Below are 68,692 nucleotides of genomic sequence, written 5' to 3'. Positions count from 1 at the left end.
ATATTTCATTTTTATGATACAAATTTCCGTTTTCTATGATAATCTATTTTCGGCAAATTTGGTTATCTAAAAATTTCACGGAAAGTCGATATTTCTTTTTTATGATATAAATTTCTGTTTCTATGATAATCTATTTTCTGCAAAGTTGGTTATCTAAGAAACTTTCGCGGAAAGTAGATATTTCCCATTTTTATGATAAATTTCCCGTTTCTATGATAATCTATTTTCGCAAATTTGTTATTAAAACAACTTTCCCGGAAAGTAGATATTTCCCATTTTTATGATACAAAATTCCTGCTTCTATGATAATCTATCTAAAATTAGGTAATATTTCCCGAAAAAAAATCACTTTCCAAAAGCGATAATCTACTTCCGAAAATTAAAAATCTATCTACTTTTCGGGGAAGTAGATAACCAACTTCCGAAAGTAGATATTTCCCATTTTTATGATACAAATCGTTTCTATGATAATCTATTTCGAAAGTTGTTATTCAACCAACTTTCCCGGAAAGTATATTTCATTTTATGATACAAATTCCCGTTTTCTATGATAATCTATTTCGGGAGAGTTGGTTATCAAGAAACTTTCGCAAAGTAGATATTTCCCATTTTTATGATACAATTTCCTGTTTATGATAATCTATTTTCGCAAATTTGGTTATTTAACCAACTTTCCCGGAAAGTCGATATCACATTTTTATGATACAAATTTCCCGTTTTCTATGATAATCTATTTCCGGAAAATTAGTTAATCCCCCGAAAATAAGAAAATCAACTTTCCCAAAAAGTAGATAATTAATTTTCCTGAATTAAATTCTATCTACTTTCGGCAAGATATAACCAACTTTCCCGGAAAGTAGATATTTCTATTTTTATGATACAAATTTTCGTTTTCTATGATAATCTATTTTGGCAATTGTTATCTAACCAACTTTCCCGGAAAGTCGATATTTCCCATTTTTTATGATACAAACTTCCCGTTTTCTATGATAATCTATTTTCGAAAATCGAATATCTAAGAAACTTTCAAGAAAGTAGATATTCATATTTTATGATACAATTTCCTGTTTATGATAATCTACTTCGGAAATTTGTTATCAACAAACTTTCCCGGAAAGTCGATATTTCATTTTTTATGATACAAATTTCCTGCTTTCATGATAATCTATTTTCTGGAAATTATTATTCAAAAACTGGAAAGTAGATATTTCCACTTTTATGATACAAACTCCCTTTCTATGATAATCTTTTTCAAAGTTATCTAACCAACTCCTCCGGAAAGTAGATATTTCCCATTTTATGATACAAATTTCCGTTTTCATGATAATCTACTTTCGCAAATTTATTATTCAAGAAACTTTCGCGAAAGTAGATATTCCCCATTTTTATGATACAAATTTCCTGTTTCTATGATATCTATTTCGGCAAATTTGGTTATTCTAAATCAACTTTCCTGAAAGTAGATATTTCCCATTTTTATGATATAAAATTCCTGTTTTCTAGATAATCTACTTCCAAAATTAGTAATATTTCCTCGAAAATACGAAAATCACTTACCAAAAGTCGATAATCTACTTTCCCGAAAATTAGAAAATCTATTCACTTTTCAGAAGTAGATAACCAACTTTCCCGGAAAGTAGATATTTCCATTTTTATGATACAAATTTCTCGTTTCTTATGATAATCTATTTTCGGGAAAGATGTTATCTAAAACTTCCCGGAAAGTAGATATTTCCCATTTTATGATACAAATTTCCTGTTTTCTATGATAATCTATTTCGGAAAATTGGTTATCTAACCAACTTTCCCGGAAAAGTCGATATTTCCCATTTTATGATACAAATTTCCTGTTTTCTATGATAATCTTTTTTTCGGTTAGGTTATCTAACAAACTTTCCCGGAAAGTAGATATTTCCATTTTTATGATACAAATTTCCTGTTTTCTATGATAATCTATTTTCGAAATTTGGTTATCTAACCAACTTTCCCGGAAAGTCGATATTTCCATTTTTATGATAAAATTTCCTTTATGATAATCTATTTGCAAGTTAGATATCTAATAAACTTTCGCGAAAGTAGATATTTCCATTTTATGATAAATTTCCGTTTTCTATGATAATCTATTTTCGGCAAATTGGTTATCTAACCAACTTTCCTGAAAGTCGATATTTCCATTTTTATGATACAAATTTCCTGTTTTCTATGATAACTATTTTCGAAAGTTGGTTATCTAAGAAACTTTCGCGAAAAGTAGATATTTCATTTTATGATACAAATTTCGTTTTCTATGATAATCTATTTTCGGCAAATTTGGTTATCCAACCAAACTTTCCCGGAAAGTAGATATTTCATTTTTATGATACAAATTTCCGTTTTCTATGATAATCTACTTCCCAAAATTAGCAATATTTCAGAAATACGAAATCACTTTCCCAAAAGTCGATAACATTTCCGAAAATTAGAAATCATCTACTTTTCGGGAAGTTGATAACCAACTTTCCCGGAAAAGATATTTCATTTTTATGATACAAATTTCGTTTCTATGATATTTCGAAAATTAGTTATCTAACCAACTTTCCCGGAAAGTCGATATTTCCCATTTTATGATACAAATTTCCTGTTTTATGATAATCCATTCGAAAGTTGGTTATCTAAGAAACTTTCGCGGAAAGTAGATATTTCCCATTTTTATGATACAAATTTCCCGTTTCTATGATAATCTATTTTCGGCAAATTTGGTTATCTAACCAACTTTCCCGGAAAGCAGATATTTCCATTTTTATGATACAAATTTCCGTTCTATGATAATCTACTTCCCAAAATTAGTAATATTTCCCGAAAATACGAAATCACTTCCAAAAAGTCGATAATCTACTTTCCTGAAAATTAGAAAATCTATCTACTTTTTCGGGAAGTAGATAACCAACTTTCCCGGAAAGTAGATATTTCCCATTTTTTATGATACAAATTTCGTTTTCTATGATAATCTATTCGAAATTTATATCTAAGAAACTTTCCTGGAAAGTAGATATTTCCCATTTTTATGATACAAATTTCCTGTTTTCTATGATAATCTTTTTCGAAATTTGGTTATCTAAAAACTTCCCGGAAAGTAGATATTTCCCATTTTTATGATACAAATTTCCGTTTTCTATGATAATCTATTTTCGAAATTTGGTTATTCTAACAAACTTTCCGAAAGTAGATATTTCCCATTTTTTATGATACAAATTTCGTTTTCTATGATAATCTATTTTCTGAAAGTTGGTTATCTAAAAAACTTTATAGATATTTCCATTTTTATGATACAAATTTCCCGTTTCTATGATAATCCATTTCGGCAATTTTATATTCAACCAACTTTCCCGGAAAGTCGATATTTCCATTTTATGATACAAATTTCCTGTTTCTATGATAATCTATTTCGGAAAGTTGGTTATCTAAGAAACTTTCGCGGAAAGTAGATATTTCCCATTTTTATGATACAAATTTCCTGTTTTCTATGATAATCTATTTTCGCAAATTTGGTTATCCAACCAACTTTCCCGGAAAGTCGATATTTCCCATTTTTATGATACAAACTTCCCGTTTCTATGATAATCTTCGGGAAAGTTATCTAAATTTCGGAAAGTAGATATCCTATTTTTATGATACAAATTCCCGTTTTCTATGATAATCTATTTTCGTAAATTTGGTTATCTAACCAACTTTCCCGAAAGTCGATATTTCCCATATTTATGATACAATTTCTGTTTCTATGATATTCATTTTCGAAAGTTGGTTATCTAAGAAACTTTGCGAAAGTAGATATCATTTTCTATGATACAAATTTCCTGTTTTCATGATAATCTATTTTCGGCAAATTTGTTATCTAACCAACTTTCCCGGAAAGTCGATATTTCCATTTTTATGATACAAACTTCCTGTTTTCTATGATAATCTGGAAAGTTGGTTATCTAAGAAACTTCGCTGAAAGTAGATATTTCCTATTTTTATGATACAAATTTCCTGTTTTCATGATAATCTATTTTCGGCAAATTTGTTATCTAACCAACTTTCCCGGAGATATTTCTATTTTTTATGATACAAACTTCCTGCTTTATGATAATCTTTTTTCGGGAAAGTTGGTTATTCAGAATCTTCGGGAAAGTAGATATTTCATCTTTATGATACAAATTTCGTTTTCTATGAGAATTTATTTTGAAAGTTGCTTATCTAACCAACTTTCCCGGAAAGTCGATATTTCCATTTTTTATGATACAACTTCCCGTTTTCTATGATAATCTTTTTTTCGGGAAAGTTGGTTATCTAAGAAACTTTCGCGGAAAGTAGATATTTCCCATTTCTATGATACAAATTTCCTGTTTTTATGATAATCTATTTTCGGCAAATTTGGTTATCTAACCAACTTTCCTGGAAAGTCGATATTTTCATTTTTATGATACAAACTTCCCGTTTTCTATGATAATCTTTTTCGGGAAAGTTGGTTATTTAAGAAACTTTCGCGGAAAGTAGATATTTCCCATCTTTTATGATACAAATTTCGTTTTCTATGATATCTATTTTCGGAAAGTTATCTAACCAACTTTCCCGGAAAGTCGATATTTCCATTTTTATGATACAAATCTCCTCGTTTTATGACTATTTCGAAAGTTGGTATCTAAGAAACTTTCGCGGAAAGTAGATATTTCCATTTTCTATGATACAAATTTCCTGTTTTTCTATGATAATCTATTTTCGGCAAATTTGTTATCTAACCAACTTTCCGGAAAGTCGATATTTCCATTTTTTATGATACAAACTTCCCGTTTTCTATGATAATCTTTTTCGGAAAGTTGGTTATCTAAGAAACTTTCGCGGAAAGTAGATATTTCCCATTTTTATGATACAAATTTCCTGTTTTTATGATATCTATTTTCGGCAAATTTGTTATCTAACCAACTTTCCTGAAAGTAGATATTTCCATTTTTATGATACAAATTTCCTGTTTTCTATGATAATCTATTTTCAGCAAATTTGTTATTCAACCAACTTCCCGGAGTCGATATTTCTATTTTTATGATACAAATTTCCGTTTTCTATGATAATCTATTTTCGGGAAAGTTGGTTATCTAAGAAACTTCGCGGAAAGTAGATATTTCCATTTTTATGATACAAATTTCCTTTTCTATGATAATCTATTTTCGGGCAATTTAATATCTAAACCACTTTCCCGGAAAGTCGATATTTCCCATTTTTATGATACAAACTTCCCGTTTTCTATGATAATCTTTTTCGGGAAAGTTGTTATCTAAGAAACTTCGCGGAAAGTAGATATCCCATCTTTTATGATACAAATTTCCGTTTTATGATAATCTATTTTCCGCAAATTTGTTGAAACTTTCGCGGAAAGTAGATATTTCGCATTTTTATGATACAAATTTCCTGCTTTCTATGATAATCTATTTTCTGCAAATTTGTTATCAACAAACTTTCCGGAAAGTAGATATTTCCCATTTTTATGATACAAATTTCGTTTTCATGATAATCTACTTCCCAAAATTAGGTAATATTTCGAAAATACGAAAATCTACTTTCCCAAAAAGTCGATAATCTACTTTCCAAAATTAGAAAAATCTATCTACTTTCAGTAGATAACCAACTTTCCCGGAAAGTAGATATTTCCCATTTTTATGATACAAATTTCGTTTTCTATGATAATCTATTTTCGGTGTTGGTTATCTAAGAAACTTTCGCAAAGTAGATATTTCCCATTTTATGATACAAATTTCCTGTTTTCTATGATAATCTATTTTCGGCAAATTTGTATCTAACCAACTTTCCGGAAAGTAGATATTTATTACGATACAAAATTCCTGTTTTCTATGATAATCTATCCCAAAATTAGGTAATATTTCGAAATAAAATCTACTTTCCCAGTCGATAATCTACTTTCCGAAAGAAAATCTATCTACTTTTTCGGGAAGTAGATAACCAACTTTCCCGGAAAGTAGATATTTCCCATTTTATGATACAAATTTCCTGTTTTCTATGATAATCTATTTTCGGCAAATTTGGTTATCTAACCAACTTTCCCGGAAAGTAGATATTTCCCATTTTTATGATACAAATTCTGTTTTCGATAATCTATCATCAAAATTAGTAAAATCTACTTTCCTAAAGTCGATAATCTACTTTTCCGAAAAATTAGAAAATCTATCTACTTTTCGAAGTATAACCAACTTTCCCGGAAAGTAGATATTTCCCATTTTTATGATACAAATTTCTGTTTTCTATGATATCTATTTTCGCAAATTTGGTTATCTAACCAACTTTCCTGGCGTCGATATTTCCCATTTTTGATACGAATTTCCTGTTTTCTATGATAATCTATTTTCGAAAGTTATTATCTAAGAAACTTTCCCGGAAAGTCGATATTTCCCATTTTTTATGATACAAATTTCCCGTTTTCTATGATAATCTATTTTCGGGAAAGTTGGTTATCTAACCAACTTTCCCGGAAAGTAGATATTTCCCATTTTTTATGATACAAATTTCCCGTTTTCTATGATAATCTACTTCCCAAAATAAGGTAATATTTCCCCGAAAATACAAAAATCTACTTTCCCAAAAACTCGATAATCTACTTTCCCGAAAATTAGAAAATCTATCTACTTTTCGGGGAAGTAGTTAACCAACTTTCCCGGAAAGTAGATATTTCCCATTTTTTATGATACAAATTTCTCGTTTTCTATGATAATCTATTTTCGGGAAAGTTGGTTATCTAACCAACTTTCCCGGAAAGTCGATATTTCCCATTTTTATGATACAAATTTTCCGTTTTCTATGATAATCTATTTTCGGGAAGTTGGTTATCTAAGAAACTTTCGCGGAAAGTAGATATTTCCCATTATTTATGATACAAATTTCCCGTTTTCTATGATAATCTATTTTCGGCAAATTTGGTTATCTAACCAACTTTCCCGGAAAGTAGATATTTCCCATTTTTTATGATACAAACTTCCCGTTTTCTATGATAATCTTTTTTCGGGAAAGTTGGTTATCTAAGAAACTTTCGCGGAAAGTAGATATTTCCCATTTTTTATGATACAACTTTCCCGTTTTCTATGATAATCTATTTTCGGCAAATTTGGTTATCTAACCAACTTTCCCGGAAAGTCGATATTTCCCATTTTTTATGATACAAATTTCCCGTTTCTGCTGATAATAATCTATTTTCCGGGAGAAAGTTGGTTATCTAAGAAACTTTCGCGGAAAATGGAGTATTTCCCATTTTTCTATGATAAATTTCCCGTTTTCTATGATAATCTATTTTCGGGAAAGTTGGTTATCTAAGAAACTTTCGCGGAAAGTAGATATTTCCCATTTTTTATGATACAAATTTCCCGTTTTCTATGGTAATCTATTTTCAGCAAATTTGGTTATCTAACCAACTTTCCCGGAAAGTAGATATTTCCCTTTTTTTATGATACAAATTTCCCGTTTTCTATGATAATCTATTTTCGGCAAAATGGTTATCTAACCAACTTTCCCGGAAAGTAGATATTTCCCATTTTTTATGATACAAATTTCCCGTTTTCTATGATAATCTATTTTTCGGGAAAGTTAGTTATCTAAGAAATTTTTGCGGAAAGTAGATATTTCCCTTTTTTTATGATACAAATTACCCGTTTTCTATGATAATCTATTTTCGGCAAATTTGGTTATCTAACCAACTTTCCCGGAAAGTAGATATTTCCCATTTTTATGATACAAATTTCCCGTTTTCTATGATAATCTATTTTCGGCAAATTTGGTTATCTAATCAACTTTCCCGGAAAGTAGATATTTCCCATTTTTTGTGATACAAATTTCCCGTTTTCTATGATAATCTATTTTCGGGAAAGTTGGTTATCTAAGAAACTTTTGCGGAAAGTAGATATTTCCATTTTTTATGATGCAGATTTCCCGTTTTCTATGATAATCTATTTTCAGAGGATTGGTTATCTAAGAAACTTTCATGGAAAGTAGATATTTCCCATTTTTATGATACAAATTTCCGTTTTCTATAGATAATCTATTTTCGGCAAATTTGGTTATCTAAAACTTTCATGAAGCCAGAATATTTCCCATTTTCTATGATACAAATTTCCCGTTTTCTATGATAATCTATTTTTCGGCAAATTTGGTTATCTAACTCCAACTTTCATGGAAAATGATATTTCCCCGGCCACATGATACAAATTTTCCGTTTTCTATGATAATCTATTTTCGGCAAATTTGGTTATCTAACCAACTTTCCCGGAAAGTCGATATTTCCCATTTTTTATGATACAAACTTCCCGTTTTCTATGATAATCTTTTTTCGGGAAAGTTGGTTATCTAAGAAACTTTCGCGGAAAGTAGATATTTCCCATCTTTTATGATACAAATTTCCCGTTTTCTATGATAATCTATTTTCGGCAACTTTGGTTATCTAAGAAACTTTCGCGGAAAGTAGATATTTCCCATTTTTTATGATACAAATTTCCCGTTTTCTATGATAATCTATTTTCGGCAAATTTGGTTATCTAACCAACTTTCCCGGAAAGTAGATATTTCCCATTTTTTATGATACAAAATTCCCGTTTTCTATGATAATCTATTTTCGGCAATTTGGTTATCTAACCAACTTTCCCAAGTAGATATTTCTATTTTTATGATACAAAATTCCTGTTTTTATGATAATCTACTTCCCAAAATTAGGTAATATTTCCCGAAAATACGAAAATCTACTTTCCCAAAAAGTCGATAATTCATTTTCCGAAAATAAAATCTATCTACTTTTCGGGAAGTAGATAACCAACTTTCCCGGAAAGTAGATATTTCCATTTTTTATGATACAAATTTCGTTTTCTATGATAATCTATTTTCGAAATTTATATCTAACCAACTTTCCCGGAAAGTCGATATCATTTTTATGATATAAATTTCCTGTTTTCTATGATAATCTATTTTCAAGTTGTTATCAAGAAACTTTCGCGGAAAGTAGATATTTCCATTTTTTATGATAACAAATTTCCTGTTTATGATATCTATTTTCGGCAAATTTGGTTATCTAACCAACTTTCCTGAAAAGTCGATATTTCCCATTTTTATGATACAAACTTCCGTTTCTATGATAATCTATTTTGCAAATTTGGTTATCTAACCAACTTTCCCGGAAAGTCGATATTTCCATTTTTATGATACAAATTTCCCGTTTCTTGATAATCTATTTTTGTTATTAAGAAACGTTCGGAAAGATATTTCCATTTTTATGATACAAATTTCCCGTTTTCTATGATATCTATTTTCGGCAAATTTGTTATCTAACCAACTTTCCCGGGCGTCGATATTTCCATTTTTTATGATACGAATTTCCTGTTTTCTATGATAATCTATTTTCGGGAAAGTTGGTTTCAAGAAACTTTCGCGTAAAGTAGATATTTCCCATTTTTTATGATACAAATTTCCTGTTTATGATAATCTATTTTCGGCAAATTTGGTTATCTAACCAACCTTTCCTGAAAGTAGATATTTCCATTTTTTATGATACAAATTTCCTGTTTTCTATGATAATCTACTTCCCAAAATTAGGTAATATCAAAATACGAAAATCACTTTCCCAAAAGTCGATAATCTATCTTTCCCGAAAATTAGAAAATCTATCTACTTTTCGGGAAGTAGATAACCAACTTTCCCGGAAAGTCGATATTTCCATTTTTATGATACAATTTTCCTGTTTTCTATGATAACTATTTTCTGGAAAGTTGGTTATCTAAGAAACTTTCGCGGAAAGTAGATATTTCCCATTTTTTATGATACAAATTTCCTGTTTCTATGATAATCTATTTTGGCAAATTTGGTTATCTCACCAACTTTCCCGGAAAGTAGATATTTCCCATTTTTATGATACAAAATTCCTGTTTCTTTATGATAATCTACTTCCCAAAATTAGTAATATTTCCTCGAATACGAAAATCTACTTTCCAAAAGTCGATAATCTACTTTCCCGAAAATTAGAAAATCTATCTACTTTTCGGGAAGTATATAACCAACTTTCCCGGAAAGTAGATATTTCATTTTTATGATACAAATTTCTCTCGTTTTCTATAATAATCTATTTTCGGGAAAGTTGGTTATCTAACCAACTTTCACGGAAAGTCGATATTTCCCATTTTATGATACATATTTACTGTTTCTATGATAATCTATTTTCGCAAATTTGTTATCTAACCAACTTTCCCGAAAGTCGATATTTCCATTTTTTATGATACAAATTTCCTGTTTTCGATAATCTATTTTCGGAGTTGGTTATCTAAGAAACTTTCGCGGAAAGTAGATATTTCCTATTTTTATGATACAAATTCCTGTTTTCGATAATCTATTTTCGGCAAATTTGGTTATTTAACCAACTTTCCTGGAAAGTAGATATTTCATTTTTTATGATACAAAAATCCCGTTTTCTATGATAATCTACTTCCAAATTAGGTAATATTTCCCCGAAAATACGAAAATCTACTTTCCCGAAAATTAGAAAATCTATCTACTGGGAAGTAGATAACCAACTTTCCCGGAAAGTAGATATTTCCCATTTTTTATGATACAAATTTCGTTTTCTATGATATCCATTTTCAAGTTGGTTATTCAACCAACTTCCCGGAAAGTCGATATTTCCCATTTTTATGATACAAATTTCCTGTTTTCGATAATCTATTTTCGGGAAAGTTGGTTATCTAAGAAACTTTTGGAAAGAAGATATTTCCCATTTTTTATATGCAAATTTCTGTTTTCTATGATAATCTATTTTCGGCAATGGTTATCTAACCAAGTATCCCGGAAAGTCGATATTTCCCATTTTATGATACAAATTTCCTGTTTCTATGATAATCTACTTCCTAAAATTAGGTAATATTTCCGAAAATACGAAAACTACTTCCCAAAAAGTCGATAATCTACTTTCCGAAAATTAGAAAATCTATCTACTTTTTCAACTTCCGGAAAGTAGATTTTCATTTTTATGATACAATGTTTCTATGATAATCTATTTTGTTATTATCTAAGAAACTTTCCGGAAAGTAGATATTTCCCATTTTTATGATACAAATTTCCTGTTTTCTATGATAATCTATTTTCGGCAAATTTGGTTATCTAACCAACTTTCCCGGAAAGTCGATATTTCCCATTTTTATGATACAAATTTCCTCGTTTCTATGATAATCTTTTTTCTGGAAAGTTGGTTATCTAAGAAACTTTCGCGGAAAGTAGATATTTCCCATTTTTATGATACAAATTTCCGTTTTCTATGATAATCTATTTTCGGCAAATTTGTTATCTAACCAACTTTCTGGAAAGTAGATATTTCCACTTTTTATGATACATATTTCTGTTTTATGATAATCTATTTTCGGCAAATTTGGTTATCTAACCAACTTTCCCGGAAAGTAGATATTTCCCATTTTTATGATACAAAATTCCTGTTTTCTATGATAATCTACTTCCCAAAATTAGTATATTTCGAAAATACGAAAATCTACTTTCCAAAAAGTCGATAATCTACTTTCCCGAAAATTAGAAAATCTATCTACTTTTCGGGAAGTAGATAACCAACTTTCCCGGAAAGTAGATATTTCCATATTTTATGATACAAATTTCGTTTTCTATGATATCTATTTTTCGGAAATTGGTTATCTAACCAACTTTCCCGGAAAGTAGATATTTCCATTTTTATGATACAAATTTCCCGTTTTCTATGATATTTTAGGTAATGAATTCACTTTCCCAAAAGTCGATATCTACTTTTCCCGAAAATTAGAAAATCTATCTACTTTTCGGGAAGTATATAACCAACTTTCCCGGAAAGTAGATATTTCCCATTTTTATGATAAATTTCTTGTTTTCTATGATAATCTATTTTCGAAAGTTATTATCTAACAACTTTCACGGAAAGTCGATATTTCCTATTTTATGATACATATTTACCGTTTCTATGATAATCTATTTTCGGGAAAGTTGGTTATCTAAGAAACTTTCGCGGAAAGTAGATATTCCCATTTTTTATTATACAAATTTCCTGTTTCTATGATAATCTATTTTCGGCAAATTTGGTTATCTAACCAACTTTCCCGGAGAGTCGATATTTCCATTTTTTATGATACAAACTTCCTGTTTTCTATGATAATCTATTTTCGGCAAGGTTATCTAACCAACTTTCCCGGAAAGTCGATATTTCCCATTTTTATGATACAAATTTCCTGTTTTCTATGATAATCTATTTCGGGAAAGTTGGTTATCTAAGAAACGTTCGCGGAAAGTAGATATTTCCCCATTTTTATGATACAAATTTCCCGTTTCTATGATATCTATTTTCGGCAAATTATTATCTAACCAACTTTCCCGGGAGTCGATATTTCCCATTTTTATGATACGAATTTCCTGTTTTCTATGATAATCTATTTTCGGAAAGTTGGTTATTCAAGAAACTTTCGCAAAGTAGATATTTCCCATTTTTATGATACAAATTTCCTGTTTTAGATAATCTATTTTCGGCAAATTTGGTTATCTAACCAACTTTCCCGGAAAGTAGATATTTCCATTTTTATGATACAAATTTCGTTTCTATGATAATCTACTCCCAAAATTAGAATATTTCGAAAATACGAAAATCTACTTTCCCAAAAAGTCGATAATCCATTTTCCCGAAAATTAGAAATCTATCTACTTTCGAAGTAGATAACCAACTTTCGCGGAAAGCAGATTTTTCCCATTTTTTATGATACAAATTTCCAGTTTTCTATGATAATCTATTTTCGGCAAATTTGGTTATCTAACCAACTTTCCCGGAAGGTAGATATTTCCCATTTTTTATGATACGAATTTCCCGTTTTCTATTTTCGGGAAAGTTGGTTATCAAAGAAACTTTCGCGGAAAGTAGATATTTCCCATTTTTATGATACAAATTTCCCGTTTTCTATGATAATTTACTTCCCAAAATTAGGTAATATTTCCCCGAAAATACGAAAATCTACTTTCCCAAAAAGTCGATAATCTACTTTCCCGAAAATTAGAAAATCTATCTACTTTTTGGGGAAGTAGATAACCAACTTTCCCGGAAAGTAGATATTTCCCATTTTTTATGATACAAATTTCTCGTTTTCTATGATAATCTATTTTCGGGAAAGTTGGTTATCTAACCAATTTTCCCGGAAAGTCGATATTTCCCATTTTTTATGATACAAATTTCCCGTTTTCTATGATAATCTATTTTCGGGAAAGTTGTTTATCTAACCAACTTTCGCGGAAAGTAGATATTTCCCATTTTTATGATACAAATTTCCCGTTTTCTATGATAATCTATTTCGGGATAGTTGTTTATCTAACCAACTTTCGCGGAAAGTAGATATTTCCCATTTTTTATGATACAAATTTCCCGTTTTCTATGATAATCTATTTTCGGCAAATTTGGTTATCTAACCAACTTTCCCGGAAAGTAGATATTTCCCATTTTTTATGATACAAATTTCCCGTTTTCTATGATAATCTACTTCCCAAAATTAGGTAATATTTCCCCGAAAATACGAAAATCTACTTTTCCAAGAAGTCGATAATCTACTTTCCCGAAAATTGGAAAATCTATCTACTTTTCGGCGAAGTAGATAACCAACTTTCCCGGAAAGTAGATATTTCCCATTTTTTATGACACAAATTTCTCGTTTTCTATGATAATCTATTTTCGGAAAAGTTGGTTATCTAACCAACTTTCCCGGAAAGTCGATATTTCCCATTTTTTATGATACAAATTACCCGTTTTCTATGATAATCTATTTTAGGCAAATGGTTATTCAATCAACTTCTCGGAAAGTAGATATTTCCCATTTTTGCGATACAAATTTCCCGTTTTCTATGATATCTATTTTCGGCAAATTTGGTTATCTAACCAACTTCCCGGAAAGTCGATATTTCATTTTTTATGATACAAATTTCCTGTTTTATGATAATCTATTTTCGGAAAGTTGTTTATTCAACCAACTTTCCCGGAAAGTAGATATTTCTCATTTTTATGATAAAATTTCGTTTTATGATAATCTATTTTCGGCAATTGGTTAATTAACCAACTTTCCCGAAAGTAGATATTTCCCATTTTTATGATACAAATTTCTGTTTTCTATGATATCTATTTTCGGAAAATTTGGTTATCTAACCAACTTTCCCGGAAAGTAGATATTTCCCATTTTTATGATACAAATTTCAGTTTTCTATGATAATCTACTTCGCAAAATTTGCAATATTTCAAAATTCGAAAAATCTATTCTCTGAAAAATTGATAATCAACTTTCCTGAAAGTAGAAAATCTACTACTTTTTGGGAAAGTATAATCAACTTTCCCAGAAAGTAGATATTTCCCATTTTTATGATACAAATTTCCTGTTTTCTATGATAATCTTATTTTCAATCACTATGAAAGTAGATATTTCCCATTTTTATGATACAAATTTCTGCTTATGATAATCTATTTTCGGCAAATTTGGTTATCTAACCAACTCTCCCGGAAAGTAGATATTTCCCATTTTTATGATACAAATTTCCTGTTTCTATGATAATCTATTTCGGGAAATTTGTTTATCTAACCAATTTCCGGAAAGTAAATATTTCCATTTCCCGAAAATTCGAAAAATCTATTCCCCGAAAAATCGATAATCTACTTTCCCTGAAAAGAGAAAATCTATCTCACTTTTCAAAGTAGATAACCAACTTTCCGGAAAGTAGATATTTCCCATTTTTTATGATACAAATTTCCTGTTTTCTATGATAATCTATTTTCGAAAGTTGTTATCTAACCAACTTCCCGGAAAGTGATATTTCATTTTTTATGATACAATTTCTGTTTTCTATGATATCTATTTTCGGGAAATTAGTTATCTAACCAACTTTCCCGAAAGTAGATATTCTCATTTTTAGATACAAATTTCCTGTTTTTATGATAATTCATTTTCGGAAAGTTGTTTATCTAACCAACTCTTCACGGAAAGTAGATATTTCCCATTTTTATGATACAAATTTCTGTTTCTATGATAATCTATTTTCGGCAAATTTGGTTATCTAACCAACTTTCCCGGGTAGATATTTCCCATTTTTTATGATACAAATTTCCTGTTTTCTATGATAATCTATTTCGGAAAATTTGTTATCTAACCAACTTTCCCGGAAAGTAGATATTTCCCATTTTTATGATACAAATTTCCTGTTTTCTATGATAATCTACTGCAAAATTAGGTAATATTTCCAAAAATTCGAAAATCTATTCCCTGAAAAATCGATAATTCATTCCTGAAAAGTAGAAAATCTATCTACTTTCGGAAAGTAGATAACCAACTTTCCCGGAAAGTAGATATTTCCATTTTTATGATACAAATTTCCCGTTTTCTATGATAATCTACTTCGAAAATTAGGTAATATTTCCCCAATGAAAAATCTACTCAAAAGTCGATAATTCATTTCCGAAAAGTAGAAAATTATTTACTTTTCGGGAAAGTAGATAACCAACTTCCCGGAAAGTAGATATTCCCATTTTTATGATAAATTTTCCCGTTTTCTATGATAATCTACTTCGCAAAATTAGTAATATTTCCAAAATTAGAAAATTTACTTCCCGAAAAGTCGATAATCTACTTTCCCAAAAGTGAAATTTATTTTTCAAAGAGATAACCAACTTTCCCGGAAAGTAGATATTTCCCATTTTTATGATACAAATTTCCCGTTTTCTATGATAATCTACTTCGCAAAATTAGGTAATATTTCAAATCTACTCGAAAGTCGATAACTACTTCCCGAAAAGTAGAAGATATTCATTTTCGAAAGTAGATAACCAACTTTCCCGGAAAGTAGATATTTCCCATTTTTATGATACAAATTTCCTGTTTTCTGATAATCTACTTCGCAAAATTAGGTATTTCCCGAAAAAATCTACTTCCCAGAAAAGTCGATAATCTACTTCCCATAGAAAAATCGATACTTTTTCGAAAGTAGATAACCAACTTTCCCGGGAAAGCAGATATTTCCCATTTTTATGATACAAATTTCGTTTTCTATGATAATCTACTTCGCAAAATTAGGCAATATTTTAAAATTCGAAAATCTATTTCTTGAAAAGTCGATAATCTACTTTCCGAAAAAGTAGAAAATCTATTTACTTTTCGGAAAGTAGATAATCAACTTTCCCGGAAAGTAGATATTTCCATTTTTTATGATACAAATTTCCTGTTTCTATGATAATCTACTTCGCAAAATTCGCGGAAAGTAGATATTCTATTTTATGATACAAATTTCCTGTTTTCTATGATATTCATTTCGGGAAAGTTGTTTATCTAACCAACTTTCGCGGAAAAGTAGATATTTCCATTTTTATGATACAAATTTCCTGTTTATGATAATCTATTTTCGGCAATTTATCTAACCAACTTTCCCGGAAAGATATTTCCCATTTTTATGATACAAATTCTCCTGTTTCTATGATAATCTATTTCGTGTTGTTTATTCAACCAACTTTCGCGAAAGCAGATATTTCCCATTTTTTATGATACAAATTTCCCGTTTTCTATGATATTCATTTTCGGCAAATTTGCTATCTAACCAACTTTCCCGGAAAGTAGATATTTCCCATTTTTATGATACAAATTTCTGTTTTTGCGATAATTCATTTTCGGGAAAGTTGTTTATCTAACCAACTTTTCGCGGAAAGTAGATATTTCCATTTTTATGATAAATTTCCCGTTTTCTATGATAATATATTTTCGGCAAATTTGGTTATCTAACCAACTTTCCGGAAAGTAGATATTTCCCATTTTTGTGATACAAATTTCCTGTTTATGATAATCCATTTGCAAAATTAGGTAATATTTCCAAAATTTAGAAAATCTATCGAAGTAGATAACCAACTTTCCCGGAAAGTAGATATTTCCGATTTATGATACAAATTTCACGTTTTCTATGATAATCTACTGCAAATTAGGTAATATTTCCAAAATTCGAAAATCTACTCCCGAAAAGTCGATAATCTACTTTCTCGAAAAGTAGAAAATCTATCTACTTTTCGAAAGTAGATAACCAACTTTCCGGAAAGTAGATATTTCCCATTTTTATGATACAATTCCGTTTCTATGATAATCTACTGCAAATTAGGTAATATTTCCCCAAAATTCGAAAATCTACTTCCCCGAAAAGTCGATAATCTACTTTCCGAAAAGTAGAAAATCTATCTATTTTTCGGGAAATAGATAACCAACTTTCCGGATAGTAGATATTTCCCATTTTTATGATACAAATTTCCGTTTCTATGATGATAATCTATCAAAATTAGGTAATATTTCCCAAAATTCGAAAAATCTACTTCCCGAAGTCGATAATCTACTTTCCCAAAAAGTAGAAAATCTATCTCTTTTCGAAAGTAGATAACCAACTTTCCGAAAGTAGATATTTCCCAGTTTTTATGATACAAATTTCCCGTTTTCTATGATAATCTACTTCGCAAAATTAGGTAATATTTCAAAAATTCGAAAATCTACTTCCCGAAAAGTCGATAATTCATTTTCCCGAAAAGTAGAATCCATTTTTCAGGAAAAGTGGATAACCAACTTTCCCAGAAAGTAGATATTTCCCATTTTCTGATACAAATTTCCTGTTTTCTATGATAATCTACTTCGAAAATTCGGTAATATTTCCCGAAAAGTCGATAATCTATTTCGAAAAGTCGATAATCTACTCGAAAAGTAGATAATCTGCATTTCGGGAAAGTAGAAAACCAACTTTCTAGAAAGTAGATATTTCATTTTCTACTATACAAATTTCCCGTTTCTTTTGATAATCTACTTTGCAAAATAGGTAATATTTTCCAAAAGTCGATAATCTACTTCCAAAAGTCGATAATCTACTTTCCCAGTAGATAATTCATTTTTCAGGAAAGAGATAACCAACTTTCCGGAAAGTAGATATTTCCCATTTTCTATGAAACAAACTTCCCGTTTTCTATGATTAGTAGATAACCAACTTCCAGAAAGTAGATATTTCCATTTTCTGTGATACCTTGATAAACTACTTTGGAAAATTCGTAATATTCCCCAAAAGTCGATAATCCACTTCCCCGAAGTCGATAATCTACTTTTCGAAAGATACAGGTAATCTATATTTCGGTGTTGATAACCAACTTTTCAGAAAGTAGATATTTCATTTTTCTGTGATACAAATTTCCTTGTTTTATGATAAACTACTTCGGAAAATTAGGTAATATTTCCCAAAAGTCGATAATCTACTCCCAAAGTAGATAATCTACTTTTCAGGAAAGTAGGGTGGCAGGAAGGATGGTGTTGGGGGGTGGTGGTAGGGCGGAGGGATGGTGGTTGGGGGAGGGTTGGTGGGGGAATTGGGGATTGGGGTGGTAGTGGTGGGGGGAATTGGGGATTGGGGTGGTAGTGGTGGGGGGTAGTGGTGGGGGGTGGTGGTTGAGGGGAAGGGTCGTCGTTGGGGGGGTGATGGTGGTTTTAGGTGGTGATGGTTAAGGGTGGTGGTGGTGATGGGAGGGAGGGGTGGTGGGGATGGGAGGAGGGGTGGTGATGGTGGGAGGAGGGTGTGATGGTGGTGGGGGGGGTGATGGTGGGAGGAGGGTGGTGATGGTGGGTGGTGTGGTGATGGTGGTTGGAGGGTGGTGATGGTGGTTGAGGGTGGTGATGGTAGTTGGAGGTGGGGTGGGGTGGGGTGGGGTTGGTGGAGGGGAATTATGTTCAATCTAAAAAAAAAAAAAGAACTGTTCAGTATAAATTTTTGCACATGAGGAATATATTATATTTTCTTTTCTCTCTTCACAGGAAATGTGTCCAGAATGTTTCTGCTGCAATTCAACTATGATAGTAGATATGCGTTGCGTTGCGTCCCTACTTACTCATTCCAATATATCAGATCTCAAGGACTTCCACAGGACATAGAAAACATGAATTTGGAGGTCATCAGTGGTTTTTCAAACTTTACTGGTTCTATATTATCACCTGAGGTGATATAAAGAAAAAAAAAAGGAAAGAAATATTGTATAAATATATAATATACAAAAAGACACTATAAAGTATAAAGGTTTCTCTTCAAGGGAGAAGGCAGACATGACCAACAATTATGCCACAAGAACTGTATGTACAAAACTTTATCAGCCCAAGTTAAATTATGGAGACTTTGTATACACTGAGAATATGAAGAAAAAAATTTATGTTCCAACATTTATGTTTCTTTTCTTTGGTGAAGACAAAAAGATTCTTTCAACTTAATTTGTGATATAATGTCAGATACAATAAACAGTACTGTGATACTGTGTATTGTACACTCATACTTATTGGAGAAATTTATTTGTCTTTTTTTTATGTTTTCTGTTTTGTATGCTCAAACATTTGTTAGGATTTTCTGTTCTTTTACTTCTTGTGAAACAAAAATAGATTATACATATTTTTGGCTAAAATTTCATGTACCTTCAATGTACTATGATACTGTGTATTATATACTCATACTTATTTGGGAATTTTAATCATACTTTTATGATAATTAATTGCTATAACTGTATTTGCAATTTTAAGTTAAGTATGATTACAATACACTGTGATAAATTTGGTTTTACTGCTTTTCCTTATTTATAGGAACTAAAAATGTTTCTGGATTTCTCTGACACTTGCAAACTATTTCAGTACAGTATAGTACTTTGAAGCTTTTAAAAATGTGTACATTTATTATTTCAAGCAAAATACTAAACTGTTTTTCATTAGTCATGCCAGTGTACCCTGAGCATGTTTGCAGGAAATGAAATATAGTAACTACAGTAACACCAGAATTTCTTGCCTCATCCTTCTTGAACTCTTGATATATTTGGTTCAACTCGTTCAAGAAGTTCATGGATCCACTCCATAACCTAACCTACATGCAATGATATATACCTGTTTCATATAAAGTTATATACTGCAAAGCTTGGTTCTAGTGTACCGGGGGTGGGGGATATAGTAACGCTGCCACCAAAGTAACGGCGGCAGTTTTCTCTACTCATAACTCTTTATCTTATACTCTTACTTCTTTTGTCTTAGTTCTTTCAATTGTTCCTTTTACTTACTTCAATGGTTACTGTATAACCTTCATTCTTTTTGGTAACATGTCGAGGGTCTCAGGCACATGGGTATTGTAATTCTGATATCAGGGTCACTTGGACGGAAATAACGGTGAACTATTGGGAGAAATGAATACTCCTAAAATACTCAAACTGAATGGCCACAACGGTGGGAACACATCTACAGTACATACCTGGGAAGCAAACGGGAGAGGACGTCATGGGACGCTCTCTCTGCCCGCCCGTGGTGTATATACTCATGAGTTGCCAGCGATCGCTACTCACTTAATGAAAGAAATTACAAACAAACCAACTGTTATTCACTCAAAGATGACCCTCACTTCACAAAGGTCTGGCAAATTACTAAAGTTGATATACACATACTAATCCAAAATTGAGCTTGCCAGGAGAGAATGGAATAAACGCATTGACAACTGTCTTGTTCGGGGGACTTACTGGGAGGAATTGTAGTGGATTCCTGCCTGCAGCAACTGAACCTTCAATTCCCCAGTCTACTAGCGCCCCACGGAGCGGGGGTCAACTATCTACCCATGCCTAACCCCCTGCCTGACACCGCTGTGACCAGCCTCTTTCACCCAGTGCCACCTGCAAGCAACCACCTCCTCTCCGCCAGCCGGAGGCTGCCGCCTCCCGCCAGCGACCTGGCGTCCCTCAAGCCGCGTGCCCTCACTCTGGGCATCCTCACCACCCAGCTCTCTCTACTCAACGCTTATTACCATGCTACCTACCCAGCAACAAGCTGCATTGTACATCCAATACAATATGCATACAGTGAGCACATTGTGAGTTTCTCCATCCCATCCTGAGTGTGAACCAATATCTCATAACCCCACAAATGGTGACCCCGGAACCCTACAGGATCATGACTGTAAACATCGAATGAAAAAACACGCTTCTTCTTAAGAATGGCTAACCCACTCATGTTTTGCGTTAGGAGTATAATAACAATCATTAGTATTAAAACAGACTAGCAGTCAACTGACCCCTGGATAATTGCCCCCATTGCCAGTGAATAACTGGGACAAAACAAGGAAATAACCTAACTAACTTTAAATAAATTATGGTAGATCAGTCGAGGCCAAACATTATTGGGTCGCTCCACCCAGCTGCAAACATGCTGATGTTTGTTAATAGAGTTGCCGAGTTGTGCAGACAGCAAGGCGAAGGGGATCCCCGTTCTGGACTGAAAGGCCGCAACATATGCTGTGACGGAAACTGCAGTGGCAACGTGTGCGCCGAGAGAAGTGGGCGCTGCGCCCAGATAAGTGTGGCAAAAGTCGCCCAGAGAAGTGTGGCAAAGTGTGCTTGTGCACCCAGAATTAGACTTTGCGCCTGGTCGTCTTGAACCACGAGCTGACACTATTCATTAAGGTGGCTGTTATCGCGTGGACTGGTGGATTAAAACTCGGTCAGGAGACGGTGGAATGCTGCATTGAAGGCCAACACAGCCGCGGAGATGGGTGATCCACCAACGCAAGTCCGCTGAGTTGGGCAGACAGCAAGGCGAAGGGGAGCCCAGTTCCAGACTGAAAAGCCGCAGCATATGCTGACGGAAACTGTGGAATGCACCTCCTAAAACTGTTATTCCTTAGTCTCTCATGCCCACACGATTTGAAATTGCAACTGTATTTGTATGTGTTAAGTCAAATTAGATATTCTGATTACAGATGAAACCTTCAAGATCCCTTGTAAGTGATGTTGAAAGCTTCAACTGTCCTTATTGTTTGTAAAACTTGTCATATAAGTGAGTGTTGAGTCTGCCAGTAAGAATGGCATCTCCTAATCCCGTCTGTGGAGGATAGTCATGAGTTTGCAAGTACTACTGAAATTAGATCATTTTAATGCCAAACCTCAGAGAATCTGATGTTTGTAGTTTAGTTATTGTCAGTTGTCTATTTAAGAAATTCATTAATCTCCTGAAAAGAATATCAGTCTACTTATCTCTGAGATCTCAACGTAAACCCATAGAGGGTCCTTGTCAGAAATCCCGCTGATGTTGTGAGAATGAGGTTAACAGTTTGCATGGATTTAATGTACATTTAACTTTTTCCTGGCAAGCTCAACCTATGATTAGATTGTAAAAATAGACATAAGAAATTTGCCCGCTACAGTGCCGCTGCTCTCACCGCCGCTTAGGGCTACAAAGAGGAGATGAGTGTATAGCAATAAAGTTATGAGAAAGATAACATAAGAACTAACCTGCTATTGGAATTGCAGTTGAGTAACTATCAGGATTGAAGTGGTTGCTACAGACAAAAAGATATCTACAGACAACTATGTCTCAAGAGAGGTTGAGTGGACTGGCTATACACTCCATTGAAAAGGAACTGGCAACTTTCACCACATATTTTTCGATATACAGTACACTCCTTATTATCTGAGGCTACCTGGGTCACACGTAACTGTAATACCAGTAAATGTTAGGAATAAATAAATATTATACAAATTAGAAAATTAGAAAACATTGCCAGTTGGCAATAGTTTCACCTATGTAGCAGGCAAATCTGAAAGTCTAATCTGCCCAAGGTTGCCAAACACTGGAAGGAAAAAATTTGATTATATACAAGTTGTTGCAGGAAGAGGAGTGATCAACGCTGATACTGTAGCCAATTTAAAGAATGGTATTCAACTTATGCCAAAATAGTGTAAAACTGCTAGTATGGTACAATACTCATACAAATGCTGTAATCCCTGTGAGCTTGACAAATTAAACAAATGTGACCAAATATAATTCTTTAATTTATATAAAATACTGTAAGCATATATATTTCAGTTTACAATAAAATTGTGTTGAACAAATGAAAATTAAAACAAAGTGTTCTGAATAATAAATTAACAATATATGCACAAATTATTTCTTAACCTACCTTTAAAATATATATAAAAATTCATATATTGTACAGGTATTGTTGAGGAAATGTGTTCCTACATCTCCTGCGGTAACCAGTGTCTCCAAATGGCCAACCTACTACTGTATATAACCTATCCACAAATCACATCCGTCGTTACACGACCAACATGCATTAATTCAAAAATAATAATATTGCGACATACCTGATTAGAGACACAGGTTACCACAGGGGTACGTATAGGAACACATTTCTGCAACTGTACAACACATCATTTACACAAACACACTATGTACAATAAAAACAAAAGCTCTAACCTAGGACAGGCAAATGGAGCTTCTCTGGAAATCCTTAATTTTAACATTTTTAAATGACACAGGTCTTTTCGCTGGCATTAGCAGTTACTCGCCACAAACTGAGCTAGTATGATGACAAGTAATCTAAAAGTTATATTGTACTATGTAGTTATCAAATTCACTTTAGAAAACTGCTGAGTACTAAATATTCTCTCCTCATTTGAACTTTACCATACTGTTCTTAAGAATGGACAACCTAATGAGCATCATATATGAAAAAAAATCATTAAAAGACAGAATTTTCACAAATTCAGTGACTCAACAGGTCAGTTCTCCTTTAACACAGTAGTTGCATTCCTTAAAAACACCGTTATAGAAAAATCCCGTTATAGTAACCAATGGCAATTAAAGGGTTAAGGGGTAGGAGGTTTGAAAATGCCAACACAATTAACATGGGACCCACTTTCACTTTCATATTATTGTTACACTTTGTGTTCTTTTATAATAAATGCATTTTAGTTCAATAATACCACAGAATAAAACCATGACAAGGGGGAAAATGCTATGCGATAGAAAACGGAGCCATGAAGGAGGGTGCAGAATGAACATGATGAAATAACAGCTTTTAATGATACAGTAAAACCGTTTTAAATAAAAAAAAACCATAAGTAATGTAAATAAACTTATTAGAACATTTGAGATCAGTGGTGGAGTCAATCTGATGGCAGAGGCGAGGGTTCATACCTAGGGCGTCATCTGGGGGGGGAGGGGGGAGGAGGCTCTGTTCTCCTCCCCCATACCTGGCTTGCCCCTCCCAAGGACTGTAAGACACATTGCTAGCAACCACATGGTCCACACCAGGCAGATGCAAATTGAAAATATAAAACGTGTTGGAACATGTTCCATCTGTTACAGCACCATGGTGGAGCAGGATTTTGACTCCTACTCTTTACATGTAAAGGTGTTGTCCCCACCCCCCCACCCCCCCAAAGCAAAGTCTGAAATGCCACCCCTGTTCATACCACTTTATCACAGTTTATGTTCAAAAGTTATAGCTTCTTCTTCACTACCAGAATGCTTCACACTCTTGCCACGCATTGTAATTGAAAGCAAAAAGTTGATACTGTACTGTACTTTTACAAAGATAAAGCAGTCCTCGATAACGCCGAAGCAACCAAGTAACCACCGACCCTACACACATCCCTCACTATACTGTACGAACGTTCAAGATACAAATATTTGCTTATACAAATTTATTGAATTACCACCTTTTTTTTGTTATAAAAGTTTCCACTGCTTCTACGAATTTGGGTTCTGGCAAAAATTCAAATTGCACGCCCCTGGGAGTCAGCTGGATCTGCTACATCTCTCGCCCTACCAGGATGAGGTAGGAGTTATGGCATGGTTATTTTTCACGTCATAATTTTGGGTATACATTATAAATATAACGGTCTTCATATTTTTATTTTTATTATTTACACACACATATACAGAATGTGCAAAAAATAATATAATATAAAATAAAATAAAAATAATCAAGGTCAAAAACATTTCTTCGTATGCCAGCGAAAGTTAGCAGGATGAGCATAGGTAAACTTAACTTCACCTTTTTTACTCGGTTACATTCACACACAATCGTATATACATGTGCAACAAAAGGATGGGGGGGGGGGTAAAAAACCTATCATAAGGTCAAAAACATAAAGGGAATAAGCATTTCTTTAGGTGTGAGAGTGGAAGTGTTGCTAAGGGTCAGGAGGGGGAGCATCCCCAGCTGGGCTGGGTTGATACGGCAAGGCTCGAGAGCAGCAGCACGTGACACAGCCAGTAATATTACAAATGGCGGTTGTGTTAAACTATGATTAAGTTTAACTTTCATAAGATCCCTGTGCATCTCGGTTTTAAGAAATACTACCCTGTATGTGTAATAAAATTGTAGAACCCCTTAAATCCACCATATAGTGAGTAAAGTGCTAGAGAGTATTATACACAATGCCATTATGGAATAACCTCATGAATGAATGCCAGTACAGTATGTACAGTTTTAGGCCTGCATCCTCCTGCTTAAGTGGCTGGATTTGTGGACACAGATCTTGGAGCATGGTGGAAATGTTGTCAATATATACATTGAAGTAGCCAAGGCATTTAACATACCTCATAAAAGGCTGAAAATTTAACTAAGGAATTTCCTGGTATCGATTGGAAACTTTCTTTATGACCACAAGCCGTATGTGGTGATTAATGGCACAAAATCATCAAGTGTACCCAAAATAAGAAGGATGGGACCAATATTTGGTTGTTTTGTAAATGATATGCCAGATGGACTAGGAACCATTACTGGTAGATTTCTATCAACATCTACAGTAGTCAAAGGAATAGCTGTTTAGATTCAACTACATTATAACAACAGTAAGGAGGCATATCACATGTCCCAATGTTATTAAAAACATCATAAAGGGATACCAAATGTGAAAATTACCTAGATGTTTATGTTTACAACAAAAATAGGTTCTCAGACCATTGTGAGAAGGTGAATAATGCTAGTAGTGCAAGTATGAATATCTTACACATACAGTATGTATTTAGAGGGTCTGCCCCTTATAAGGGTCTTCAAATACTGTAGTGTGGTGCTTCCCCACTTGGAGTACTATCATCCAATTTGGTCCCCAAGATATGTTGACGAAGTCCAAAGGAGGGCCACCAAAGGAGTGCTTGCACTAACACCTCATGAACCAAGAGAGGTAAGAATACCTTCAACTGCATAGTTTACATAGTACAATTCTATAGATGGGAAAGGAGCAGTTTAAAGACAATATTCAGAATACGTGTTCATATCTGCAGTTAACAGATGCTAACTTCTTTGGAGTAAGAGTTGTGAACTCTTGGAATAACCTGCCAGAGAACGTTCTGACGGCACCAAGTGTGAATTCATTTAACACCAAACTTGACCGACTGGTACATATTAAGATACATTCAAGAGCCTGTGCATGCCCATACTTGCCACAGTGACTCCAGTTCAGATATGTTTGATATTTACTTGACACTACAAAGGCACTATCATCAGGATACAAGTTTACCTTTAACATTCATAAGAAAGTCATTTAAATAACAGGGAAAGTAAAGGTTCTAAGATATTTCTGGTATCAATCTATCTAACTGTACCTTTGGTATCCACTTTATAATACTCATGCCCATAATGTTTATGAAATTTAAAACCTAGAGTAATCTGTAGCCATGAGTTAAATACATTTTCATGAAAAAGTAACAATAACAATTTCTACACGACGTCCACTAATCCACACACCAACACCACCACACACGCAGAGGAGCTTAAGAGAAAGGGCGACGTGACTAGTCAAGTTAAGTTAGGTAAAAAATATGGGACCCATTAATCATCTATCCTACATCTAACTCCAATGCTTTCAAAGCATTTTTAACCTTGGGCCACTGACAAATAAATTTGTGTAACATATCAGTTTTGTACTGACCATCACTAAGGTTTATAGAATTTAATTCCCTAATCAAACTAGCTTCAACCATAAGTCTTTCTGTGACACATGATGATTTGTACACTTCTAAGCTGTTTTCCCAATCCATGGGAGGATTATTATTCCTAACATGAACGAACAGTGCACTGCTTTCAGATGCTGTTCTGATATTGCTCTTGTGCTGTTTAATTCTGAGTTGCAATGCTTTCCCAGAATGTCCTTCATAATTTCCATTACAGTTGCTACATGGAATGCAGTAAACACTTCCATTTACATTCAAGGTTGGGCTATTCTTGATTAATATATTGGTAATGGTTAAGTCATACTTAAAAACGACATTAATATTTAATAATTTAAGGGACTGAACTAACGGGACAAATTCATTGCGATAAGGCAGTCAAAATATTCTTAAGTGTAGGAATTTGCCTAGTTTGAGTAGAATGAAAGGATTTCTTAGCCCTTTTAAAACAATAATCAACAAACAATGAAGGGTACCCAAGTTTTTGTGCCCTTTCTCTTAAGCTCCTCTGCGTGTGTGGTGGTGTTGGTGTGCGGATTAGTGGGTGTCATGATTATGACCTGACCTCATGTTCAGTAAGGTCACCCTGTGTACTTAAGCCTCTCTCGGTCCATGTAATTCAGTTGCCTCTGAAGATGTCTTAAATAAAGACGAAAGCTAAGGTGCTCCATTGTTTCCCTGTGTGATTTTATCAAGAAAGAAAGAAAGTACTTTAGGAATTATAAGTTGTACTTTCATATACAATACTGTACAGCACAAAGATAAGAAAATTCTCTTTCAACTCCATAAGTCCTTTAAATGTCCCAGTCTATTTCTTTGTACATTACAGGCATATAAATCCTACCTACAGAAACACACAACACTTGTAAAAGTGCAACACAGTGCAACTAAAATTATTCCTGAACTAGATCTAGATTATCCAAGTAGACTGAGGGTTTTAGGACTGACAACTCTACAGAAAAGACACGTTAAGGCAAATCTCATAGAGACTTTCAAAATCTTGAAAGGAATGGGAAAATGTATACCCACAGCATTTTTTCAATTGTCATGCACCACCAACACAAGAGGACACAACTTCAAACGCATCAAGGTGTCATGCAGAATGAATATAAAGTACATTATTTCTTCATGCACAAAGGGTGGTAGACCTGTGGAACAGTCTACCAGCTGAAGCTGTGGAATTGAGAACAGTTATGGGCTTCAAAATAGCCTTGGATAAGACTATCAAGAACAATCAGGTGAGCCAACATGGCCACTTACAGGTGGGGTGGTCATTAGGTAAATGAAGGAAAGATAGGTAAACTAGGAACCAGTGAGGATTTACTTCATTTCAAAGTTCCTCAACCACAAGGATCATGCCTCAATTGCTCTCACCTCCAGTACCGATTGATTACAGGTACTGTTTATCACCAACTGATATTAGATGGTCATATCACCAAGATTATCAAAATTAAGGACAAAAAATTATAAAAGTGTATCAAAGCAAAAAATTTCTCAAAATTGGATAAGGGTACGACACCTTCTACATCAAGCTGATGGATATGAAGTAGTTCTATATTCTGTTATTGATAAAGAAAGTGTCCATCTTGATATCCATAACATCTAAACCATAGTAGCATTACATTATTACTGTACAGTATAATCTGGATTTACGCGGTTTTGGTTAACGCGTTTGGTCATTTACGCGGTGCCTTGCCAGAATTGAAATGCTTTAATTACACTGTAAATTTGGTCATTTACGCAGCGAGTCGCTGGAGGGTCCAAACAGGCCGCGCCATTTTGGATTCAAGCGGCCCGCCATCCCGTCATGTTTGAGTACAAGCGGCGCTAGTAAGGTTGCTCAGTATGTCACTGTTGCGTTATCGGTGACTTCATATGAAGTATCGGACTGTGATTGGGCCACGCATCCTTACCTCCCTCCCCGGCTAACTGTGATTGGTTCAATGTAATATGACGTGCCCTGCCACCACAGAGAAGCCACTACCCAAGTCAGTCACCCTCTTCCCAGTCACCCCGTGTATACTGTACTGTGCTCCTGTATTGTTACCGCTAATCTCGTAAGAATGGCATCCGCTGGACCCCCACCACCACAGAAAAACCTTGCATTACTTAGAACCAGCCGCTCCAAGCCAAAGAAGATATGACGTGCCCTAAGTTACGAAGTTAAGTACAAGATCGTACAGGAGTTAGAAAAAGGAACGAGGCAAGTTGATTTAGCACGCCAGCATGGCGTGAACGAATCTATGATCCGGACGATCAAGAAGGATGCCGCCAAGATAAAAGAACACACGAGCATCACAAAGTCTGCAGGTGCTTCAATGGTGAAGTACTGCCAGAACAAGGTGCTGCTCAAGACTGAGAATTTGCTGGTGAGCAATCAAAGCTAGACGTCGCATTCTGGATTGAACAAAAAGCCTATTTTTCTAAAAACCAGTTTTTGCGATATAGTCCAGAATGCGACGTCAACATCTCGCCCATCTCCACCCCTTGAGTTGACATTTGTTTACTGCTCGCTCTGGGGCAAGAGATGACGGTAGCAATGCGTGTGATAGAGGGTGCGGGAGGGGGTTTTGAGAATTGCAATTAAATGCCAGGTAGCTACGTCTTCCTAATACTGTAATATGTATCAAGTATTATTAGAGGTTTTAATTGCCTGTATGTTGGCCTGGCAAGTTATTGCTGGGCATTAACATACCTAGGTATAAAGCTAGACGTCGCATTCTGGACTATATCACAAAAACAGTTTTTTAGAAAAAAAAATTACTTTTTCCTTACATTAGTGAAGAGTTTAACAGTCTGGGTGAACTGAACTATTACCACTACATTAAACAACAAAAAACAACTTCAAACCATCCCTAAAGAGTACAGGTACAACATTGGTAATACAGCAATAACAATTTTTAGTGAGGACTTTAAAAAGTTTTAATGAAAAAAATAAAGAAATCTAACTGAAATAATGGTGGTAGACACTTAAATATGGAAAATATAACATTTAGCACTCACTTGAGCTCATGCAATTTGGCTCAGCTGCATATCTATTATCCCAAACACATGGACAAGATGATTCACTCTCACCACTGGGTGAGGAACTTAGAGGCGAGTGAGAAATTGTAATAATGCCATTCTCAGTTTCATTAACCGATGAAGATCTTTTGGTTCCATTCCTAACAATTGATGTTACATGGAATGATGAGGCTGAACTGTGTTTCAATGATGAAGTCAATGTTGAAAAATTTGAAACAATGGATGAAGTTGATAGCTTTCTACTGACTTGGGAAGTTATACAATTGTCAGAGGAAAATGATCTACCATTAATATTCTTACACATGATAAATGATGCGACCTTTTGCAATACCAAAAATAATTGTTTTGCTGCCACAAAAATTCCTGGATACTTCTTCTTGAGCTGTCTGCGTTTACTTTTATTTGCCAAAAAGATTACCATGATGAAGAAACCTTGAAGTGTATTCAATACATCAGTTACCGCCCTGAAAAAAAAATTAAATATGAAATGTGTATTCTCCAATGCCATCTAAAAAATTTTGAAAACTGTAAAATAGGGATAAAAAAGTGAAGAGGGTACTAATACACCTTTTCACATATCCATTGAGACATTGTTACATAACTATTTGACAAATTTCATAACCGAATGACAGACAGAACACATATCGAATGACAATCGAAAATAACTGTTGGTGGTATGTCATTCTCCAATTGTTACATTCTCAAACTATATGTAGACTGTCGGTTTATTGTTCACCTCAGTCAACTTCATAACTTATGTCAACCATTTCCGTTAACATGAACGAACAATTATTTTAGATTGTCATTCGATATGTGTTGTGTCTGTCATTCGGTTATGAAATTTGTCAAATAGTTATGTAACAATGTCTTAACGGATATGTGAATAGGTGTACTCTACAGGAAAATTATAAAATAAAGAAAATCTAACAAAAATTCCTTGAGTGAATTCAAGGTAAATTTATGAGGTTCACTAGACTGTATAGAGCAGGGGTAGCCGCATGCAGCTTTTTTGACACTTCATGTGCAGCTTGTGGAAATTAATTGGTTGAACTCCTTTTTTGCATCATAGTTAATGTACGGGGAAATAAGAAAAAGGCTCAGGCTTTATAATTTAAGAGTCCACTGCATTAAAACATAAGTTTAATATTCAAGGTGGGTAAAGTTATTTAAGAATTTAAATCCTAACATTAATGGTGGATTTGGATCAGGTGTTCTTCATCAGTGCTGAGGGGAGTGATAGTGTGAGGGAGAGGGACTAATGAAACTTTAGGTCAGCAGAGATTACAGAGAAAGGTCAGGGGCACTGAGGTCACAGAACGGGAGAGCAAAGACATTTGGAAAGATTGGGGAGATTTGAAAGATCACAGGTAGCATAATGAGCTGGTATCCAGCATCAGGCCATGTACATTTACTTCATTAATGCAGTGTAACACAAGACACTGAGCTGTGCAGACCTGGTTGGTACACTCGGTATACAAGATGTTTAGTTTTAGAGTTCATAAAAATAAGTTGCTCTTAAATACTGTAAATTTATTTGTTAGTTCTGTGTCTGAGAATTTTGTGAAGGAAAATGGCATCATTAAATCATAAGAAACAAAAGCATGAAGATAAAAAGAGAAATTTTAAGCCAGTGTGGGAAAAGATTTCGCATTTATCATTGTGCCTTATCTGCTATGTCAATCACTCACTAGAAAGCCAACATATGTCCCTAGTGGATGAAGAAACTGCACCATTTAAGACAATGTGAGAAGGACCTAGGTGTGTATGTTGACAATGAGCTGAAGTTCTCGGGCCATTGCGAGAAGGTAAATCAGGCAAATATATTATTGGGTCTTATAAGGTCGTTCGGATATCTAGACGGTTCGTCCCTCGGAACGATCTTCAAGAGTGAATTGCTTCCCCATCTGGAGTACTGTCACCCCATCTGGTCCCCAAGATATGTTAGGGACTGTCAGTTGGTTGAAAATGTTCAAAGGAGGGCCACCAGACTGGTGCCTGCACTTCGGCACCTCAGCTACCCCGAGAGATTGGAGCGCCTGAACTTACCTAGCTTATACTGTACTACAGACGGGCAAGGGGTGACCAAATTGAGGTGTATAAGCATCTCAAGGGGCATTACTCAGTCAAGTGTCCTTACTTGGAGATGTGGAAGCAAAGCCCCACAAGGGGTCACAGCTCAAGATTGAAGAAGCTGCAAGTCCAGAAAATTGTGAGGGCAAACTTTTTTCGGAGTGAGAGTTGTGAACTCTTGGAACAATCTACCAGAAAGTGTTGTGACGGCACCGAGCTCTTTCAAGACAAGACTTGACCAACACTGGAGCAGGTTCAGGTACATTCAGCAGCCGGGGCATGCCCAGTACTTGCCAACAGAGACGTGACCGATCGCCCAAGCAGTTAACGAGGCAATCATTTGGTGAAGAGGATAAAAGAAAAGGAAAAGTAATCAGAGACGTGACCGATCACCCAAGCAGCTAACGAGCCGATCAGTGGTGAAGAGGATAGAAGCACAAATAACTTGAAACGCCACTACGAGAGAAATTACAAAAATATTTCCTGTGAATATCCACCAAATTCAGATTAATGGAAAAAAAAGTTAACTAATTTAAAACCACCACTAAATAGCCAACAGATACAGTTGACAACTTTCAGTAAGGAAGCTAATATACGATGACTAGTTAGTTTCCTTATGGCATGGAATATTGCATGTGTAAAATACCCACAGGACTCTGATAAGAGAATTTGTTAAGAAGAATGTTGCTGAAGTTGTTGCAGTGTTAGATCCAAGTAACACAAAACTTCAGCAACTAATAGCACAAACTCCAGTTTCACGCCATACTACAAAGAGGCGTATCCCCCATATCAGTGATGATGTTACTTGCGAGATTCAAAATTATTTGAAGAATTCTCTAGCATTCAGCTCAGCTCTTGAGAAATCTACAGACATACAAGTCAACCCAAAATCGAGACATTTGTTTGTTATGTTTCCTCTGATGTAACTGTGAAAGAGGTTAGACTTGGCGCCATTAAAAGAAATAACTCATGATGTCGATATAAAAAATGCACTTAACAGGTCCTTATCAAATGCTCACAATCCAGTGGATAAACTTGTCAGTGTTGCAATCGATGAAGCACCTGCAGGACTAAGTGCAAGATGAAGAGTGACATCAACTTTCCAGTTTTTCAGTATTTATTACTTCGTTCATTGTGAACATCTTGCAGCCACGTACTTCGGGTACGAAAATTTTACGAAAATTGTCTGCGAAATTGTTAACTTCATGTGCTTAAATTTGAAGACCTACTGACAGTTAAAATTAATTTAATGAAGAATTTGACCTTGTAGATTAGCCCAATGATGTCTCTTTCTCCTGCAGTGTGAGGTGGCTGTCAACCAGCAATGTCTTGAATAGGTTTGTTGGTCTGTTGGAGTCCATCATTACTTTTCTTACAGAAAAGATATTATCCTCAACTGGAAAAGGATGAATGGATGCAAGATCTGATGTTCCCTACTGATACTGTACAGTATAATGAAACATCTACAGTACAAACTCTCAACTTGGCACTTCAGGGAAAGGATATGATGTGATCTTACTCAGACAATTTTCAGCTTCCAGATTAAAATAAGAGTTTTTCAAAGAGACACTGTCAAGAAATTTCAACCAATTTTCCCATAACAAAATGGGTATAAATGCAATGATATTGAAAGAAAAGACCACAAACTGATGGAATACAGAGAAAATTAAAAAGTCTGCTTGATAATTTCCTAACCAGGTTTGATGACTTACAAAAGTTGAGACCCTGCTTAACCTCTGGTTACAGATTCCTATGTACTGGAAATGGACCTGGGTGACCCATAAATCTCAGTCCACAATCAAGTTCTAGAAGCAAGTTCCAGAAATACAAAATCCTAAACTCAAGAAAACTAGTGAGCGACTCATCTCAATTTTCAGCATGTCACTGTTGTGAATCACTGTATACTCTGCAATGAAGTCGAAGCATCAAGCAATCTTTACAAATCAACACTGGACGGACCTAATTCTTGACAACATATCTGCTGGATTTTCAGAGATTCACAGCCAAGATGGAAACCCACAAGACCTCAACTAGCAGTAAACAGCCTGATAATTGAAATATTATCTTATAACAACTAATAATACTGTTATTTTGTAAAGTTGTATCTGATTAAAATCTCAAATTTTATTAGTTGCTTGTGTTTTTCTTATTTTAAATTTTCCATTCTGTTTTGGCCAAATATTCACCAAGACAAATAAAAATGTTTATGTCTTGTGTCTCTCAAACATGTTAAGATCATCATATGTGGTTAAGTAAGTGTGGTCACACTTGTAATATGCTGATTAAGTAGCTTTTTTCTGGAAAATGAAAGCTAATATATTTAAAGGGTAATGTAATTCTATATTTCTGAAAAAATGTATGCTGTATAAAGGCAATTTAAAACCTACAAGCACAGTGTAATTTGAGGAAGTGTATTCTAAATGTCTAATTATTTTAAGGCTCATTAATAAGCAATTCCTCAAATTTTAAAATTCCGGACACAAATTCTTAACCATTATGTGATAAGAGTACCTAAGTATGAAATTTGAAAAAAATCTACATTCCACTTGTGAATTTAGCACATGTCACTCTATGGTAGTTTAGTACAGGGTACTATAAATCACTACACTAACTTGAAGGGTACATTAGATGATATGGAAACTTTAAACTGCTTTTCATTAGACATTCATAGGTGGCCCAGATATACATAGCTGATGGTCTGCTTGAGCAGACTAATGATGATTTCTTGTTAAATTCAATCATGGCATAATCTCATTTCAATAGATCGGTTTCATATCTATCTAAAAATTAACACCCCCAACATGAAGCACAATACTAACCACAGCTCAGGTGGTGGGACTTTCCAGGAGATAATTTCTGTAACCCAGCAAGTGCACATGATCACCAGCAAGGAGAACTGCTGCTTAAAGCTGAGGGATAAAATTTATGAAACAATTATTGTTGGCAAAAGTTTGACACATGAGAAAGTCTGAAATTGTTGAATGAAAACTTTTTCTTGTATAAAAAACTAACACCTAGACCAAGACAACTCCATATCTGAAGCATTATCTAGCATGAAGATTCTAAGACCTAAAGAGGTACAAACACAGTATAAATAAAGTCAAGAGTATCTGGCTTCATGTTAGAAGAAGTCCCATAACTGTCCAATTTAGTTCATATGCCTGAGAGAGAGAACAAGTGAGCACAGCTACACCACTTGGAAAACTATATATTTGTGAAAAAATTTACAATAATTAGAGTTAATTAATAAAATATTATTGCTCCTGGTAGCCCTGCGTGTGGATTGTTCAACTCATTGGACCCCACCTGTACGGTAGTTTTTTAACTGAGTGTACACTACTTTATCTCAAATTATATACAGCTCTTCCCCGACTTACGACCTACTCGACTTACAACCACCCGCACTTACGACCTGCCTCAGTCGTACCCAAATTCTGTCAAATTACGTATTTTCGAGTCCCAACGTCAGTACAGAGATAAAATTTTCGTTTGTAATTCACTTTAAAATGGCTGGCAAGCTTAAAAGTGAGTGTTTTGTGGAGCTGAGAAGAAAAATAGACACCCACTTTAGATTTTCTATGTATTATTCAAGCATTTTTGGCTTACGACCATTTCGACTTACGACCTGGATTTGGGTCCCTGAACCCGTCGTAAGTCGGGAAGGAGTTGTAGTATAGACAGAACTCTGTATCACAGGGGACGACTATCACTGTTCAATACACAACTGACAATATGTTCCTACATGGAATAAGTTGGACCCCAAGTTATAGTAGAACTACATAAAAAAAAAACATACATTCCCATAAAAAATTACCCATTATTGTTTATTATATACAGTAAGCCCTCGAAGATCCGGACCCGGGAAATCCGGATTTCAGGAGATCCGGACAAAAAATTTGGATTTCTGGGCTAAGAAGCCTCCGAGAAGTTTCCCTAAGAAACCTTCCCAAACCAGAGCAAAGAATATTTTAGGCCCATGGGCGCTGCTTGACCCGTCAGTTGCTTGGACACAGATGCCCGAGCAGGTGGGGAAACAAACAGTTGACAATTCTTGTTTATGGGAATATTATTTAATTCACTAGTAATGATACAATGTTTCTTATTGTGTTATCATAGGTAAATGCCTGGTTTATATATGGTAATTTGTTTATCACTACATCAGCACTGTATTTTGGGCGTTTCTTATATCATTTATTATTCGCCGGAAAATTCGGACAATCGGCTTTTCCAGACAGGTGGTCTCCCCTTTTAGTCCGGATCTTCAAGGGCTCACTGTACTGTTAAAAATTAGAATTCATGCATAAATGCAGGTACAAAATGTCAAGTTAATCTTACAGTAATGACAAACATGAGAAAATATTACCGAGTGATTGCTAGTTGTCTGTGTCTGTCTGTCTCCTTCCTTCTTAAGTCACGTTGCCACCAGCATTCTACACTTTTCTTGTTCATTGGGTAACTATAATAACTTTCAGACATACAAGGGACCCTGCTTAAGAGTGAAATATGCATTCCTGAGATGAGGAACTCATGGTAAGCAAAAACTCGTGCTTATTTCCTGTACATGTACTCACCATGCAATTTCAGACTTTTATTACTTTAACTTTGACCTTTATCCTCTTAGCCGCTTGGGCGGTCGGTCACATCTCTGTTACGCACTGTTGGCAAGTACTGAGCATGTATCTGTGCCAGTGTTGGTTAAGTCTGATCTTGAAAAAACTCTCACTCGGTGCCGTAACAACATTCTCTGGTAGATTATTCCAAGAGAGTATAATTCTCACTCCAAACATGTTCACCCCTCACAATTTTCTGGACTTATGGCTTCATCAACCTTGAGCTGTGACCCCTTGTGGGATGGGCATCGGCCAATTCCAGGTATGGACGCTCAACTGAGTAGTGCCCTCAGAGAAGTTTATAAACTTCAATTAGGTCACCCCTTATCCGTCTATAGTATAAGCTAGGCAGTTGCGGGCATTCTAATTTCTCTTGGTAAGTGAGGTGGCCTAGTGCAGGCACCAGTCCTTTTCACATCTGGTCTCTATTAATGTTGTTTCTTCATCCAGTTAGGACAATTTAACATGTGATACACCTCTTTACAGTTGGTACAGTTGCAGAAATGTGTTCTTACACCCCCTGTGGTAACCTATATAACCTTTAACAAATCTATCCACCAATCACGTTCGTCGTTACACGACCAATACCCATTCATTCGTAAATAGTGATACTGCACTAATACTGGGATGATGCGGTTTGGAGACACGGGTTAACATAAGGGGGTGTAAAAACACATTTCCACTACTGTACCACCTAGGTACATACTCTTACACTTCATGACATTGAATCTTGACAGCCATTTCTTCGGCCACTCTTGAAGCCGACAGTTTTTTCTGTAGCTCTTCACAGTCTGTTTAATTCTTAATTTTCCTGAATAACTTGGCATCGTGCACATACATTTGCATGGAGGAGTGTATAGCTTCTGGCACGTCATTTATGAAACAAACAAACAAACAAGAATGGGCCCAGTACACAGGGATGCTTCTCTTTTTGGGACACAAAAAGGCAACTAAACCACTTTCACAACTATAAAACTAGGTTCAGTACTGCACCTAATCAGAGCTGGGTGAACCGAGGGTACCTTGGTACTGTTCCAGTGACTCTTTAAGACAGGAAGTGAGCACAGTATCCATTAAGTAATTATACTGTGCCAGTCTTTACAACAACGTCCCTAAATGTTTTTAAAAGACATCATAATCTAACACTACAATGCACCAAAAAAGAAACTTACTCAGCAATATAGTCCCGTCTGCGGTACGTCTGCTCCATGGACGTCCTCATTGCAGTGGCACTTTCATTACCCGATTCATCTTTACTCAAATTTCTCAAAACTGCTGAATTTTCTTCAATTACTTTGTAGTTCCAGTATGTAAGTGCAATGAATATGATGTTAAAAATAAACAGTAATGCTATGGGTCCATAGAAATACAAGAACCGTGACATTTCATCTGAAAAAAACAACAACAATATAGTGCATATAAATAACAGAGAAGTTAAGTAAAGTGTTCATCAAGCTGTCAAAGTGGTCCGGCGGTAACACGTGTAACTCTCACCAATATGTCAAGGGTTCAAGCCTCGGCCTGGACACGTGAGAAGGGTGCTATCCAGGGTGACCCTCACTACCAAACACCACAGGTTTCCCAGTCCCCGGTTTCCTCCTGTACTAACACTGGATAGACCGCCCAAATGGCTAGTAAGCTGATCGAAATGGTGAAAATTATAAAAAAAAAGTGGTTAGTTACCAAATTACTTTTATGAGCACCTACTCAAGACTTAACTATTATGTACGGTACAGTACTACTGTACAAACTAGATACAAATTAAGTTTGCTGTATGTATAGAATTTTATGTACTGTACAAGTAAATATCTCTGATAGTTGGAATCCCTCAAACACGGAACTTTCCGATAGCTGGAAATGAAATGTTATCAGTAATTCATTCCCATGCCAGAATTTGCTGGAAAATTCCAGCTTTGGAAACGATTTTCCGGAAATTCCAAAAAAAAATTACAGTTTACCTGAAAAATTCCAGGGATGGGGGATATTTTTCAGGGTTAGTGATATGTTGTAATTGACAATTTCTGGAACCTCCGAGAACATTTTTCCGTTACCCAGAAAAATCCGGGGACGAGAGATTTTTTCCGGCTTTGAGAGAGTACGTAGTCTCGTTACCCGGAAATCTCTCATTCCAGTTAGTGATCTGCACCAATTGTTCCAGCTAACAGATCTATCACTATTTTCTAATGTTAGCTTCTGTGAAGATCACCTTCTCTATGATGCCTCATACCTTGAAGGAGCTCCCCTCCCATCCCCCCCTCTCCAAATGAGTAGCCTTTGCAAAAGAGCCTCCATGTTGCCTTATCACTACCTACCCTTTCTGCCCTGTTCCCCTTATCTTCTCCCATGTTCTCTCAATCTATTGATTCACCTTTCCTTCCAGAGATGCAGGCAGGCAGTCTCTCTTTCTCCATTCTCATACTCGCCAATTTACATTGTCCCCTCCCCCATTCCAAACACTCCTTACACATTACTACAGTACAGTATTTCTTACCCTTCCATTCTTGTAACCTGAGAACAACCCTCACCTAACTTATATCTGAAGCTTTGAAGAATACATATTACCAAAAAATAATTACTGGATGAGCACACGTATTTTTTTAAATTATATTCTTATTAACTTATAATTTTTGCCAATTTTCATGTTGAGTGGTCAGTCTGACCTCTGTTATGACCTTCATTGTCCAATGTTAGTACAGGCACATGAGGAAACTGGAGCACCTGGAAAATGAACTGATGTTTAGAAGGGTCACACAGGATAAGAGCCTTCTCACATCCAACCCATGGATCCAACCTGGGATGCAGTAGAGTCAAACTTGCTACCATGCTACCACTGACCACCATCTTGAACAGAGGTGGTCTGACCACACCAGTTTATCACGTATAATAAGTCTGTACAGTATTAGTGAGTATGCTGTATACAGTACAGTTCAGTAAATACAATAGAAGCTCCCTCCTCTACACCCTTAAGTCAAAAAGCTTTAGCACCTGTATTAGGTTCAATAAATATTTGAATGAGTACACAATTTTAATTCAAATGCATACAGTACATAATAAGCAAAGGAATCCTTATTCAAAATATTTTAATAGTACAATATTGTGTTGGCTTACCTGAACATATTAAAATTACTGATGTACATACTGTATTTCTTTTATTCTCAGTTAGGCCGTATCCAATCTTTAATGCATAATCTTTAGTGCATAACAGAGACGTGACCAATCGCCCAAGTGGCTAACGAGCCGATCATTTGGTGAAGAGGATAAAAGAAAAAGAAAAGTAACAGACGTGACCGATCGCTCAAGCTGCTAACGAGCCGATCATTTGGTGAAGAGGATAAAAGAAAAAGAAAAGTAACAGACGTGACCGATCGCCCAAGTGGCTAACGAGCCGATCATTTGGTGAAGAGGATAAAAGAAAAAGAAAAGTAACAGACGTGACCGATCGCTCAAGCTGCTAACGAGCAGATCAGTGGTGTAGAGGATAAAAGTAAGAAAAGTAATGCATTCTTATAGTCATCCTAAATTAATTTCCTGTATTTCATTGAATTCATAGTGATATAAAAAGCTTAAAAATTAACAATTGAATAAACGTTAAATTGTTTGTTTCTAAAAGCCAAACAACTTCATAACTTACACCTGCCTTGAACCAAAGACAGTATAATACAAATATGGATGAATTACTTTATTTTTTGCTTTCACATGACGTCACATACTCCCAAAATGCAACGCAACTATACTTACAAGGTGGTGGACCGTGCAAAGGATTATGGGAGCTGTGACATCAATGCAAACTAAAAATATTTGTATAATGTTTTGCGATATCTTTATTGACTATTTGTTTTACTAATTACAGAGTATATTCTAAATAATACCAGCATCATGGAAAAAATAAAAGGCTAATACCACAAAGATAGAGTTAAAAACATTATACAAAGCACGTTGGTATGGTCTGTTTGCATTCGTAGAGTCAGAGACTACATGACTAAATGATTTCTGTGGTTAGCCTCGTGCTCAAACAATCTTTAACTATGATGGAGGTTTTAATTTATTTTTGTTTTACTTTCATTTTTTCTCAATCTCATAACAGGTGTGTGTTCTATCCACTAATTCTTAGTTTGCAGTGATGTCACAAGTCCCATAATCCTTTGCAAGGTCCACCATCTTGTAGTTATAAACAAGTTGCATTATGGGAGTTGTGACGTCAATGCAAACTAAGAATATGCAATACACTTTCCTTCACTGTCCAATGTAGACCATTCAGTACCCTTCATGCACCCACATTCTTACAGTTCTGTATTAGAGTAGCACAGTGTGAACCTATCAATATCATGGGTTTTCTCCAAGTGCAAGGTACTGTCCTCCTGATCTAACACTCATGTGGATGGCCCCATAAAAAAAATGGTGAAGAACTATCTGTGCAGGCAGAGAAGGCTTTATCCAGAGTGTGCCCAATTAATAAAAATAAATAAAAAAATACAGTGTGTCCCCATGTACAGTATAGACCATAATGTGGTAAGAATAGAATTTATGGGAGAAGAGGCTGAAAGTTGAATGAAACAAGAGTGAGAGTAAAACACATTACTGTGCTCATTAGGGATATTAATTATCTGAGAAAGGTCTGAAACTAAATAGCTAAAGATATGAAGGTTGGGTAATTTTAGTCAGGTTATTTGATACCAGTATAAATCAAAAGACAGATTATTACACTTACCTATGAACCAACATTTGCTTTCACCTATGTAAGGCTTAATAATGCCAGGGACATTATCTGGTGCTAAGAACTGCATACACACTGTGATGATTCTGCAAGATGGTTGATTGGGTATTAACAAATTGTAATTATCAAAATTTTTATTTTATAAAACAAAATTACATCACTTTAAACATTACTTAACCAAAAAATTACGAGATAAATAAGCAAGGCAACTAAGTATGTTGTACCAACCCAATTGCAAATGGTCCTCCAAATGCATAGAGCGGGTAGACCCAAACTGGTACACTGCTGGGAGGGAGGTATCTGGCAAGGCTCCTATGGGAAGAATTACTGATCACCATTGACTTTCTTTTAATCATTTTATTTGTTAATTAGAAAAAACGAGACAGTTAACCTAACTCCAGCAAAGAAGATACAGTATTTTCCCCCTGGGATATAAAGCCTATTTTTTTAATATTATTCAACATACCTCAGTTACTTCTAATTATGCATTATAAAATTCCAAAATTCGAGAAATAAAATCAAGGATTTGTTGAAATGAAAGTCCAGTGTAAACAAAATACAGTAATTTACAATGTGAATTTACATTTAACAATTCACAAGTGTTCAACAAAATCTGTGTTCTAATTTCATATACCGTACAGTAAACCCTTGCTATTTGCTTTTCCAACTATTCGCAGTAAGCAGAGGGTGGCTAACTTACGAGTCACCCACACGTGCCCGCAGTGTCTCCTCTCCCTTTATCTAAGTTCAACCATTGCCTGCGACGCAGCATCTCTGTGTTGTACTCAAAACTTTAGTGTTTCTGTGTGAAATGGCCCCTAAGAGATTGCCTAGTGTCAGTGGAGTGAAACATTTAGAGACCTCAAAGTCAAGATGAAACTACTACCAATCACGATGTTTTTCAAGAAAGAACCAGCTGCTCACCCAGTTGATTTGTCACCTTTACCTACTCAGTCAGCTGATGCCACCGCTCCACCACCCACATCCCTGCCAACTGCTACCCCATCACCCACCTCTCCACCAACCACCACTGCATTGCCCTCTTCCAACAGTGATCCCGATGATCTTCCTAAACTTCAGTAACTAGTTTTCATCCTACTGCATAGTACACTTCATCAAGCTCTAAACTTCCACATATGAAGGAGAGTAGAATTGGTGACTAAGTTTCCCATACACAGTATAGGTATACAGTAGTGCACTAAGGTAGTATAACTTGCTATTTCCGTCATTCTTTGGAACGTAACCCCTGCGAATAGCAAGGGTTTACTACTGTAAGTACAATGTGGGGATTTTGTAGATGTTCAAATTATTTTGGGGAATTGGTGAAACAATTGGAGTCTCAGCCAGCTAGCCATCTTGTACAGTCAAAGATACAAGTACCTGTACCTTCCCAGTTTTGTCTGAATATAACAAGAGCCTGACCTTAACTACATCTGGTCAAGCAAGCCTAACTTCTATATTTCCTTACAACTAATCCCTGCTGAACAGACCACACCTAGTATGGAAAGAGCAACTCAGAGGCACAAATCCACAAGAGAAATGATTGGAGCTATGATTTTGTTGTACAGTATAGGAGTGATGTACATTCATTGGAGATAAGAGTGATACACAATAAGCACAAAAACTGTTAACAAGTGGATCTAGTAGTACCCAGAGAAAGGCACCATGGTGAATAAACAGCTTTCACGCCAACCTCGCTCAACAACACTGTATGAAGACCAAAGGATTATGGGATGCATACAAGCTAAACCTAACATCAAAGGAAGAGTTCCAACTTTAGTGCACATCACGAATGGTAGTGTAAAGACTGAATTCAGCGTGGGAGGTGTTCAACTCGTGCATCCCAGCTATTAAACCTGCATTAGCACAGTGCTACAAGGAGCAATGTATGGAATTCCTAAGACGGTAAAAGCAGATATGGACGACAACTTTTGGGAACATGTCACATTTTGTGATGAAAAGACATTTTCAACAGATAGTGTGGGTATACACTACTTGTTTCCAAGGTTCAATACTGTAGTTTCAAGAGTGTAGTCACCTCTTCAATTTGCTGTGTTGCCAATCAGTATATTGAAAGGTGCTCACCTAATATGTTCTGATGATCCTGGTTAATTATTTGATCAATAAGACATCCAAAAACAAATAACCATGTCCAAAACATGTCTCTTTGATTTTAGATTTATATTTGGATTTGCACAAAAGCCAGATCTCATGAAGATTGGGAAGTCCCACTTATTTCACTTTATTATACAAACTAATGCTAACCTAACCAATTCTTACCTAACCCCTCATTATCGTTATGGTGTTCAATTATCAGGTGAAGGAAGTGGGAATTCCTAATCTTTGTGTATTGGTGGTACAACAGTAACACACATAATATCATGGGTTCGAATCCTGGCCTAAGACACATGAAAAGGGTGTTATCCAATATGACAGGTATCCTCCCAATACCCCAGTTTCTTCTTATACAAATACTGGACAATAAAACTCATAACAAAGTAACAAAGAAAAGACCAACCACCTGAAAGGCTAGTAAGCTGGTGAGTGGTAAAATGATAAATTAAGAGATCCAAATTCAAACTTAGATATGTGTATGAAAACCTTACCTAATTTTTCTCCAGACTTCAAAACAAAGAACACTGAGCCAGAAGAAAGTGGCCAAATAGCCATACTGCATGGCAAGTGCTGTGGAAGAAAACCAGTTTACATGAGGATAAGACAATGTGGTACCTTGAAAAGAATAACAGATACATTTATGTACTGTACAAAAGTTTTATTATTATACAGTATAATTCAATACCATTAGAATCAATATGATTATCCTAATACTTTTATGATATTCATCATTATTTTTCATACAACATATGCAGTTTCTATTTCTTGTTTTAACCCTAAACACATTCATAAGATATGGATTAATGAGCATTGCCATGTCCTTGGTCACTGGATTATATTATACTGTGATAACTCTTGAAGGGGCTTTCAGGTTTTCTTGCATACAGTACATGCAGGACACTGGCTCTCTAAACCTAAGATGAGTATGATGGCATGATAAATTTAGAACTAACTGGTAATTTAGTGTCATCTGAGTATAAGTTACAGTATTGGTTCAGATTTTAATAATATTTAGCAAAACTGCAGAGAAGTTTACTGTAGTCAAGCGCACTTGATTAGTTATCTCTTACCAAGAGGGATTGGAAGGTTTTCAAATGCAGAGTTTGTACTATAAATGGTCAAGGACCAACTTAATAGGATTTACTTAGAACCTAAATTTTTTTTTTTTTAATGAGAAATAGCCCACCCGGGCACAGGTCATCGACCTACAATGGGTCGGGGGAGAGCATAAATATTAAGAGGCAAAAAAGAGTACTGTACTGTACTATGTTAGTCTACACCACAAAGATGGCCACCCCACCAGACATCACAACCTCTTTTCCTCCGACCAGACAACTCTATAGCCAACTCTCCCCCTGATAAAGCCAATCACTTTGGCACCTTATTCTCCTCTAACTACACCTCAATTGATTCCAACTATATCCCTCCTACTCTTCGTCCTACTGAACCTATGCACTTTCCAATAATCTCCACTCGTAGGGCTGCTGGTGTGTTATCCAGGTTGGATGTGAGTAAGGCCTAAGACCCAAACTTTTCCTTCTTCTTGGAAGCATATCCTGGTTTAACCCATCCCAAAGAAGGGTGGACATCCTAATCCCACTAACTATCGTCCCATTGCCCTAACTTTATCCCTCTCTTAAGATTTTTTTAAACTATCTTGAACTCTCATTTTCTCCGTCACCTTGAACGCCACTCTCTTTTGTCGAATCACCAGTATGGCTTTCGCCAGGCGAGATCTACTGGTGATCTGCTCTCCTATTGCACCCATCTTTGGTCATCCTCTCTTAGGGATTATGGGGAAACTTTTGTCGTGGCCCTCGACATCTCCAAAGCATTTGACAGGGTATGGCACAAGTCTTTGCTTTCTAAACTTCCCTCTTATGGTTTCTCTCTCCCACTTTCTCTTATTTCTAGCTTCCTTGACAACCGATCTATGGCAGTTGTTGTCGAGGGATCGAACTAACTTTTTCTCTACCAATAGTGGTGTCTCAGAGTGTTCTATTCTTTCACCTACTCTCTTCCTTCTGTTTATCAAGGATTTACTTTACACTGACTAATTCTAACCATTCTTACGCTGATGATTCTACTCTTCACTCTTCTTCACATTTTCCCTTTTCCTCTAACTCTCAAATTAAATCAGTTTCTAGAGCTGATATCATTACATCTATCAATTACATCCAGCGAGGAAGTTAGATAATGTTTTTTGGTTGGTTTAGTCAGGTTCTAGTAAATGTTGCCTCTTAAAATACTTACTACAGTATAATAAGAACATCTGAAAAATTTGAACAATATTAAACAACTCCTTCTGGTGGTAGTGGGGTTCTCATACATTACCAATAAATGAAATCAAACGACGTGTTCTGGTGTTAGCCATCCGGTCCAATTAATTACCCAATGTACCCAAATATAGCCGGAATGAAGTCAAATAATGGTCCTAGATGAATAAATCGGACTGCTAATCACTTCTCGACTAGTATTTGGTGTCAGAAAGTCAAAAAAAATTGGAAAACTTACTTTAATCCGAGTTAATAGATCACGTGCATGTACCGACGGAGCGAGGAATTACCCAAATGTAGCCGCAATGAAGTCAAATGATGGTCGTACAAGCATAATTCGGGCTGTGAATCACTTCTCGATTATTATTTGGTGTCATAAAGTAAAAAAAAATTGGTAAACTTAATTTAATCTGAGCTGGGTTAGGTTAGGTTAGGTTAGGTACATGCACTTGATCTATTAACTCAGATTAAATTAAGTTTACCAATTTTTTGTGACTTCGTGACACCAAATACTAGTCGAGGTTAGGTTAGGTTAGGTTAGGTTAGGTTAGGTAAGGTAAGGTTAGGTAAGGTAAGGTAAGGTACATGCACTTGATCTATTAACTCAGATTAAATTAAGTTTACCAATTTTTTGTGACACCAAATACTAGTCGAGAAGTGATTGGCAGTCCGATTTATTCATCTAGGACCATTATTTGACTTCATTGCGACTACATTTGGGTAATTCCTCGCTCCGTCGGTACATGCACGCGATCTATTAACTCGGATTAAAGCAAGTTTTCCAATTTTTTGTGACTGTGACACCAAATACTAGTCGAGAAGTGATTGGCAGTCCGATTTATTCATCTAGGACCATTATTTGACTTCATTCCGGCTATATTTGGGTACATTTGGCTAATTAGTCAGACCCCCTTCAAGAGTCATTCACATTAGGTGTAGACTGAAGATGCAGTGGTGTTTGTGTTTGTGTTTCCATGCATCTCATGAACTCTTTTCAGACTAAAATAATATAATTTCTCTCAAAATAATGCTTAAATGATAGAAAACTTACCAATTGCAATGCATGACATCTTACTCATGTTGTAATTAAGGAATGACTGGCAGATGTTGCTGGAGAAGGCCAATATGAGTGAAAGGACATGCCACAGCTGATACCAGCCACCATTTTTTAGAAGTTCTGGCACCTTGCAGTAACACACCACCGTTAAGGACATGAAGAAGAGAGAGATAAACTGACATATTGGATACAATATTTCACGAACGTTGTCCAATGTTGTGAGGAAATTCACACAACCTAACGCACTGGTCTCATATTTGTTAAAGCCATCAAAGAAGGTGTCCATGCAATATTCAGTAGGAGAAAGACTTTGTTTCCTGTATGTTATATACCCAGATCCATCTAAGGTGAAGTTTTTAATTCTTGTTTGGGGAGAACACAATGCTAGCCCTGTTACTGTTTCATAACTTGGTGGCCTGGACGTGAATGGTGGGATAAAAGTAATGTTACCATTGGGAACACATCTATGGATGGAAGAGTTCATTATTTCTCCAAGTTTACAACACTTGCGCACACAAATTTTACCATCACATTTTTTGTGGTGAAGTTCTCGTGGATTAGAGTAACATAAATTGGCTGAGTAGGTCACAGATCCATTAGGGTTTTGCTGTCCGTCCACACAAAAATCAGGAGGAAATGAATAAATTTTTTTCAGCACAGTTTCTGGTTGATCCCAAATGTGAACCATACCTGTGGGAATCGCTACTAAGACAGAATCTTTAGAATTTAGTGATAATGTTTTCATTGGATCCTGGGTACATGTGACTGGGCTGTAGTGGTTTCTGATAACTGGCCATTCAACTGATTTCTTTTCGGTACCAGCAGCAATGGGTGGCATCAGTAAGTCTGGGGAATGGGCTGGATGACACAGAGTATCCTTAAGTGCTTCACCAGGAGGACAACAGCGGGGTACAGAGGGAGGAGGAATACACGCCTTCAACATCCAGGTAAGATTCTCTCCATAGTCCAAGTAATGGATGACACAGTAGTTATTGATGCGGAGACCACTGAGATAACCAGCTGCATCGTTCAAGACTATGTCACCACGATCACGTAGAAAAAACTGCCCTTTTGTGAAGTTCATCTCTCTGTGATCATCATCAACTGCACAGTGAAGGTCATGCACGATGACATTCAAGTCAGTCATGAGTTTCTGGAATAATTTTTTTAGGTTACAATACAATACTGTACCCGGTATAATGTAATCAAAAGAAAATATAAGTGCAGTACAGGTATCTGGAAACATGGGATGTAAAGACAGCTATAAAGCCATGGGCTAGAAAAAACATGGGCTGTAATGATATGGGCTCTAAAGATACGAGTTGTAAAGCTATGTATGGGCTATAAAGACATGGGAGGTAAATCTATGGGTTGTAAAAATATGAGTTATAAAGACATGGGCTATAAAGTCATGGGCTGTTAAGCTATGGGCTATAAAGTCATGGGCTGTAGAGCGTACACTCGCTCATATTAATGGGAAAAGTTGCGAACGTGTTTTTGAAAAATGTCAATTAGATTTTTGTGAAGGTTGTGTGATAGTTATAATCGGCACGAAAAAGAAGAGAACTTCTCTTACTCTCACTAATGACTGTCCAACCTGACGGTGGGTGACTAGGATCGGAGGTTCAGCTACTAAACAATTATAGGTCTATCAAGGTGCATAGGAACAAGTGAATGCCAGTGTTGCCAGACAGACATGACGTAACACAACAATCTTCATTTGCTGTTATTTGAACCAGATTATACAAACAACGGCGAATAAATTTGGGAGTTTCACGGCAAGATTTTACCCGTGCAACAGTTTACCTAAATATAGTACATACACGTTGGCCATTATAAGGTGTTTATTCACGATTTTCCTGCAACTTGTGAATCCCAACAAAGTATTGGTGTCAGGTTGGGTTAGTGACGAACACTGTGATGTGGCATTTAATTTATAATCTACACTGTATGTGATTCTATGAATGCTTTGTCCTAAGAGTATTTTTCATTGACAAACTTTAATAAATGTATACCTTTTCTTTTCATGACAAAACCATACTCTTGTAGCTACAATGGCAATCAATTTTGTTGTACAGATACTCAGTGACAGCAAATAAAATGTGGTAGTCTATACTGCTTAGTTCTGTGAATTAAAAGTAATTTTGTGAAAACAAATCTCTGCAGCCTTAATTCTTTCTTCAACATGACACTATCTTTTAAGTGTTTTTTATATACTTGGTACACCCTTTAACACTCGTCTTGCACAACCATATGAACAAGTGTATGTGAACATTTATACTGTTACACCTTTCTCGAGCCCTGGACCCAGCAGGCTTTGATCTGCTGATGACACTCCTTTGTTTTGAGGCGGTTCGACTAATTACCCAAAAGTACCCAAATGTAGCCGCAATGAAGTCAAATGATGGTTCTACAAGCGTAAATCGGGATGTGAATCACTTCTCGATTATTATTTGGCGTCATAAAGTCACAAAAAAATTGGTAAACTTAATTTAATCTGAGGGTCAGCGTAGATGGTGTTAAATCTGAGTGGGGCCGTGTAACCAGTGGGGTTCCCCAGGGGTCAGTACTAGGCCCACTCTTGTTCATAAGCTACATAGACGATCTAGATACTGGGATCAGCAGTGACATAAGCAAGTTTGCGGATGACACCAAAATAGGGCGGCAAATTAATTCAGGGCAGGATGCAAATGCATTACAGGAGGATCTAAATAAACTGCAGGGGTGGTCTGAAAAATGGCAAATGAAATTCAACACCAGCAAGTGCAGCGTACTTAATATTGGAAGAACAAATACTTATAATGTATACAGCCTTAACAACATCAACCTAGAGAAGTCGACTTGTGAAAGAGACCTAGGGGTACTTGTAAGCCCGGACCAACGGCCTAGAAAACAGTGCGTTAATGTTCGAAATAAGGCAAACAGAGTATTGGGTTTTATATCTAGAAGTGTAAGTAACAAGAGTGCAGAGGTCTTATTGCAACTATATCTTGCGCTAGTCAGGCCACACCTCGATTATGCGGTTCAGTTCTGGTGCCCCTATTATAGAATGGATATAAATTCACTAGAGTCGGTGCAGCGAAGAATGACAAAAATGATTGCGGGACTTAGAAACCTTCCATATCAGGATAGGCTAAAGAAACTTAACTTGCATTCCCTAGAAAGACGAAGAGTGCGGGGAGATATGATAGAAGTATTTAAGTGGGGGAAAGGAATCAATAAAGGGGATATAGATAAAGTTCTTATAATATCCGAGCAGGATTGGACTCGTAGCAACGGACTTAAGTTGGATAAGTTTAGGTTTAGGAGGGAGATAGGAAGAAACTGGTTCACAAATAGGGTGGTGGACGAGTGGAACAAGCTTAGCAACTTTGTAGTAAGTGCGGGAACTCTGGAAAGTTTTAAAAGGAGGCTAGATAGATTCATGGATGATTGAGAGTGGTAATAACTCTCGACAGGAGCTGCCATGCACAGGCCAACAGGCCTATTGCAGACTCCTTATTTTCTTATGTTAGGTTAGGTACATGCACTCGATCTATTACTCAGATTAAATTAAATTTACCAATTTTTTGTGACTTAGTGACACCAAATACTAGTCGAGAAGTGATTGGCAGTCCGATTTATTCATGTAGGACCATTATTTGACTTCATTTGGGTAATTAGTTGGACCCGAGTTTGCATCGGGGCGATTTCACCAGAAAGCGGCACAACTCTGGATCTTAAATATGTAATCGTGTAACTAATTTTACCCAGAGTGTGTACACACTTAAGAGTAAATACAGAGTACAGACGACACACAAAAGTACTGCCAGTCAAACAGTCTCACCTTGGTAGGGAAATCATATTTGCTCTCCCCATCGATGTAGATACCAGTAGAGGACCGGCACCCGTCTGCAGTCAGCACCTGCTCTGGGCCACACTGACACCTGACCAGTTGGTCCATGCGAGTCGGTACTGTCTTGCTGGTTCCTTCACTGGCTCCTGGCCCTGCCGAGGACGTCGCGGTCATCAAAGGCGGAGTTGTGTGCACCTCATCAGAAATATCCATGTCGACATCCCCCAGAGGTGTAACTGTGCCCACCTCCTTCCAGGTGTCGGGTGTGTCATGTTTAGGGTCACTAACAACACCTGTGCTTGTTGGTGCCTCTGTCAAACTTTCATTACTGGTGAGGGAGGAAGGCGGATGGTATTGTGAGGTTGTATTGGCGAGTGGAGGGAGTGTGGAAGCCCTGGGCATCGCTGTGCTCATCACCACCATCACCCCCAACACTGCCACTCTTATACACATCTTTCAGCTTTGTAAACTCGACGGGTATGCTTACTAAACGTCCAGAATCACTGGTATTTCCTGAACGACCAAGAATTTATCTAAGTCACATTTAAACTGTTAAACCGCACAATCAAGGGAAGCGATTTGTTTGACACCAATTTGTTTTCAGTCACATTTTGAGGAGTAGAGGGCGTAAATACATAAATATTGGTAAAATTAATTTTCACAACCAGGAAAATCCAAGCAGGTAAATAATCCAGCGGACGAGACACTTCACCTAACCACGGACGTCAGCTAGGGACTACAACGCTGCCTTTCCTTTACGCTACAACTTGGCAAGTCGACAGCAGGGTTGCCAACTCGGATTTTCAAATGTCGCTAGGCTGGTACCTAAAAGTAGCTAAATGTCGCTAAACCTTCCATGGAAAGTCGCTAGCTATTATTCCCCCCTTCAGTAATTTGATGCAAATAATATTTTCATAATGACGACTATAATGAACGGAGTATAAATAAAATGTATTATGTAAAAATAAAAATATTATTTTTTTTAAAGTTTAATGTGCACACTTACCTATTATTCAATAGTAATTGCATCCCAGTCCTCTTTGTAGTCGTCGGCAGTGTGAACAACTGTAGAGCTGGAAGCATGTGAAGTGCTTGGTTCAGGTTCTCTTGTAACTGTATGCCTCCACAGTCCCTATCTTTCTTAAAATATCACTAGGAAGTTCATAACTTGCACAACAGGTGTTCTGTCTTTTTAACCCATACTTTATTGTAAGAATTGCCTTTAATGTCGATAGTTTCATTTTGTTGCGCAATTTTGATTCACAAAGTTCATATTACTAAATGTGCGCTCTACATCTGCGTTTGAATGCGGAAGAGATAAGGCAGCGAGTGCAATTTCAGCCATTTCATGGTAAGGGTTTTCACCTGTCGCATCTCTGTAATTTGCCACTTCTGACCACAATTTTAGGGTGTTAGATGCATGGACGGGCTGACATCAAGTGATCAGGAAATAGACGTGTCCCTCCTTCTGTACCACGACCCGTTCAAATGTATTAAACTTTTCTTATTATTTATTGTCCCTGTAACCCCGTTGCTATATATTACGGCTCGAAATTAGGAAAACTGAGTTTTCATGGACAGTCCAAAAGTATCCAGAAAGTCGCTAGATTTCTGTGGATATCTCTAGATTGCGACAAGTCGCAAATCGCTCTAAAATGTCGCTAGAAAAAAAAAAAAGCTCTAGATCTAGCTACAAAGTCGCTAAGTTGGCAACTCTGGTCGACAGTCCACAAGCCCTGCCCAGACACAGGTGCCAGTTAATATTTATTTGCAGTATTTTGAGCGGCGGCGCGTATCCACGGCGAAAACACATTACTAGTACTGTAACTGGATTCTACTTACTTTTGCTACCTCAGTGACAATTGACAACTAATGAAAGGAACATGTCAAATACTGCCGCTGTGTTGTGATGACAGAAGATTCACGTAAGCATGTGTAGTCACAAAAAACCTATCTGCTCACCTGGGTCGATGTGTTTGAACATAAAGACAATGTACAGGTAGATATACACCTAGGTACACACCACGTGTAGTCTAACGTGAACTCCGTAAGATTCTCTGTTGGGTGCTGTAATGCTTCTGCGCTTCGCCTTATACAGAATATATGAGGGGTGTCCAATAAACTAGTCCCCACGCTGCGTGGGGCAAATCTGAACATGAAAATCTACAGTTGACCGTGTGTGTGTGTGTTCAGTTGATGGTGGGCATGTCCAGATGACTGTATGTATCCTGGCGAGTGAGTGAGTGTACTTGGGGTTCACACAAAGGAGTGTTAGTTACAAGACTGGCAAGGTTATCTTAAGAACATAAGAAAATAAGGAGTCTGCAATAGGCCGGTTGGCCTGTGCATGGCAGCTCCTGACGAGAGTTACTACCACTCTCTATCATCCATGAATCTATCCAGCCTCCCTTTGAAACTTTCCAGCGTTCCAGCACTTACTACACAGTTGCTAAGCTTGTTCCACGCGTCCACTACCCTATTTGTAAACCAGTTCCTTCCTATCTCCCTCCTAAACCTAAACTTATCCAACTTGAATCCGTTGTTCCGAGTCCTATCCTGCTCGGATATTATAAGAACTTTTTCTATATCACCTTTATTGATTCCTTTCACCCACTTAAATACTTCTATCATATCTCCCCGCACTCTTCGTCTTTCTAGGGAATGCAAGTTTAGTTTCTTTAACCTATCCTGATATGGAAGGTTTCTAAGTCCCTGAATCATTTTCGTCATTCTTCGCTGCACCGACTCTAGTGAATTGATATCCATTCTATAATAAGGGTACCAGAACTGAACCGCATAATCGAGGTGTCGGCCTGACTAGCGTAAGATATAGTTGCAATAAGACCTCTGCACTCTTATGACTTACACTTCTAGATATAAAACCCAATACTCTGTTTGCCTTATTTCGAACATTAACGCACTGTTTTCTAGGCCGTAGGTCCGGGCTTACAAGTACCCCAAGGTCTCTTTCACAAGTCGACTTGTGACAATATCTTGCGCTTGTGAGACTTCACCTGGATTATGCATTTCAGCTTTGGGCACCGTACTACAGAATGGATATCGAATCCCTAGAAAGCATACAGAGGAGGATTACAAGACTAATCCCGGGCATTAGGAACTTTGAGTACAGAGACAGATTAAAGCATCTGAATTTGCACTCCCTCGAGAGACTTAAGTGAGGGTCGATATGATCGAGGTGTATAAATGGAGGTCAGGGCTAAAGAAAGGTGATATAACAAGTGTAACATAGAAGGGTTACACTTCCCTGTATATACACCCGAGTTATCACCTCTATATGCACGGTTTACGACCACTAAACTACTAGTTGCCAACAGGCCAACGAGAAAAACAAAGAGATAGGAGTTGGTTCCCGATTGGTGGAAAACCTTGCCGGCTTTTGAGGGGCAGGCGATGTCTCTTCTGAGCTGTCACCAACAGCGGCTCCTGGTTCTCCCCGTTCTGTCGTGGAGTGATCCACTGTTCCGGCACTTACCTGTACACGAGGATTCTACTGGCCCTCTAGTTGTAACGTGTATTAGTACAGCCGAGTACATTATTTTTCACCCTTGTATATATGTTTGTGTTTATTTTAAGTATACTATTTAAAAATCACTCCTATTTTTCACGTCCAATTATTTATACTGTGTTGGGTAATGTTATGTCAACCATGAGTGTGGTATCTACTATTCAATTAAGCCAAGTAATGCTGTAATAACTAAACCTACAGTAAAAGGTAGCTAGAAAAGTTTACAATACAAACCGATTGTCACTTGTTACGGAATTGGGCATGAGTTTTACAAGGCATTATAACAATCATTTCAACCAAAAAGCCCCTAGACACGCACAGGTAAAGAAAGTATTTAAATTGAGATAAGTTAAATTAAAGTAACTTTAGACATTTGCCTTCTTGATTGCTGTTTCCATAATACAAGGTACTTAAATTATTCAACCAGAAGCGAACTCGTAGCAATGGTTTTAAATTAGACCTATTGAGATTTAGGCGCTAGATAGGTAAATATTGGTTTGGAAATATACCTGAAGTGGAACAAAATACCAAACTTCATCATTCACTCGAACACGCTGGGTAGCTTCAAATATAGATTGGACGGATATACAGTATGAGCGATTGGGGTTGGGTGTAAACGGGACTGCCCAGTATGGGCCAACAGACCCACTGCAGGGTTTCCGGGGGACGGCGTGCGTGTGTGTGTGTGTGTGTGTGTGTGTATATTCGGGGCATTATGGCTACACAAATATCCACACCTCCCGACGCTCGACATTAAGGTGGACAGGATACGCTTCCTGTGCTAGCTTTCTTTCCTAGTCGAACACACTAACGTATGCGTCACCAGCCTGGTCGTCTTCTCTCTAAGTCTACCCAACAACGTCAGCTAGAGAAGGTACAGAAGAGGCCCTGCAGAATCATGCTCGGCGCAAACTACTGCCGGCTACAACAACGCTCTCTCCACCCTGGAAATGCCATCCCTCAATGACCTCCACCACCAAGCACTAGCAAGGTTTGACAGTGGACTACTGCACCATCCTCGTCATCGCCACCTCGTGCCACCAGCAGTCCCCTTGCCCACCTCGCGCAGTCCGCCACTACAACAAAATTCAGCCCATAAGAACCCAAAACTGATAGATATAAGAATAGCACCATCCCATCTATTGTTAAAAGAATAAACAACTCCTGATTTATGTACTGTACAGCCCTGTAAATGTACTCAACGCATATCATTGTCTAAATCAGGGGTTCTCAACCGGGGGGGGGGATACTGATTCGGGAGCAAGAGCTAGATATGTTCGATGAGAAATCAATCACAGAATTTTGGCCCTTGATGTGCGATTCCTACCCAAAAGTGGCAGAAAGAGCTATCCGTGCATTGCTTCCGTTTGTGTCGACATATCATTGTGAGTCAGGCTTTTCAACTCTGTTGCAAATTAAAACGAAGCAACGTAGTAGATTAGAGGTAGAAAATGACCTGCGTTGTGCCCTTTCAAGCACTCCTCCGCGTATCCCAGAATTGGCGAAGAAAAAACAATCACAGGTTTCTCATTGACTGTAATCTTCATCTGAATAAAATTAATTACAAATTTACAATATCCTGGTATTCTATTGAACTTTTTGTTTATTGCATTATGCTTCAGTTTGGTCTGTTAAGTAATTCATTATAAATATAAAAAAACTATTTTACTTGTATTCAAGTTTTATAAATCCATCAACATTTTCAATTGGCATTTAATTTGTAAAACTCCACTATAAAAATAATCCATGTAAAATTGTAAATGTATATGTACTAATATGGAAAAAATAAAGGATTTTCAGTATTATATGCATATTATTTGGAATGCACTTTTTGAGGCAGACAATCTTGGAAAGGAGGGGAGAATGACATTCTGACATATGGTGAAAGGGGTGCATGGGGCAAACAAGGTTGAGAACCACTGGTCTAAATCAAATGTAAGTTTGTATATTTTCAGCCACCGGCTGCAACTCTATTAATAAACCGTTTATTATTTTATTATTTATTATCCGTCACTAACCAGCGTCACTTTCTTATGCTGTTAGTAACTTTAATCCTGACTGGGAAGAATATAGCCCAACAGCCCGAATATACAGTCGGGCCAGTAGCCCAAAGCACAGACAAACTCAAATCAACTATTACTGACGTCATGAGTTAGGTCACCCATGTGGAGCTATTCTGGGATTGGTCGGCCCAGGACGAGGGAAGTGCTACAGTCATGGATAGAAAACGTCGAGTAAGACTATGGACTTTGAAAATTATATACAAAGTAGGTTATTTATAAATCACTTCGTATCTACAGTAAGGAACTTGGTGTAAATATCTGAATAATAATAATAATAATAATAATAATAATAATAATAATAATAAAATTTCCCTGAAAAATAGAAATCTTTAGCTACGTCAACATATAAATTCCCTTGCCTTTTCTGGTCAGTAGCTGTCACTCTTTCTGGTTTTGGCCAGGCAGTGTGTCCTGTACTGTCCGGTTTTAGAGCATATTTACGCTGTATTTTTTCACGGTGAGTAAGCACATAACGTGGAATGTGTGTGTGTGTGTGTGTGTGTTTATTTCACCTAAAAATTAACCGCCTTAATGCAAACCTAACCCAACTCCCTAAATAATGTTAAGGTGGTTGATCTTTAGGTGACAGAAGCTCGGGTTGGAGACTCTTCATTCATAGTGAGCCACATCAAGTTGGTAACCTGCATTTAATGTTGGCTCATAAGGTGGAGAGAGGCGCCAGACGAGTTAACACAAGGCATTAAGAACCAGTCACTTACTGCGTCAATGCGTCATCCTTAATAAAAACAAAAACGCATGGGAACAGGTCAAGGACAGGTGGACATTGAATCGACTGTGTGGGTGTTATACTGGACCAGACTTGAGCGTCTTTATAACCCAAGTCTTGGTGGTAGGGATGGAGAGGAGGGGTAGAGACGACAGATAAGATCACAGAGAATAAAGGGGAGGGAGTAACACAATCAATGAGAACAGGAAGAGGGAGGGGGGATGGGGTGTCACGCCAGATAACCATCATCACATAAATAGCAAACTATACACGCTTTTCAAGTGTCAAGAAACAAACCGGATTTACTTGTGTAAATATATTTTGCTGGGAATACCGTAGCTGTGACCTTCCTGGTGTGATGGCATGACGGCAACTGATTTGGTCTGTATCCGCGGGATTAAAAAAAATCCAAGTCTTAGGGATGCAGAAATATTTTTTTTAAAATTACATTATAAAACTGCCAATTTTTCTTCGAATAATATAAAAGTGGAAGCAAAATCTAAGTCATTGCATTCACTGACAAAGCTATCTTAGGCAGCAGATTCCCTATACAACTTAACCAACTAATCCTACAGTCTCTAGGTAACAATTTACACAAAACAAAGATATCATCTAGGCTCTAGATGATACCTTTGATTCTAGAGTATGTAATTCCCTTTGTATCCAGTACCAGAAATAAGTCAATATGTTTAAGAAGTTCACAAAGTTGTAAGTAGATAAATAAAGCCGGCCGTGTCATCCAAACATAGTTGACCATCATACCGCTGAAACTCTACAATGGCAAGGTCAGTGCCCCTGTAGAAGTGATAATCAAACTATCATTAATGATTCGTTGAGTAGCCGATACGGTGGGTTGACCTGGCCTATACCCCAGTACACCTGGGAGGGACACAGGGCCGTCTTCTCCAATGGTCAGTTATACCAGGGCCCACTGCAGCACCTTAGAGCGTAATTTAGAATCAAATTGCCGCTAGTACTGAAGTTAAGTCATCAGTGCCAACACGACCTGAACCCATTAACGGTAAGCTGATATCTCCGATGGCCACCTCGTCATTGAAGGAAGTGACGGAGGGAAATGGGAAGTCCTGGACCAGCAGTCGGGGTGTACAATGCCCAAGGGATCTTTGTTGAGGTGCGACGCCTTTCTTTAATCTCTCGCCCGTTGTTCAGCCACGAAGGACGGACGAAAAGGACACATGTGGACGAATATTTTAACCCTTTGAGAACGATGACTTGATCCTTTCGTTCTCAAAGGGTTCAAATTTGTACTAGAGAAATATTACAACCTGAAAGTGACGCCAACCAAGTGTTTTATTTCTTCGACTTCCAAGGCTGATCGTTAAAAAGATTCCATTGTGTTTGGATTAACACAATGGCCGCTACATATTGTGTCGTAACCAAACACTTCTACCAGAGGAAGAGTGTCCTAACAAAACAGTAAGGAGAAAAAATAATATATTGGGTGAAAACATAACCATATTTTACTAGTAACGTTTATAGAGGTCAAGGAGAAAATAATCTCATGGTTCATGTACAGGAGAAAGTACTCTCAAATGTAGCAAGAAAAATGAGCGAGTCAAGTCCGTCACCGAGTCAGAGTGCATCTGTAAATGGACGAGTCAGTGAGTTCAAAGGTAAGGGAGTGATTGAGACGGAATGGGAGAGTTGGTGCAAGTCAGTAAGTACAATCCATGAGTAACTGCACAGTAGTGGTACAGTCTCACCTAAAAGTTCGTCAACTCTCCCAGCCAGCTATTGCTGCACTGCCTGCTTCAGGTATATGAACTTGAGTCTGTTACTTCGAACCTTTAGATTCATTCGTATCAGTTTCATGTTCTGGTTGGTACTGAAACAGTTTGAAACACCTGAAGCAGGCAGTGTAGCATTAGCTGGTTGGGAGAGGTAACGAACTTTTGGGTGAGACTGAACAACCGTCATGAAGCAGTGGTACAGACCGTGGCAGAATGTAATACTGTACTTAACATTATGTGAATATAGTGCAGTACAGCAGTTTCATGCCTGTATGCCGAAATGAACTGGGGAAAGGTACAGGACTATCACCATATACTGTACCTCTCACACACCTTCACTGGGCACTAAAGCTATCGCCACTACCATAAATGGGAGAATTTTAACCAGTCGTTGGAATTCAGTTGTGTACTCATTTTCAACCGCTGTGAATATGAAGAGCGAAGATTATAGCGTCATAACGATTACGGAATGAGGTCACACCACTCATGGCTTGTGATTAGAGTCGTTGTATTTCACCTAACCTGAATTACAATAGGAGGAGGGATTACAATACTCAGGGGATTACACAAGTATGGATTACATGGAGATGATGGGACTGTCCTCCTCCATCCCAACACCCTCTCCACTCCTCAATCCTCAAATCTCCCCAATATATACTCTTCCCCTCCCACAGACACGCAATGAGGGGACCTCCCGGGGCAGCAACACGTGAGACACAGTACTCCAACTTTTCCTGGTCTATGAAAATCCACAGTAGTCGATGAGCTGCGTGGTGGCATGCGTGGAGGACTGCCTGTAGTGCGGTGATAGTCTTTTTAAACGATGGCACTTGTCCGCCTCAGTATGTAGTTTAACAGCTTTTGTTATCGCCGCTGGCTTCAACTAGTGCTGGCGTTGCCTTACCCGTACAAACATTAAATATCTCGGCCTGCGATCACGGGCGGCGCCCAGGGGTGAGATAGAACATAATCTGTGTCTTGCGTACCTTCACCCCGAAGCCGAAATGTGTACAGTATACGTGTTTTCGTAGGTGTTCAGGTTCTGCTGTAGGTCATGTTCACTATGAACGACGAGGGTGAGGTCATCTGTATTTATTGTAGTTCAGTGTTGGAAACGACCGATGTGTGTGTCCTTGCCTGGACTTGTCTAATGTTAAACAGTCCCTTCATCCGGTATTGGATATCCACCCTTTGGCTCGCTTGGCACTAGCGCCAGAGTTGTGTTACAGCTGTGACGAATATCGGTGGACAACCAAAGCGGCTGGGGGTCCTCCAAAGGGCTTCCCTGTTAACGTTCAAAAGCCTCGGTAAGTTCGACGAAGGTCACACACAAGTCAGTGCTGTTTTCTCTTCAGTAACTGGCGAGCAGAACAGTCTAAAGGTGCAGGACGGTCTGAAGTCGCATAAACAGAGATACGAACACACTAAAACGAACACGCACCGCGCGACAAGCACAATACGTATGAGGGAGAGAGAGGTGGTGGGAGGTCAGGGACACATCCCCCCAGCAACAGCCCCCTCGAGGGCACTCTAAAAAAATCTAATCCCTCAGGCAGGTCTGGTTTGTGTCGTGTTTAACCAGGAAAACCTGTGCACCGCACACACTTTACACGCACGCGCACACTCCCATCTCATTAAACACCATATAATACACTCAATACAATAGTACTTCCCAGTAGAACACAATATGACGAGATAAAGCAGATACTGTGGCAGCTGTTGTGCTGTAAGTGTATAATACGTCTTGGTATCTTTCGCTCTGCATATTCACTGTTGATTGAATATGAAGTATATATTGTTTTTATTTATTTTATTTAATTGATTCTAGGCCGTGTGAGAGTTGATCAGAATTACACCAAGTCTTTACTAAATAAGTTCACCTCACACCATCAAATTAGGATTACAGAATCTTTCCCATTACACTGAATCACCTTACAATTATCGCCTTACTGGTGTTAAGTGAACGTATTTGTATAAGGCAAAGTCAACGTAATGTTTTCAAAGTATTGGGTATTACCAGTGTGTCGTAAGTAAACCAGTTAAGTTTTATTCCCACTTGTTCATTTACGAGGAATATTGATTTTATTAACTTCTGAGAATGTAACACCTTGAAACACAGCCCTGGCATCTTGGCCTTAAGACGATACTTCTGGGAGTGATGGTGGGACACAGGTTTAATGGTACTACATAATGGTGATGACACAGGTTTAATGGTACTACATAATGGTGATGACACAGGTTTAATGGTACTACATAATGGTGATGACACAGGTTTATTGGTACTACATAATGGTGATGACACAGGTTTAATGGTACTACATAATGGTGATGACACAGGTTTAATGGTACTACATAATGGTGATGACACAGGTTTAATGGTACTACATAATGGTGATGACACAGGTTTAATGGTACTACATAATGGTGATGACACAGGTTTAATGGTACTACATAATGGTGATGACACAGGTAATGGTACTACATAATGGTGATGACACAGGTAATGGTACTCATAATGGTGATGACACAGGTAATGGTATCATAATGGTATATTAACAGGTAATGGTAATCACATAATGGTGATGACACAGGTAATGGTACTACATAATGGTGATGATGACACAGGTAATGGTACTACATAATGGTGATGACACAGGTAATGGTACTACATAATGGTGATGACACAGGTAATGGTACTACATAATGGTGATGATGACAGGTAATGGTACTACATAATGGTGATGATGACACAGGTAATGGTACTACATGATGGTGATGACACAGGTAATGGTACTACATAATGGTGATGACACAGGTAATGGTACTACATAATGGTGATGACACAGGTAATGGTACTACATAATGGTGATGACACAGGTAATGGTACTACATAATGGTGATGACACAGGTAATGGTACTACATAATGGTGATGATGACACAGGTAATGGTACTACATAATGGTGATGACACAGGTAATGGTACTACATAATGGTGATGATGACACAGGTAATGGTACTACATAATGGTGATGATGACAGGTAATGGTACTACATAATGGTGATGGAACACATATCCTTTCTTAACCAGGTAACACCACCACTTCCTTGCCTAACCAGACAACAGACACAAAACCCAAATAAACTGAATCATTAAAGTGTCAGATAATAATAATAATAATAATAATAATAATAATAATAATAATAATAATAATACGCATATGAAAAAAGAACGCAAGTTAGAAATAAATAAATAATGTAAATAAATAGATAAAAATAAAAAAATAATAAAAAAAAACGAAATACAACGTACGAAATGTTTTTTAAATTACTGGAAATAAAGTATAACCCCCAAAAATTCATCCATTGAAATACTGTCAAGACACACGAATCACTTCAAGATGGCGAACACAATAACAACAAATACGACACAAGGAAAATTCCGTCTGTCTTAAGTGATTGAGGGAGGTGGGGAGAGAAGGTGGGGAGGGAAGATGGGAGACAAGGAAGGAGGGAGTGGAGGCTGTTCTGTTGTACAAGGCCACGATCCACACCAATTATCCTGGAGGGAAGGGATGGTGGGGAGAAGAGGGAAGATAGTAAGGGGTAGGGCAAATAAGAGAGAGATAAAGCGGGGGGACTAAAGAGGGGCGGAGACTCACTCACTCACTCCCTGTTATTGAGTAAAATTATGACATTAAGATTCGCATTCATGTACGCAGTTCCCTGAGTGTATGAGCTATAATGGTGTAAACAGCCCCGAGTGTATGAGTGATAATGGTGTACACATCCCTGAGTGTATGAGCTATAATGGTGTATACATCCCTGAGTGTATGAGTGATAATGGTGTACACATCCCTGAGTGTATGAGCTATAATGGTGTATACATCCCTGAGTGTATGAGTGATAATGGTGTACACATCCCTGAGTGTATGAGCTATAATGGTGTATACATCCCTGAGTGTATGAGTGATAATGGTGTACACATCCCTGAGTGTATGAGCTATAATGGTGTACACATCCTTGAGTGTATGAGTGATAATGGTGTACACATCTGGTTGGCATAACTCAACTGTACATAATTTATATCATTAAATACCGAGACTGACCCGCTGGTGTGGTGCAAGAAGTGGCGGTGACAGACAACCTTCAGCCTTGGTGTATAACGGGAGGTATAGTGCCAAGGTGTGTCCTGTGATGCTGCAGGTGGTGGTGGTGGTAAGGGTTGGTAAGTAGAAAGTTGTACGTTAGTGGTGGTTAGTGGTAGTGGTCAGGGTGGTGGTGGTGGTAGCTAATGTTGTAGTGGGTGGTTTGCTGGTGTTTGGAGGTGATGGTGGTAGTAGTAAGAGAGATGCCGGTGGTAGAGGGAAGAGGTGGATGGCGATTGTGACAAGATTTATGGTGGCAATGGTGATAGATAGTTGTGGTGGTGTTGTCAGGAGGTGGAACCAAATTGAATGGAATAACTGAAAGGTGTTGTCAGGACGCGGGAAATAGCTGACAGCTGTCATGTGAAAAGATATAAATTTGTTCAGTGGGTAAACGTAAAGACTGTGTTAGTATAGGAGAAATGTTGTCACAGTGTGGAAACAGGAGATGAGTTGTCAAAAGAGGTTGGTGATGGTGTATTGAGAGGAGAGTGGGTGTTTGTGGTGCAGTAGTAACGTGCGAAACTCTCACTACTGTATCCCGGGTTTGATCCCCTCCCGGGACAGATGTGAGAACGATGTTATCCAATGTAACCTGACCAAACATCGCAGGTTTTACCGGGTACTGATGGTTCCTCCTGTACCAACACTGATAAGGAATGCTAAAACGTTACATAGTTGTCAGGTGGTGTTGTCAAGAGAAGCTGTTGTTGGGAAAGGTTGTAATTAGCGGAGGCGCTATCAAGAAACAGTCAGGAGATGGTAGTGTTAGGTTACGTCATCAAGAATGATGTCAGGTGGAACAATTTAAAAAGCAGCAGGAGGAGGGTGTTGTCAGCGGTGACACCGAGCGTGACGCCGTCCTGAGAGATGTTATCAGTGAGAGGCAGGTGGTGAGTGAGGGCTGGACATCTCACCACCACCTGCCCTCACGAGGTACACGAAATAAAAACAAAAAACAGACATTTCTCAACAACTTCCTCTTATTACTCTCTGTGTTTGTCCCCAGGTCACCGCCGCCCCGTGCCCTAACTTACAGTGCTGTGACCCAATCGTTGTTCTAGTTGGCACCTTCACCAGGACCTGTTTCAAGCACCTCGGCGTCTCTTACACCGATCCGCTGATATTGTTATATTTATCAGTATAATGGACAGCGCCGTTACTTTCTTGAAACAAACAAAAAAAGGTAAAACGAATTGGAAAATCACTGTTGCCTGTCAAGTTATTGCGACCCTCACTGTTTATCACGTGTTATATGGTCAGTTCAACAATACCTTAAATTAAAAGTATTACAAATTGCTCTGTTTGTTATAGCAAGAATTGAACAAACGTCCACTTTATCATCACTAGTCGTCATTAAACCTATTATTACAAAACATCCAGTCAGTGGCGATGCTGTCAGCCAAATATTTCCGTCACACAAATTCCGTGACTAATGAAAGTTTCTAAAGCTCTTCTACTGAAACTACAGCACCTCATCTTAATTTATCTTCTTTGAAACTTTTTAGCTTGTTATTAGACCGACAGATAACAAATTCTCTGCAGCTCACTGTTAGCAGATACTGACCATGTGGTGTATAAAGTGTCGTAAATGAAATTGAGCATATACCAGTGTCGGTCTAGCCTGGAGGGACTCGCACTTATCTTGTTACACTTCACACTCGCCTACAGCAATAACCTTCAAGACAATGGCAGGTGTGCATAACCAGCGATGAATTTATTGTGTGGTATTACTGCTGCCATAAAAACAATTTATCATCTGTATTTCCAATGACAACTGTACCGGAACTTTGTGTACGAGAGGAACTATCGTTGTAATTATTTAATTACACTAATTTACACTTATTATCCAGTATACTACCCTTTTCAGCAGCTTATAATTCTTATACTTAATAAAGATTTCTAATTGTATTAGGTCCATATTTCTCTAAGTGTAATCTGAATGAGTTACAACATTGAATTAACTATGACGGAGCTACGTATTTACCACTGCCCTCCCTCCCGAGTCGGAATACAACAGTACAGACAAAAGCATTTATTAGAACAGGTGGCCATTATTACCCCCCCCCCCCAACCCTTTATCTTCACTCTCGTCTTTGTACAAAACCGTAAGCGATGTAGCTAGAGGCACTTACCTCTACCCAAGTGTGTCTGAATTTATTTTTTGTATTATTGGTGGTGGCGAGTTTATGTACTAACCTAACCTCATCTTACGTAACCTAACCTAGAATAAGTGCTTAAACATGTTGTTGTTAAAGCTCAGTTATGTCCCTTAAGGAACATTCACAGGACTTCTAGAGAATAAAGTTGACGAAGGAACTTGCGGGAGGGAGGTTCAGGTGTGCGTCGTAGCCTCGAGTCAGGTGAGCATAAAAATGACCTCTGTACAACGTTTATATCCACACAAACGGTAGAATGCCAGAGACCAAAACCGAAAGAAAATAAAGAAAAAAATCGAATATCAACTCAAGACTGCAAATCTATTCAGGTAATCTTAAGAACATAAATAAGCTTGAAAGTTTTACCGATCTAAGCTGGGGAGTTTGTGTATAACCCTGCTGAGAAACTGTGGTAAGATGCAGGTATACGTACAACACCCACAAAAATCCTGTCGCCTCTCCTCCTGTACTACAAACCCCGAGATTCAGAATCGTGAATCCGAAACATTTATGGACAGAATAATGCAACATTGTCTACTGCTTCGTGTTCACGTGTCTTTAAATCTCGGGGATCGTGGTTAGGAGGAGAAACGACAGGACTTTTAATGGGTGACTGTACATGCTGACTATGGGCGTGTGTAAACTTTTTGTACAATTGTACACAGAGTGAGGGCATTGAACATTATACACATCTTAAGCAAAACAATACTAAGTTAAGACGATGAATACAGAATAGATGATAGAGATGATACACAGAGTAAGAAGTGAAGAGACAACAGAGGAGGGAGGAGCTACCTAATTCTCTCTTCCTTCGTATGTATGCTTACGTCAACACTCGCCTCTTACGGCCCCAGGACCTCCACCAAAGCAAATATTCCACGAAGGATCGTCCTCCGCGTCCGCCTCCCCCACTACCCAAGACACGCAGCCGGCCTCCCCCACTACCCGAGACACGCAGCCGGCCTCCCCCACTACCCGAGACACGCAGCCGGCCTCCCCCACTACCCGAGACACGCAGCCGGCCTCCCCGCCACCCGAGACACGCAGCCTGCCTCCCCCGCTACCTGGAGACACGCAGCCTGCCTCCCCCGCTACCTGAGACACGCAGCCCGCCCCGCTACCGAGACACGCAGCCTGCCTCCCCTGCTACCCGAGACACGCAGCCTGCCTCCCCCTACCCGAGACACGCAGCTCGCCTCCCTCTCTGAGACACCAGCCCCTCCGAGACCCAGCCGGCCTCACCTGACACGCAGCCGGCCTCCCCCGCTACCCGAGACACGCAGCCGGCCTCCCCCGCTACCCGAGACACGCAGCCGGCCTCCCCCGCTACCCGAGACACCACGACGCCGCAATCCCCCCACCCCATGTTGGTGTTGGGAAGAGATTTTTTTTAATATGATCTTTAATTTACTTTACAAGTCACTTTACTCAAACTAGCATCAAAATTTTAGTGGTGTCTGATCCTCTGTTGACTATGATAAAGAAAGTATAACTAAGTTCACTTGCCTTATAAATCCTCAGATGGTCAGGTATAATTTAGTTTACTCCCCTTGGTATATACTGAGACTCACTCTCATAACAACTCATAAGTGTAAGCAGATACAAGAAGTAGAGGTGAGCAAATTGTCATAATAAACATCTGCCCCGAGAATGAGAGAGTTCTGAGGCTAAGTACCGTTACCGATGACCCCACTTGATCATTAGTCCCTCAAGTGGCCACGTGAGAAACAAATACAGATCACTGCCTGAGGTACAGTAGGTGGGCACAGCCAACTGTTGCTTTAGCTTCCTATGTACACATACACACCCAAGCTGTTCTAACTCGGGAAACTTCCAGGAAACCTGTATGTACATTTACTTCAAGGAAGGACTCTGGTAATCCATCCGGTGCGTTACATCATCTATCATACCTCCCCTTCCCTTTCCCACACTTCCCTCCTTCAGTGATAAGCCTTCCTTCCACCCCCTCTTCACCCCACCCAAACACCGGCCACCAATCAAAGTCCTCAGCCCATCTCCTCTTCTCCCAGCACGGGCCTCCAGCACTAGCACCCCCCCGCCCTCCCCCGGTACTCCGTAAACACAGGAAGCCACCCCCGACACACACACACCAACCAGCACCCACACAGTGAGTTCAACAGGTAACGTGCCTAACTGAAGCGACGTCACGGAGTTGTGCTGTGGTCGAGTGACGTACAGTACCTCAGTCACACTCGTCTGTAACACGTCAAGTTTGATTACCCGCTAAGACACTAGAGTGCTGGTGAGGTCACGTATTACCCCGATAAGACACAAGAGTGCAGGTGAAGTCAGACATAGGTCAACGCAATGGCCTGGACACGGGTATAAGAGACAGACTTGAATATCGGTACAAAAAAAAATTACTAAAACTCCTCCAGTGTATAACTATAATAGTCCATCCCTCACTACCATGGCTGGCTGCACTAACACAACCTTGGGTGGGAAAGTGTTTTTTAAAGTGTCCACCAAAAACCACCCCAACATATTACCTAACCTGGAATACCGGACAACTCATCAACCGCACTATCCATTACCCCTAAAACCCAATCCCTTAACTCAGCCCGGGTTTAAATTACTGAAATATAGACAAAGAAAATTACAAATTCATTTACAATTATTCTATCTTATCTAGGGAGGGACAGATCTAGTCAGGAGTTCTCTCGTGCGGGAGGACATGTTAACCACTACCGCCACTAATGACTGGTTTTGAGTTATATAGAATATCCTTGACTTGAGGATGTTAAATTTATTATAACAGGGAAGGAAGGAGAGAGGGAGGAAAGAAAGGAAGGAGAGAGGGAGGAAAGAAAGGAAGGAGGGAGGAGAGAAAGGAAGGAGGGAGGAGAGAAAGGAAGGAGGGAGGGAGGGAGGAGGAGGAGGGAAGGAAGGAGAGAGAGGAGGAGGAGGGAAGGAAGAGAGGAGGAAAGGAAGGAGGAGGAGGAGAAAAGGAAGGAGGGAGGAAGAAAGGAGCAGGGCTGTGGAGTCGGAGTCGGAGGATTTCGGCTTGGGAGTCAGAAAATTGTCCAGACTCCGACCCTGACTGAAGCTATTCTGTTCCTAAGAACAAATATATGAACTCAGGTGATATTCATTGCAGTGATTCCAATGATCCACTAATTTCTTAAATTATTAAAAGAATTTATTTCCATTTTATACATTATTTATGAATTTATTGCAGCAGGTACAGTATAGCACTATAATTCTTTTGGACGATAGTCTCTTTCTTTATTTGAAATTCTTTTGAATTATATCAAATTTTGCTTGTTGAAAAATCGCACAGAGGTTTCAGTCATAAAAAACAATTAGCTACAACCTGGTTTTTGGTGGAGATTAAGGCAAATTTAATTTAATAACTTAATCATGTAAGGTTTATCTACCTTAATAAGGTATTCATTTTTAATGTACATAAATATATAACTTTTACTTTAGTGCTGAATTGTAGGATCATCAGTTTTAGATCCACATCAGATTATGAGAGCTTTTAACAAAATTCACATGTTGCATCGAACTTTAGATATACATGTAAATGGTAAGCTTAGCTAATATCTTGAATCTCCACAAATTTATTTTTCTTTTGATTTGAAAACTTAAAAGTCGTTTATCATCTTTTGCATGTTCTTAAATATCGTCCAGATTATTAATAAAGCTGCAGCAGTATAGCTAATACGGTGTTTACTTTTACCTAAGGCAGGTTACAACATACAAATTACAATTAGGATGGTAGAAGAAGTTGTTGGCAAACAGGTCAAGGAGTCGTAAGCTGGAAGCATAAAAATTTGAGGAGTCGGAGTCGAAGGTTTT

At 37.4% G+C, this 68,692-nt stretch overlaps 1 protein-coding gene across 2 annotated transcripts; it reads right to left on the bottom strand.

Annotated features, from left to right (window-relative positions):
- Positions 1–27,588: 27,588 nt before the first annotated feature.
- On the bottom strand, positions 27,589–51,248 carry LOC121871844 (probable G-protein coupled receptor Mth-like 1). Of its 2 annotated transcripts, XM_042374385.1 has the most exons (8): positions 50,491–51,248; positions 46,659–47,817; positions 43,823–43,901; positions 41,445–41,528; positions 41,211–41,302; positions 37,675–37,891; positions 34,712–34,801; positions 27,589–30,286 (listed from the first exon to the last, which is right to left on the bottom strand). In XM_042374385.1, the coding sequence occupies exons 1-8, from the start codon at positions 50,950–50,952 to the stop codon at positions 29,791–29,793; spliced, it is 2,679 nt and encodes an 892-aa protein (XP_042230319.1). In that variant the 5' UTR covers positions 50,953–51,248; the 3' UTR covers positions 27,589–29,790. The 2 variants fall into 2 exon arrangements, with proteins under 2 accessions (XP_042230319.1, XP_042230320.1); XM_042374386.1 differs by lacking the exon at positions 34,712–34,801.
- Positions 51,249–68,692: the final 17,444 nt, after the last annotated feature.

Source organism: Homarus americanus, unplaced genomic scaffold (genome assembly GCF_018991925.1).
Source record: "Homarus americanus isolate GMGI-L3 unplaced genomic scaffold, GMGI_Hamer_2.0 scaffold39675, whole genome shotgun sequence".
Taxonomy (NCBI): Eukaryota; Metazoa; Arthropoda; class Malacostraca; order Decapoda; family Nephropidae; genus Homarus; species Homarus americanus.
Note: the sequence above shows the minus strand (reverse complement) of the source record. Positions and strands in the feature narration are given on the sequence as shown.

Excerpts from the sequence above, each read along its gene's own strand:
- LOC121871844 (XM_042374385.1), bottom strand. The coding sequence starts at position 50,952 with ATGTGTATAAGAGTGGCAGTGTTGGGGGTGATGGTGGTGATGAGCACA. Across the intron at positions 41,529-43,822 it reads GAAGTCTGGAGAAAAATTAG|GAGCCTTGCCAGATACCTCC; the intron begins GTAAGGTTTTCA and ends TTCTTCCCATAG. Across the intron at positions 41,303-41,444 it reads GGAGGACCATTTGCAATTGG|AATCATCACAGTGTGTATGC; the intron begins GTTGGTACAACA and ends ACCATCTTGCAG.